The 61357-nt window shown below is 36.0% G+C and overlaps 2 protein-coding genes across 4 annotated transcripts; one reads left to right on the top strand and one right to left on the bottom strand.

Annotated features, from left to right (window-relative positions):
* Positions 1 to 879: 879 nt before the first annotated feature.
* Positions 880 to 11702, bottom strand: LOC114740362 (uncharacterized). Its single transcript, XM_028928508.1, has 4 exons — positions 11620 to 11702; positions 9468 to 10063; positions 1533 to 1708; positions 880 to 1441 (listed from the first exon to the last, which is right to left on the bottom strand). The coding sequence occupies exons 1-4, from the start codon at positions 11639 to 11641 to the stop codon at positions 979 to 981; spliced, it is 1257 nt and encodes a 418-aa protein (XP_028784341.1). The 5' UTR covers positions 11642 to 11702; the 3' UTR covers positions 880 to 978.
* Positions 11703 to 38051: 26349 nt separating this feature from the next.
* Positions 38052 to 60903, top strand: LOC114740356 (DNA-directed RNA polymerase I subunit 2). Of its 3 annotated transcripts, none has more exons than XM_028928500.1 (26): positions 38052 to 38362; positions 38577 to 38659; positions 38746 to 38865; positions 39746 to 39822; positions 40551 to 40614; positions 41419 to 41489; positions 43045 to 43122; positions 43216 to 43261; positions 43437 to 43617; positions 43698 to 43750; positions 43851 to 43924; positions 44058 to 44175; positions 51667 to 51754; positions 52318 to 52433; positions 53464 to 53591; positions 53682 to 53761; positions 54113 to 54351; positions 54436 to 54600; positions 54688 to 54852; positions 54936 to 55010; positions 55234 to 55337; positions 55415 to 55490; positions 57586 to 57714; positions 57798 to 57938; positions 59100 to 59312; positions 59942 to 60903. In XM_028928500.1, exons 1-26 carry the CDS (start codon positions 38197 to 38199, stop codon positions 60611 to 60613), a joined length of 3522 nt encoding a protein of 1173 aa, XP_028784333.1. In that variant the 5' UTR covers positions 38052 to 38196; the 3' UTR covers positions 60614 to 60903. The 3 variants fall into 3 exon arrangements, with proteins under 3 accessions (XP_028784333.1, XP_028784332.1, XP_028784334.1); XM_028928499.1 differs by having other exon boundaries at positions 54113 to 54354; XM_028928501.1 differs by having other exon boundaries at positions 38239 to 38362; positions 38751 to 38865; positions 54113 to 54354.
* Positions 60904 to 61357: the final 454 nt, after the last annotated feature.

The following is a 61357-nucleotide window of genomic DNA, read 5'->3' as shown; positions in this document are numbered from 1 at the left end:
CCGTCTTTATAGCGAAATTATGATATTTGCTAATTCTAATTAAAACGGTTTGCTTTTCCAGGAGATGCATCACCATACGCCTTCGATTTAAATTTTGCGAGGATTTATTATTTTTAACTTGGCTCGTCCAAAGTCAAAACCAAGAACTATACGACCAAATATCAGTTTTCTGAATCTCAGACGCAGGTGTCACTAGTTCTTAAATATTTCCTCCAATTCTACATGGGGGATCTTTTTAATCATTTCACAATAATAAAGAAGTACTCCCTCCAATAAATGGATCCTTGCTCTACCCCAAAGGAATTTTCGCTGCTCATGGATTACCCCACATTAAATAACAATAAAAAAAGAAAACACAACACTCTTTTTACGTCTGAGAGATTATAACAGACTTCAAATTTGAAGTCTATTAATATATTAGAAAACGTCTATAATTGTCATTTTCCCTAGATAAATGAGATGTAAATGGTTTAACGGTGCAGCAATGAACAACAAAGGTTAGCATGAACACTTGAATGCAGGAAACGAGCTACAGGCAGAATATAGATATAGCCTTTAGAGCAAGCAAGGAAACAAATAGTCCTACCTCAAATTATTCAAGATAACTTAGCATGCCTGAGCATTCATTCGAAAGCATCACCCTAACTACCCATTCCCGATATGTTCTCCAGTCAACAAGTCAGCTTTACAGATTGAGCCTCTCTCTCTCCCCTCCCTCTTCACAACACTACAATGTTTGAGCATACACTATTAAGCATAATATTACGAGCCAACTACTGTTCTGTCTATTACTCATGAAGCAGAAACCTCACCAAGCAACCAGGCATACATGCTTCCATTAGGTTCTCCTACTTTCATCATCCACTTTCCCTTTTTTTTTTTTCCTTTCTTTCTTTTCTTGGTTTTTTTGTCTTTTGTCTTTTTTCACATAAAACATATAAGCAAACTTAGGATTTGACTATCATGGATCAGATTCAGTTAGGCAGCAGAAGCCCATTCGAAGTATTGGCATCGAGCACCTCGAGTAGCAGTCCAATTTCCACAGCCAAAGAAATGGCTCCCTTGCTTGGGTCCTGGTTTTCTAACCATTCCCTTAGTGCTTTTCACTCCACAATAACAGTGAGGATGATACTGGAACATTGGAATGTTCATCTGCGTATCCTTTGTTTTCTGGGGGTACTGAGGAGAAAAGTTGAGTTGCTCTGGTGACAGCTTCAAGATATATGATTGATCAGCAGCCTCCCACATTATAGAATTTGTGATGGAAAATTTGAAACCCCGGCGCATGAGGAGTGCCAACAGGCGAGCAGTATTCTTGGCGTCATCCAAACCACAGTGAGCACGGCCCTGCCAGGCCAAACCTGCCATCTCAACAGCCTCCTTTAGGTTGCACCTTGCAGGACCAAATACCTCACGGAAGGGAATCCTCAAGTTGATCCATCTGGTTAAGCGATAAAAATGCCAAAGTGAGTTGAAAATGAAACGTAGAAAAATATGAAAGACGTCAGAGAATTTTATACTGCAGACTATACCGATTAAAATAAGGAGGCTTCCGTATTTTCTTGAAGCGGCATTCAGATTCTAGCATCACCCGACAGTCCCAGTTAGACCATGTAACCACAGCAAAGTTAGTGTTCTTTATTCCTTTCTTCTCAAGCCATTTATCGTGCCTAAGGAGGGCCTCACTCAATGTAACACCTCTGTCCACCTGAACCACATAATAAGAGTATTAACAATCTACACTCCACAGACCAGAATAAACAACCAAAACGTGAGAAAAAGATAGATGAGATTCAACAAGGGTCAACTTATGGTCGTTGCAGATGGGATTTACCCAAAAAACCAGTCTTCCCAAGACAAAATTATTCATATTCAGCTATAGCATCAATCCTCATTGTTTAATCTCGTGTTGGGCAGGTCATTTTAGCTTTCATTAAACCATTAATTCACAGTATAGATTGTTGAGAACAGAGCAAGTTCGTATTTAACAACAGGAAAACTATGAAACACCCAACAGAAATTATTTTTCCCAATCATCTCTTCAAGGTATTCAATCTTTAGCCCAAGAATCCAAGATAAATTACATCAAGTCGTCAGCACAAAATTAAACCATGAGAAAGCCAAAAAACAAAAATCCACCTTCCATTAAATTTCTTCATGGATGAATCAGTCATTCTGTTCCATAAAACAATGCATATGGAAGTTTTGTTAGGAAAGCAATACATAGAGGGCACACAAAAATGAGATATTGTCAGTTCAACAGCCACATGTAAATAATTCTCATGATATATGTACTGTGACCACCGATCTAGTTTAAAAACATTGGCGCACTTATTTCTCATCTATCCAGCTTAAAGTCAATGAGTTATCTTTAGAACAATCTTTTCAGAATTCTAGGTGAGAATTGAGCATGCCTCAGTATTTTGAAATAGTTCCTCCTCCTACAGTCCAACAGGTTCGGTAACAAGAAAACTTCGTGGCAATGAGTGACTTGGGCATTCCCTGATTTGTAAGGTTGGAAAAGAATGCCTACATCTTCTAGGTCATTTATGTTCCTCTACACATGTAATGACAAAGAATCACGTATACAGCTTTACTTAGGAGCTCTGCATTTTGGATATCATTGTTTTGCTTTTTATTTTTTCCAAGTTTTGAGTTAGTCTCCATCCTTAAAATAAAAAGGGCTCTAAGTCTTCTACAATTTTGTTACTATTTCTGTTTTCATTTTATCTTTTTCTCTTTTGATGATATCCTCTAACAAGTATTTTCTACTCTGTCTAATAAAACTACTCATAACGGAGATACATGCAACAAAGGTGCAACGCATTATGCTATCTCTTGAGAATAAGCTCTGATTTATTATTTATTGTACATGATTAGGGCTGACTAGACTCTTGAGTTGGTAGAGATAATATTTGTATTTATTAGCCATTAATTCCCTGTCTTGTACATATGACTATAAATATATAGCATGGTATATCAGCTTACATTGACTACTTTTCCCAAATCTCTCTTTATTCTTTTGATTTATCATGGTATCAAAGCCTGATTGTCTTGCCACCAAGTTTGCCGGCTCAAATGATCAACTAGCAGACGTACTCACTAAAGCTCTTCCAAGGTCCTCAAAGAATCTGCACTTGTGAAAAGCTAGTTTCATATGATCTTTATGCACCGGCTTGAGGGGTTGTTGAAAATAAGTTTTGATTTATTATTTATATGTGTGGTAAATATGGTATTTATTTATTCTTGTAAATATATGTAATTATTAGATAAAATTAGGGGAGTATATCTCGGCTCATATAAGGGATATATCTCCAATATCTGTTTCTGTTTTTATCTTTCAAATCCCACTGATTACGGTGAGGATTCCCTCTGTACCCTATTTATCTACCGATTATCACCGTGGGAATAAGATAGTACTGTTCACTATGTTATTCCACATGGTATCAGAGCTGTGGACGTCCTCTTCCGTTCGGTAGCCTTCTCGGTGTGTTCTTCGTGGTCGACCGGTCGAGACGCTTGCTACCATGGCGGCTTCTCTTGATGGGTCTTCCACCACGGCGTCGTCTACGGTCAGCGAGCCCCATGGGTCTGTCGCTGCCGAAGGATCCTCTGCGTTTGGGTCCCCAATCTCAATTGTCTCTGAACGTCTGACTCTCACAAATTATCGTGATTGGGCTCAGGCGATTTTACTCGCTGTTGAAGGCCGCGGTAAACTAGGATTCCTCAATGGTGGTTCACTGATGCCGGCGGATTCCACCTCCTCTGCGATGGCTCAGTGGAAGGTTGATAATGCCTTGGTTTCATCCTGGTTGATCAATGCCATGTCTCCTCAACTTAAACGGACGTTTATGTATCTTCCCACGGCTAAAGATATTTGGGAAGCAGTTCGTGACTCCTACTCAGATACAAAGGATCATTCTAGGCTGTTCGACCTGCGTCGCCAGACCTGGAGATGCGTACAGGGTCCACGTAGTATCACTGAATACTGGTTTGAGCTTGTGGCACTTTGGCAGGAATTGGACCTGATCACTGTTGAAGAATGGTCTTCCGCTATTGATGCTGCCCGCAACAAGAAAAACGTTGAAAATGAGAGGGTGCTGCTGTTTCTTGCTGGCTTAAATCCTGAATTCGACGATGTTCGGGCTCGAATTTTGGGCAACCATACTCTGCCTTCCACCAGGGAAGCCTATGCGGAGGTTCGCCGTGAAGAATCACGGCGTGAAGTCATGCTGTCCGGTCCCAAAGTACCTGCTCAGGATTCCTCTGCATTTGTCAGTAAACAATCTGACCATAGACCCCCCCAGAATCGAGGGAAACTTACCTGCGATCACTGTAAGAAACCTGGGCATTCCCGTGATCGGTGCTGGGATCTATTTGGGAAACCGGCTAACTGGAAATCTCGGCGGAACCAGCCTCGGGCAAATCAGGCTGCGCACGATCAGAATGCTCCTGCTCTTGAATCAATCCCTAGCATTAGTCCTGATCAGCTAGGACAATTGTTGGAACTGCTTAAAACCTTACCCACTCCGACTAAACAGGTCGCTTCTGCCTCTGTGGCTCAAAAAGGTAATCCTATTTCTCTTCAGACTTCTTCTATGACCTCCAAGTGGATTGTTGATACGGGTGCATCTGATCATATGACATCCGAAGCTAGAATGTTTGTCTCTTATCTTCCCTCGGCAGGAACCCAAACCATTAAAACAGCCACTGGTTCACCCTCTCCTATCGCTGGAATAGGCACAGTTCATCTTACTGATAAACTTCAACTACAATCTGTTTTGCATGTTCCGCACCTTGCCTGTAACTTATTGTCTATTAGCAAGTTGACTAAACAAACCAACTGCTCTGCTCATTTTTTCTCTTCTCATCGTATTTTTCAGGATCTCTCCTCGGGGATGCTGATTGGCACGGCTAAAGAACATGATGGACTCTATTATCTTGATGTCTCCACGGTTACTGCCTTGTGTTCAAGATTAAATGGCTCTACCTCCATTCCTAAAGCAAATAATTTTCTGTTATGGCACCAAAGGATGGGCCATCCTAGTTTTTCCTATATGCAAAAATTTTTTCCTGATTTATCTCTTAATAAAGACAGTATTTTTTATTGTGATACTTGTGAGTTCGCGAAACATCATCGTACCTCTTATACTCCTGCTCCTTATCGCTCATCTCGCCCTTTTTCCATTGTGCACAGTGATGTTTGGGGTCCTTCCCGCATTCCTAATCGCACGCGTTCAAAATTTTTTGTTACTTTTATAGATGACCACACACGCATGTGTTGGGTGTACCTCTTGAAAGATAAATCTGATGTTCCTGCTACTTTCATTGAATTTTTTAACTATGTCAAAAATCAGTTTAACACATCCATCCAAGTTCTTCATACTGATAATGGCACTGAATACTTCAATCACACCCTAGAACCATTCCTCAAAAACAATGGCATTGTTCATAAAAGTAGCTGTCCTCACACTCCACAACAGAATGGTATTGCTGAACGCAAAAACAAACACCTCCTTGAGGTTGCTCGTACTCTTCTCTACACGTGTCATGTTCCTAAGTTCTATTGGGGGGATGCCATTCTTACTGCCACACACTTAATTAATCGCCTCCCAAGTCGTACCCTCTCCTATGTCTCTCCTCTAGACAAACTTCATGAAACCCATGTCGTGTCCCATCTTGACTCTACTCTTCCTCTTCGTGTTTTTGGCTGTACTGTCTTTGCTCATCTCCACCACCCTCCTTCCAAACTAGACCCTCGTGCAGCTAAGTGCATTTTTCTTGGGTATTCCAATTTTCAGAAGGGCTATAAATGTTATGATCCGATCTCTAAACATCTGTTTGTCAGTCGTGATGTCACCTTTGTTGAACATGAACCTTTTTATCCACTTGCTTCAATTCAGGGGGAGAGTTGGAGTGAATTTCAGCCTGGGAATATTCCTGAACCTATACCTCCTGTTCCCTCAAACACACCTCCAAAAGCTATACCTCCTACTGTCCCTCCTAGTGCAGGAAATGAGTTTCTCAAACAGAAGTTTGACAAGGTATATATCCGTAGAGACAAGCAAACACACGAGTCTGTCACACCTGAGGCCGTGCCACTCACAGAACCGGTGATAGGTCCTGATGTTGTTGAGACTGCTCACGAAGAGGTATGTGATCTGGATTTACCCATTGCTTTGAGAAAGAAAAGCCGGTCTTGCACTAAACATCCCATTCAAAAGTATATATCCTATGCTGCTCTCTCTAAAGGTCACTATACCTTAGTTACAAATCTAGATAAAGTTGCTGTTCCTAGAGATATTTATGAAGCACTTGAGACCTCAGAATGGAAAAATGCTGTCTTGGAAGAAGTAAGGGCATTAGAAAAGAATGGTACATGGGAGATCACTACACTACCAGATGGTAAGAAACCAGTAGGTTGCAAATGGGTTTTTACTCCCAAATATAATGCTGATGGGTCCCTCAACAAACACAAGGCAAGGTTGGTTGCAAAGGGGTTCACTCAAACATATGGTGTGGATTACAGTGAGACATTTGCTCCTGTGGCAAAGCTAAATACCATCAGAGTGCTTCTCTCCATTGCAGCAAATCTTGATTGGCCTCTACAGCAACTGGACATAAAAAATGCCTTCCTCAACGGTGAGCTAAAGGAAGAAGTATATATGACCTTACCTCCAGGCTTTGAAAAAGGGAGAACCAATCAGGTATGCAAATTAAAAAAATCAATATATGGGCTAAAGCAGTCACCCAGAGCATGGTTTGATAGGTTTTCTACTGTGCTTAAAACTGAGGGATACAAGCAGAGTTTGTCGGATCACACAATGTTTGTCTCCAATAATGGAAATCTCATCACTATCCTAATTGTGTACGTCGACGATATTGTCCTTACTGGTAACGATGTGAAGGAAATGAGCAGGATAAAGGCAGCCTTGAATAAAGAATTTGAAGTAAAAGATCTTGGAAAGTTGAAGTATTTCCTAGGTATGGAAGTTGCAAGGTCAGAGGAAGGTATCTCTATATGTCAAAGGAAATACATCCTTGATCTACTTAAAGAAACTGGGATGCTTGGGTGTAAACCAAGCAAAGTACCTATCAGTATCAAAAAGGGGTGCAAGAGAAGTGAAAAACCAGCCAAGACCGAAGCAGAAATTGCGAAGAGAAAGAAACAAGAGAAAGATGAAGCCCCTACTGATAAGGGGCGCTATCAGAGGTTAGTTGGGAAACTAATCTATCTCTCACACACCAGACCTGACATTGCTTTTGCTGTAAGTGTAGCAAGTCAGCATATGCACTCACCGAAAAAGAAACACATGGATGCAGCCTACAAGATACTGAGATACCTCAAAGGTACTCCTGGCCGTGGCCTGTTCTTCAAGAAGAATGACAATAGAACAGTTGAGATCTACACTGACGCTGACTGGGCAGGAGACCAGGAAAATAGTAGGTCAACCTCTAGCTACTGTACCTTCGTTTGGGGAAACCTGGTTACATGGCAAAGTCAGAAGCAGAGAGTAGTGGCAAAGAGCAGTGCAGAGTCTGAGCTAAGGGCGTTGGCCCAAGGTATTATGGAAGGGTTGTGGATACGCAGGGTAGCAGAAGAAGCACATTTTGCAATCAACTCACCATTGAAGTTTTATTGTGACAACAAGGCAGCCCTGAGTATGGCCCTAAATCCAGTTCAACACAGCAGAACCAAACATGTTGAAATAGATCGACATTTCATAAGAGAGAAGGTAGAAGGTGGTATTATCAGTCTATCTTATGTTCCTACCAGATTACAAGTCGCAGATATTCTCACAAAAGGTCTAGCTGAAGATGCATTCAAAAGATTTGTCAGCAAGTTGGACATGATGAGTATATATGATCCAACTTGAGGGGGAGTGTGGTAAATATGGTATTTATTTATTCTTGTAAATATATGTAATTATTAGATAAAATCAGGGGAGTATATCTCGGCTCATATAAGGGATATATCTCCAATATCTGTTTCTGTTTTTATCTTTCAAATCCCACTGATTACGGTGAGGATTCCCTCTGTACCCTATTTATCTACCGATTATCACCGTGGGAATAAGATAGTACTGTTCACTCTGTTATTCCACAATATGACTAGGGCTGATTAGACTCGGAGGAGGTACATAAGATTTGTGTTTCTTAGTTTTTGATTACTTGTCTTTTACGTATGACTAAAAATATGACGGCCTGGTAAACCAGTCTACACTGTCTACTTTTCCCAAATCTCTCTCTTCTCTTTATCATTATCCAATCATTCTTTATCCAAGTAAAACAACTTTATTCACTGCATATCAGGCAGCTTTAAAATGCATGCTAAATTTCCCAAAGGACTTCTAGTAAAAACCTGAGCATCTATGTAAGAAAGTTAGAGGTCCTCAGTTCCACAAAAAGATGATCCATTAAAAACAATAGATAAAACCATGCGCAATGGCAAGTCAGGTAGTAAGTTAATGTCCAATCAGGTACTGGACTCTCAACCTCCTAATGCTCCTCTCCAACCCATCACCCAATAAAAAAGGTTAACAGATGCCATGAAGAACAAGAGACCTTGGACATGTAACAAATCTTGAAGTACTATTTCCGCATCCCCCTGACCAAATCCACCCCATAGAAAAGGTTGACTACACGTATATAGAAAGTTGAAATGAAAGATGCCGCATGCGCAAGTGAGGCAACCACAGCAATATCCCAACCAAAAAAAAAAAAAGTATATTAAAATTTGAGATTAGAAAATGCTAGGCATAAAGCATAATATGATCTGCCGTAATATTGCAGAAATTCCATCATCTAAGTTAAAAGAGAAGGGAAAGCATGTCAAGTCACCCACTAAGTGGTGAATTTACAACTGATTTGCCATCATATACGAACTATTGTCAAATACATCTTTTTCTAGACAATTCTTTCCACTTTTACATTACTTCACTCTTCTAGCTAAAAAGTACCAACTGCCAACCAATAACCGGGTAAAACTTCAGTTTTCGATTGACCAAAGACATGACAAAGACATAAAAATAGAATATTAATCCAACTAGACTACAGCATAACAAAAGAAGCCACTCTGACAAAATCCTTAGTGCACAACACATCATATTGTATATCTGTATCCCAGACCACCTACAGCCTAGTTTTGACTTATTTGAGAGAATTTACCAATACTATATAGCACTGCCATGTCAAAAGAGGAATATCTAAAATGCCAATAATCGGTTAATTTCTTCCCCAATATAATGTTTCTCTCGAGATTTTGTCATTGTTTTACAGTATGAGGCAGATGCTCCCAGTTCATCAGATAGGGATGATTCGTGATAGAAATTTGCATTTCTAGTATTGGAAATTATTCTTGGTTAAATAACGGGAGTCAAAATCAAAGAGTCAAAATAAACAACTGAAATAGTGGCATATGATGGGCTGCTAAGATCTTATGTACCATTTTCCTTCTCGTAACACACCTGGATTTGCTGGATGCCAGTCAGATCCTTGCAGAAATCACTCAGAAGCTGATTGCAGGTGGGCCTCACATATGTCTGAAAGCATGCTTCCAGCTGGCCAGTCACACTACTCACTATAACAGATGGAAACTCGATAATTTCTTGAGGGTGGGGATTTTTATCCTTGTCACAGGTAGCCTCAAAGTCTATGACCACAAAATACTGAAATTCTTGATATTGAAATTCAGGGGGGTGGCCTGCAGCGTACAAGTTGATTGGAACATACTGAAACTGGCTCTCAACAGGGAATGGGTAAAAATGGCCATCAAAAGCATTTATGTGGCACTGCTGCACCTTTTGCGAGTTAAAATGATAGTTTGACCAGGCATTGTAATCACGGTGATAATTATGTTTGTTGTGAAATTCATTGGAAGGCTCCAGAAGCTCACTACTAATAGGGCAGTCAGGTTCAGCCACATTCGCAGCCTGATGGGTAAGAGACTCATTTTTAAGCCCCATAAAGCTATCCTTAGAACTTCCATTATATTGTAAATTGCAAGGGAATCCCTTGCTCTGGAGGCATTTTAAAGGTGCCTCGCAGATCTTTTGTATATTTTCTGCAAGCAAGAAAAGCAGATGACAGAATGATTTGGTGAGAACAAGCCATAACAAGTCATTTAACAAAAAATTATGCCTCATGTTCAGAATTTGACTCACAAAAACAGTTCGCACTAAGGAAAACCTGTATTTTTCAAGGCTGCATCAACATATAAAACCAGTTTTTCTTAGTGTTTTCTTGTACTGAAATATGCGGCAACAAATTTGTGATCGCATAATGCATAAATATTGAAATGATTTCAATCTTTAACAATTTCTAAAGTTCCACAATTGCATCCATTAGATAGTAGGTACCAGACTACAACACAATAGAAAAAGGGAATCAAAGATAACCAAGTCAGAATCACACGAGGTAAAGCAGATATTTTATCAAAAATCAAGAAAAGAAAATGGTAATGAAAACCAAAAATCAACTATGACTTCCGGAGGTGGAGGTCTATTCACAAGAAGTTGATTGAAGATAGTTATAATAATCCATAATTGAGATATAGGTACACTAAGTTTAGAAATTGAATGGAGTCAAGTTACAACAAAAAATGATATTTATGAAAGAGATGATGGTATGGCTACAAGAGACAGTAGTACGGAGCATATAGCTCTAAAGAGAATCAGGCAACTGCAATCTGCAAATCTAATGTTCCCAGTTCCCACTTTGGTATATCCCGTATAATCTATGAACAATTCCTATTGCTGTACACAGTCAACCAGTTTCAATAAACATGACGAATTATTTACATGTATATGTAATTGCGTACGTACATGTGTGTGTTTGTTTGTGCACGTATCAGAGTGTCTTTCTAAAGAATATTAAGATAAAAGTAGTCATAAACCTCTTTTATATGCCAGTAAGAACACATCAGTTCGGAGGTCACTGATCGGACTAAAGAACCATATTCTATCATAACCTCTCAAAATGAACTTGCAGGCAGTGGCCAATTTCAAGAACTAAAGTTGATTCCTAACATTCCATCTGTCAGACTTTCCCAACTAAATCAAAACTAACTAGAAGCTGAGGAAATTTATTCTCCCTTCACCTTTAAATTCCCCTAGGAACAACCATCCCCGGTTCTGCATCACATATTCACTCCAAAAATGTTTTCATCTCCTAATTCTTATCATGCTCTTGCTTGTAAAATTTCCGACATCATCCACTCCGATGATCCTACCATGTTAAGTCCGAGAATCACAGCAAGGGTCCAAAAAACCCTCTACTCCTTATTATTCCCCGACTGAAACATCACCGAATACAGAAATTAAAGCCAAACCCGGTAAAAATCACTCATTTAAACCCAACGTTCATAAAACCCTCTTTCACATTGCACCAAAACTAAAAGCAAACCCGTGATCAAATGGAATAGAACCACCGCTCAGCCAACAGACAATCACCAAGAAGTTAAAACAGCAAAAGGGGAAAAAGCGAGTCGAAGACAGAATGAATAAGCCGAAAATTCAGAAGCCCAGCAAATAAATAACGGCAATTAAACTGAAGCGAAAATACAACTGCATTAGATCAATAAGACCGATGAAAACGAGATTAGAAGCATCAAGCACCCACCTTTAGTTTCAAGGGCCATCATGATCTTCAATATAGTTGTGATCCACAAGCGAGTACATCAGATCCCCCTACAAAATTCTCACCTGCACAAAAATAAATCCAAGTTCAACAAAAATTTTCCAGAACAACACTAAACCGTCACAAAATCAAAGCGCAGGGAGGGAAACCTGGTGTGGGTAGAGAGAGGGAGGGAGAGAGAGGCAGTTTAAGAAATTACCTACAGGATATATATACAGGAAGAATACTTGCAGTTGTTTCACAGAATTTTAGAATGGAAGGAAGGCGTGGGGAAAGATTGGGCCCCACGAAATAGAAAAAAAAAAAAATGACAACTATTAAAAAGGGGCACTCCATGATCGAGAAGTACACGTGTTCAAAGCAGAATGGGACGTTATGAGTAACTGAGAGCTAGATTTTAAGATATTTTTGTGCGCACCGTAATTCAGTCCAACGGTCCAAGATATGCTAAAAAGTATGGAAAGAAATTATTGAATTAAAAATAATGAAATTAATCATGCATAATTAATAATTAAAAATTATTATTTTAAATAAACTGACATAACTCCCCCGTGATGGCATGTACGCCTTTTTTTCATAATAAAAAAGTAAACTGACAAAACATATTACTTATTGCATAAGTAAATGTATTAATAACTTAACTTTGAATTAAGTACTTTTTTTAAAAATAGTTAAATAATTTAAGCCATAACGTTAAATGTTTAGAAAGATAAGTATTAATAAATAGTTTATATTTTTTAATTTTACAATTATTTCACATATTAAGATGCATTCGAAAATATTTAACGCTTTGTAAGTTTTAATAAGTAACTTACACGGATCACTTAACATTCTAAATTAATTTGTAATTCATCAATACTTTAAAATATTTTTAATAACATCTAATATGTTAAAGTAATTTTTTTTGCAGTCTTGCTTTGAAGCATTTTTCTTGACAACAATAAACACCCTAAATTTAAGATGCTAGTTGAATGCTACTAAAAAGATGCTTTGGAATGTTGAATGTAGTTTAAGTCTTTTTTAAAATTATAATGGGTTTAAAATAATAAATTATTGTTTATCAGTATGGGATGCATGTGTAAACAGAATTTTAGAAATAAATGTGGTTACTCATAACTTATAAATATTAAGGTGACTTGATATATTGTCTAAATATAGATATATAAATGTTAATTATCAAATATAAAATAATTATATTGCTTTGGAAGAAATATATGTTATTTGTTGTGATGATTGTATTTTGATTAATATATTTTAAATTTTTGTTCTTTATTCCATCTATGAAGCTGCTAATATTTGTACCATTGAATCATAAACTTGTAATTTTTTTTGTTCAATGACAAATTTGTTTTTTATTAAGATGATAAGTAGTCTCACTCTTATGAGGAAGAAAACATTACTATTCTTCTCAAATTTCAAATTTCAAATTTGGAAAAAAAGCAAAGGAGAAAGAAATATAAAATATAAGATGTAAAAAGAAAAAGGAGTTTTATTTTTATTTTTTTTATTTTGTGAATTGATTCTAGCGTTTTAGGCTAGGGAAAAAAAGATATACTCCTTTTTTTTTAATGAAAACTAGATAACATTATTCAAAACAAAAGATTACATCTGAACTCCTTCATCACTTTTTGCCTCTACGCAAAGAGATGGAGGTTAATCAAGGATACAAACGTTACTAACAATAGTGTGAGATAATTTAGCTGGAAAATCAACAATACAGTTTTCTTCCCCGTGAACATGATGAACCTGAACTACCCAATTCCTATGAATAAAAAACCTAGCATCATTACCAATATCAAAAAAAAAAAGTGATCACTTTTGCAACCCCAAGTTAGCATAGTAGTAGCTTCTGTCCAATTACTAACAAGATTAATTTTCCTAAAACTCTATTCCAATGATTAGACCTTGAATGATATCAATCAACTCCACAATAGTCGATGGAACATTTGTAAGTTTATAGCAGAAGCTACTAATCCAACTATTGGAAGCCTCCTTTATGACCCCTCTGCAGCCACTCCGTCCATCTTGGAGAATTGAACCACTTACCTCCAATTTAACAAAGTCATCATCTATAGGAGCTCGTTGTACTTCATGGTGTGGTTGGAGATTATAGAACTTACTGTTTTGGAGCAATTCCTGATCCAGATAAGTTCCCAAAAAACTGTTATGTGTGTCGAGGTTAGTATCCACATCACTGGTACCAAAGAGCTTGTTATCTCTGTTAACCCATATGTCCCAACACATGTAACCAAACAAGACTGGCTAAAGAATTTTCTTCATGAAGTTGGGTTCCGGTTCATGAGCGACATTCCACTTAATCCAATCTATACCTTGTAAAGAGGAAAAAGAGTTCCAAGAGGAGGGCTTGATGACTGCTTTCCATCTTTCCTTGGCCTTAATGCAGTCCCCCGACAAATGCATAGATTTCCCCTTCTGATCACATCCAAACAGACGGTCATCTATTGCTTGTAGTCCTTTACTGTTTCTGAGATTCACAGTGTGTGCTTTTCCATATGCAAAAAGCTACATGAACGATTTGATGTTTTCATGTACCTGCCATCTCCAAATTTATTTCCACACACTATCTCTGTTAAAAAAAAAATTAATAGGCAGATTTGATAGTAAAGTGACTGTCAGTCTATAGTCTCCAATGAATTCGATCCTTTCCTCTGTCTTTAGTGGCGGCTGTCTCATCAATGGTATTAGATCATAATCATCCCAATTTCCACCCGTGACCTATCCCATTCCCCTCTAGGCTCCATGTAGCCCGCGATCTTCTCGTCTAAGATCCCCCTATTTCAAATCAAATCAAATCTCCCCCCTACAGAATAAAAAAATCACATCAAAGGCTGACGTTAATTGCTCGAGTGATCATTATCCAGCTCCCTTGCGCTGACATTGACGTTTTAGGGGGGAAAAATTAGAGGAACCATGTAAGATTACTATTACCTTCTATTCTATTTAAAAATCTTGTTTATATATATATATATATATATATTATAAATGAGGTTTTATAAATAAGATCGGCGGTAATATTTTACTAGTAGGAGTTAACCAAAAAAAAAAAGTTGTGATTTCTTATTTAAAAAAACAAAAATTTACCAAAAAAGGGGGGAAAAAGTAATCATGAGATTTAAGGGAATAACGAAAGTATTTATTACAAAAGGGTAAGCACTAAATAGGTCGACAACATAATAAAATAATAAATTCTTACTACTCGCTTCTTATAGGTCTTTTTTTTTCTGGCTAGATATTGCAAAACATTTTATGATAACAGCTTTTTAAAGAAAATTACTACAAAATCCTAATAAAAAAAATGTAGTATTCATTAAAAAGTCTCATAATAATTGAGTAATTTGTAATGATAAGTTTCAAGTGCTTCTTTTGAATCTCATATTAATCCCATGCGTGCTTTCAATCAACTTCTATTTTGTGGATAATGCTTGTCAATTACTACTTTTCCGCACCTTAAAACTGATGCATTTTTAAGTATTTAACTAGTATGCTTGGATATTATATAAAATTTGAGAAAACATTATTTATGTCTAATAAAAAGTATAATTTTAAATTTTATACCATACTCCGCATAGATTCAGTTGCTAATTTAAAGAAAAAAATTCCTATTAAATTTTCCGACAATAGTATTTAGCTTTTCTAAAAATTATAGGTTAAATTGTAAAACATTATCCTAAATTTTCGGATTTTACATGACTCCCTTAACTTTTAAAAGTCAAACGAATGAATGATGAAGTCCTCAAAATTACAAATTTATGAAAAAAGAAGAGAAAAAACCCAATATTGATTATTATAAAATGATAGCACATTTTTTCAAACTTTTTTTTTTTCCAACAGATAGTCCCTTTTAAAATTTGGAATAGGTGTGTTAATAAAAAATAGAATTAGGTGGTTTTAAGAAAGTTAAATTTATTTAATGAAATACACAGTCACACGCGTGCAGATTTGGAAGGGATGACTATGCATATTTACCAAAAAGTTCTTACCCAAGAATATTAGGAACCCGACAGTTTTTTTTGTGCAAATTTGCTTCTAAGCTTAAAGTCATAGTAACATTGGGAAAAATTCCAAAGAAATGATACTTGAATTTCAATAATCCTATAAGATCACCTGAATTTTACAAGTTCCAGATCAGAAATAATAACTAAATTGAAATTTTGAAATATTGTTAAATTTATAATTTTGCCCATTAATTTTTTTAAAAAAATCCTCAAGTCCTCACCAATCACCCAACCACCTGCGACCCTTGCGGAAGTTTCGGTGAGTAGTGAGCCAACAGTTATTAGAGCTCCAACGATTGCTAACTATTTTTTGATATTTTTTCAATATTTATAATATGATTAACAAATCTTACAATGGTATTCATGATTTCGTTAATGTCATTAATTGGTTGTTTTCTAGATTTTTAATTCTGATTCTTTCCAACATTTATAACATAATTATTAACTCTTATAACGATATTCATAACTTCATTAATGCTATTAATATAGGCTTTTCATTAATGTTATGAATTTAATACATATTTTTACTTAATAAAATAAATGCATATTAACTATATAAGAGTTTAACATGGCTCCAATTCCCTTAATTTCTCCAAGTTTTAAAATCTATCATATAAAGTGTTTAAAAGCAATAAAAAAATTATGAATATCGTTATAAGAGTTGTTAAACATATTATGAATATTTGAAAAATCTCAATTTAAAAACTTAAAAAACACCTGGTTAAGGTTGTTAATTACAATAAAAATGTTGAGAAAATCCATTTTAAAACATGAAAAATACCTGGTTAATGTTGTTAGTGTAGTTCTGAATATCATTATAAGAGTTGTCAATCCTATTACAAATATTGAAAAAAATCTCAATTTAAAAATTTGGAAAACATGAGATTAATAATGTTAATAGAGTCGTTAATATCATTATAAGAATTATTAGTTATGTTATGAATGTTAAAAAAATAGTCACCAATTATCAAAGCTCTAGGACCAGTCATCAGCTCCCAGAGCTCTGGCATAGGTCACTGCAACTCTAGTGCGTTAGTCGGTGAGTATGACTTAAGGCTTTTTTAAAAAAATAATAATAAAGGGCAACGTTCTAAATTTACTAACATTTTAAAATTCCAATTTAGTCCTTACGATTAATTTAAAATTTGTAAAATTCATGTGACTCTTTGGGGTTTTTGAAATTCAAATATCATTTTTTAGAATTTTCCTGCAATGTTGCCCCATACTATTAAAAATGTTAACGATCAATGTTAGTTTTTTAACGTTATCAAGTAATATTACTTTGATTTTAAAAATTTGAGACAAATTTACATCAAAAAATTTTTCAAGTACCCAGTGCTTCTGAGTAAAAAATTGTTAAATGAATTTGCACCTTAACTTTATTTGGAAGTAAATCTTATAAATTTGACCTGAGTCTTTCTAGTATTAATCTTATCTAAAATCATTTGAATCTTATGAAGTACTCCAAGGGGTTTTTTCTTGATATATAACTGAAATAGCATGTGAATTAATTAAAAATGAGCATTTATCTTGGAGTGACTAGTCTAAACTTGAGATTAACAAGGCCTTTTTCTTCTGTTACATAACGTGAAATAACATATGAGTTGTAATATCCTAAATTAATTATAGGATTTATGTACAAAAAAATTTTAAAAAAATAATAGAGTCAACTTTCCACTGTCAGTGGAAGGTTGAACGTTGAACGTTGAAAGTGGAGATGTGGAAAGTGAGCATGGAAAATTGAGGCATTTGGATTAGAAAGGAAGACTTTGGGGGAGGAGGAGTTAATGCAAGCAAAAAATCAGTGATGGGTGGTTGGAAGATGGGAGATAAAAGAGAGAGAGCGGAGCCAAAAGATGAAGGTGCGGGAAAGAAAGAGCGAGCAAGGGAGAAAGAGAGAAAGAGTATGGGAGAGAGCAAGAAGCCGATCAGCAATCATTGTGAGGGAGAAGGAAAACTTTGAAAATAATTTAGATACGTAAAATTATTTCTTTTTATCAAACTTTCTTCATAAATATTCCCTATATATTTTAAGCATGCTAGTAATTGTATCCTTATAGTGATTAGAGAAAATTTTAAGACTTATATATGATATAAGTATTGAGTTTTGATAATAGATAACTATAGGAATTTAGAAGTAAATGAGTATTTAATTTTAATCAGTTTATATTTGCCCATTTATTAGTTTTTAGTATTTAGTTTATTTTGTTTAGTTGAAAAACATGTTATATATGATTTATATCATATTTTTACCGATCAAATTTAAGTCAAATAATTCATTTGGGTTGTTGACATATTATTAATATTTTAATTGGTTTACTTTCATTTATTGGGTGATTGGAGGTTTTAAAATAATTATTTTAGCTAAAAACTTTATTATTTATGAAAATATATATAATAGTTATACCATTAACGTTTTAATTAGACTATTTATTTATAAATATTTCAAGTATTATTAAATTTTTGATGGTTTGATTTTTAGATTTAAACTTGAAATGAGATTTTTAGAATTTAGAACATAATAATTTTATATTTGAAAATTTTGAAAAATTCTTTTTTATTAAGGTAAATAATTTGGAGGTTATAAATAAATAATTTAGCTTGTTAGAAAATTTTAAGTTATTTCTAAAATACTTAATTTTAGGTTATGAGAATTGCGGAAATTTAGAATAAAAATTAAATTAAATTAGAAATTTAACTAATATATATAAGCTTAATTAATTAATTAATTAGCTTATATTAATATGTGGTTATATTATTTGTATAGATTAATTATTGGTTGAGCCAATGATTGACCTTGTGGTAATCCTTTCTATTACTTTGGTGAGAGGTAATCACTTTCACTTGTTATATGTGCTAATATGTTGTTTGTGAGTATTTGTTATTTTAGAATAATGATTTGTTATTTAGAATATGAGCAGATATGTTATATCTTTTGAGCTATAAAAATTGTCTTGTAAGATTTTTGGAATTGTGATTGAGAAGTTTGAAAAAATATCTGACCTATATCTTATGGATATATGTTGAGAAAAGATTGAAATATTTCTCAATATATTGTGAATAATTGGTTGTTATTTGAATTTTAAGCGAAGTCTTATTCTACCACGTGGTAAGGCCACCATTGGTACACATGGGTTAGCTTTCCTTCGTCCCTCATAGTAAGGGATAAGCTTTTGTAGTTTCTTATTCGTCCCCCAGAGTGACAGATAGGTCTATATGTCTGATTGATCCCCTATAGTGAGCAATAGACTTATGTGGCTTGTGTGTTAGCCCCCGTAGTCAGGGTTTGGATGATTGAAATTATATTTCTATGGATATATCCATATTTCTTGAGAATTAATAATTGTCCCACTTGATACCTCACGAGCATGTGTTGGTATATATGATGAATTGGAAAGTTGGTTATTGAAGTGTTTGTCTCATCTCGTGATTTCTACTATCTTTAGGTGATAGTTTAGGTGGTGGCCTATCAGGAAAGGCTTTGGAGGCATAGTGTGCTGTTATCGCTTGTATAGCCTCCTGACCTTTGTTTTATGGGTTGATTTGTTATATATTGCCACATAGGACTCATCTATGCTGATGTTGTAAATTAACACTACTAATTATTACTACATCATATGAGAGGGTCGTGAAAAGGCCAGATACTACCAAAACTCTCCATGTGACACTCTTATAAAGTGTTAACTTTTGACTAATGAACTCTATAGCTTATATTAAAATAATCTATTAATTCGCATGTTTGAAAGTATCAGTTTGGTTTGAGCTAATAGTTGAATGATATTTCTGGACTTTAGAGGTCTAAGACCCAAGTTAATGATCAATGTTGCTTGTAATATAAGTTTATTTCTTTTAAACATGATAGTGATTTTAAAATTTTAAGATTTCTTCTTTTCTATCATGGTTAATCTTTCGAATAAATTGTTGGATTTAATTAAAATAGTTTTGAAAGACAAAATTCAAATTAGGTGGGGAGAGTTATCATATCCTAAATTTTATTTTAGGATTTAGTAAAAAAATAAAAATAGAAATAAAATAATAATATTTTAATTTTTTTTAAAGGTAGCTTTCCACTAAATTCCGTGAAAAGTGAGACATGGAAAATTGAAGCATTTGGATTAGGAAGGAAGACTTTGGGAGAGGAGGAGTTAATACAAGAAGAAAAATTGGTGATGGCTAGTTGGAAAGACGGAGATAAAAGAGAGAGCATAGGTAGAAGATGATGGTGCGTGAGAGAAAGAGGAAAGGAGAGAAAGAGTGCGGGAAAGAGAGCAAAGAGTTTATCGACGGTCATTGTGAGGGAGAGGGCAAGTTTTGGAGATATTTTAGGTACATAAAATTTTTCTTTTCATCAAACTCTCTTTATGAATATTTCATATATATTCTTATAGTGATTAGAGAAAATTTTAAGACTTGTATATAATATGAGTATTGAGTTTTGATAATAGATGACTAGAAGAATTTAAAAGTAAATGAATAGTTGATTTTAATCGGTTTACATTTGCCCATTTATTAGTTTTTAGTATTTAAATTATTTTGCTTAGTTGAAAAACATGTTATATATAATTTATATCATATTTTTACCTATCAAATTTAAGTCAAATAATTTATTTGGGTTGTTTGACATATTATTAATATTTTAATCGGTTTACTTTCATTTATTGGGTAGCGGGAAGTTTTAAAATAATTATTTATCTAAAAAATTTATTATTTATGAAAATATATATGATAGTTATACCATTAAAGTTTTTATTAGATTATTTATTTATAAATATTTGAAGTATTGTTGAATTTTTGATGGTTTGATTTTGAGGTTTAAACTCAAAATGAGATTTTTAGAATTTAGAACATAATAATTTTATATTTGAAAATTTTAGAAAATCCTTTTTATTAAACTAAATAATTCGGAGGTTGTAAATAAATAATTTAGCTTGTTAGAAAATTTTAAGTTATTTCTAAAATACTTAATTTTGGGTTATGAAAGTTGTAGGAATTTAGAATAAAAATTAAATTAAATTAGAAATTTAACTAGTATATATAAGCGCAATTAATTAATTAATTAATTAGCTTATATGAATAAGTGGTTATACTAATTATGTAGATTAATTATTAGTTGAGTAAAGGATTGACCTCGTGGTAATCCTTTCTATTGTTTCAACATGAGGTAACTACTTTCCACTTGTTATATATGCTAACATGTTTTTGTGAATATTTTATTATTTTGGAATAACAATGTGCTATTTAAAAGTCAAGGAGATATGTTATACTTTTGCGCTATGAAAATTGTCTTGTGGGATTTTTGGAATTGTGATCAAGAAGTTTGAAAAAATATATGAATTATATCTTATGGATTATACCAAGAAAGATTGAGACATTTCTCGTTATATTGTGAATGATTGGTTGTTATTTGGATTTTGAGTTAAGTCCTATTCTACCACGTGGTAAGGCCACCATTGGTGCATATTGGTTAGCTTCCTTCGTCCTCCATAGTTAGGGATAAGCTTTTGCGGCTTCTTATTCGTCCTCTAGAGTGAGAGATAGGCCTATATGTCTGATTGATCCCCCATAGTGAGGGATAGACTTATGTGGCTTGTGTGTTAGCTTCTATGGTGAGGGTTTGGATGATTGAAACTATATTTCTATGGACATATCTGTATTTCTCGAGAATTAATAATTGTCCCACTTGACACCTCACGAGCATGTGTTAGTATGTATGATGAGTTAGAAAGTTGGTTACTAAGACGTTTGTCTCACCCCGTGGTTTTTATTATCTTCAGGTGATAGTTTAGGTGGTGGCCCATTAGGATAGGCTCCGGAGGTATAGTGTGCTGTTATAGCTGTAAGAATACAGTCACTAGGAAGTTTAAAATATATAGAAAATATTCATGAAGAAAGTTTGATATAAAGAAGTCATTTTATGTACCTAAATTATCTCCAAAATTTGCCTTCTCCCTCACAATGATTACTGATTGGCTTCTTGCTCTCTCCCGTACTCTTTCTCTCTTTCTCCCTTGCTCTCTCTTTCTTTCCCGCACCCTCATCTTCTGGCTCTGCTTTCTCTCTTTTATCTCCCATCTTTCAACCACCCATCACTAATTTTCTTCTTGCATTAACTCCTCCTCCCTCAAAGTCTTCCTTTCTAATCCAAATACCTCAATTTTCCATGTTCACTTTCCACATCTCCACTTTCAACTTTCAACCTTCAAATTTCAACTTTCCATTGAAATTCGGTAGAAAGTTGACTCTATTATTTTTAAAATTTTTTTTTGCATAAATCCTAAAATTAATTTAGGATGTTACAACTCTCCCCACCTAATTAGAATTTTGTCATCAAAATTCAAACAACCATACACAGAAATTAAAAACAAAAGCAACTTAAGGTGCATACTAAGAAAAGAAGTAAGGGTACTTGTAACACATCTGCTCCTTAGTCTCCAAGTAGCATCACCAGCACTCATGCCCTTCCAAATATCTTCACAAGACAGATAGTCTTACTTCTCAATTGTTTATCTTGAACGTCCAAAATCCGCTCTGGTTCTGTTGGTTATGTCAAATTATCTCACAACACGACCTCTTCAAGCTCAATAACATGAGAAGGATCGGTATGATACTTCTTCAACTGCGACATGTGGAACATGCCGTATAAACTGGAAAGATGTGGCAACGCAATCCAATATGCAAGAGGTCCAATCCACCCAAAAATCTGATAAGGGCATATGAATCAAGGTGTAAGCTTCTTGGCTTTGATGGATCCGCCTACATCTATGATAGGAGAAACCTTCAAAAATACATGATCATCCACTCTAAATTCTAAAGGTCTCCTTCGACAATCTGCATAACTCTTCTGTCGACTTTGGGCTATCAACAACTTCTACTTGATCATCTCAATCTTCCTAGTTGTGATGTCCACTAAATCTGGGCCAATAATTGTTCTTTCACTTAATTCAGTCCAATAAAGCGGAGATTTACATTTCCTCCCATATAAAGCCTCATATAGTGTCATCTAAATACTAGCGTGATAGTTATTGTTATAGGCAAACTCAGCTAATGACAAGTGAGTGTCCCAACTGCCCTTTAGCTCTATAGCGCGCAAGCCCTCAACATGTCCTCGAGAGTCTGAATGGTCCTCTCGGTCTGTCCATTAGTCTGAGGATGATAACTAGTACTAAAATTGAGCTTACTACCCATGGCTTCATGTAATGACTTCTAGAAGTTTGATATAAACCTCAGGTCCCTGTCTGAACGATAGACTCCCGCACTCTATGAAGTCAAACAATCTCATTTATATACAGCCTTGTCAGTCTTTCTAAAGAGTAATTACTCTTGATAGGCAGGAAGTGTGTTGACTTAGTCAGTTTGTCTACAATTACCCATAGCGCATTATAGCCAGCTCAGGTTCTTGGCATACCAATGATAAAGTCTATAGAAATACTGTCCCATTTCTATTGGGGAATATCAAGATTCTTTAATAATCCTGGAGGTCCCTGATGTTCTATCTTGACCTTTTGACATGTTAGACACCTCAATACAAAATTCGCGGCATCTCTCTTCATTTTTGGCCACTAATAGTTCTTTTTCAAGTCTTGATACATCTTGGTTATCCCTAGGTGTATTGTGTAATTATTCCGATGCGCCTCTTCTAGAATAGTCTTTTGATTTCCTCATTATCAGGGACACAAATCCTCTTCTTGTACCTTAGGACTCTTTCTTCACTAATTTCATAATCAGGCACATTATGGGTCTCCACTTCCTCTCGGATGCTTAATAACTAGTCATCCTCCATCTGTGTGGCCTTCAAGTCTCGAAAGAACTCATAATCACCCAAAATTGATTGTAGAGTGGTTGGAGTCTCATGCACTACTTAGAGATCTCTCAATCTCTCTAAACAGTAGTATTCCTCTAAACTTATGTGAAACCCATACACTGATTTCCTACTCAAAGCGTCTGCAATCACGTTGGCTTTACCTAGATGATACTTAAGCTCAAAATTATAGTCCTTGATGAATTCCATCCATCGGTGTTGTCTATGATTCAGTTCCTTCTGATCTACTAAATACTTTAGGCTCTTGTGATCGCTAAAGACTTCAAACTGTGATCCATATAAGTAGTGCCTCCAGATTTTTAATGCAAAAACCACCGCAGCTAATTCCAGGTTATGTATAGGATAATTTTCCTCATGTGGTCTTAATTGTCTAGATGCATAGACAACCATCTTACCTTCCTGCATGAAGACACACCCTAAGCCCTTAAGTGAACCATCAGTATAAAGGGTGTATGGTTTACTAGGATCTGAAATAGTCAACACTGGGACCGTAGTCAACCTAGCCTTATATTCTTGGAAAGCTGCCTCACACTTTTCATCCCAGACAAATGGCTGGTCTTTCTTAGTCAACTTAGTTAGAGGCATGGCGATCTGAGAAAATCCCTTGATGAATCTTCGATAATACCCAGCAAAGCCCACAAAACTTATCACCTCTGTCACAAATTTTGGTGATTCCCATTTCAACATGGCATCAACGTTGCTAGGATCAACAGCTATTCCCTCGGTAGATACTACATGGCCTATGCACTTCACTTCTCTAAGCCAAAACTTGCACTTGCTTAACTTACCATACAATTGATGATCCCTCAATATTCACAATACAATGTAAAGATGCTCTCGATGTTCTTCCTCATTCTTAGATTATATCAGGATATCATCTATAAACACGATAATAAACTTGTCCAAGTACAGCCTAAAGATCCTGTTCATGTAGTCCATAAACATCACTGGAGCATTTGTCAAACCAAAAGACATTACTAAAAACTCGTAGTGCCCATATTGGGTGGGAAATGCCGCCTTCAGGATGTCTTCTACTCTGACTCTTAATTAATGATATCCTAACATTAAATCAATCTTGGAAAACACCGCTGATCCCATGAGCTGATCTACCAAGTCATCAATCCTGGGCAAAGGATATTTGTTCTTGATAGTCACTTTGTACAACTGCCTGTAACCTATACATAATCTCAAGCTCCAATTCTTCTTTCTCACAAACAATACTGGTGAACCCCATGATGAGACACTTGGTCTAATAAACCATTTTTCAAGTAACTCTTCGATTTGCTTTTTCAGCTCGGCTAATTCAGAAGGTGACATTTTGTATGCTACTTTAGAAATTGGAGCTGTCCCTAGTACTAACTCAATGGAGAACTCAACTTCCCTCTCTAGGGGTAGACCAGACACTTCCTCAGGAAATACTTTAGAAAACTCGTTTACCACCTCGATTTGGTCTATACCAACTTCTTTAGCCGTACTAACAGAAAAAAAAACAGCATAGGCCTGACAACCCTTCTAAATACACTTAGTTGCTTAAGTAGCAGACAACCACCAAAGACCATTAATAGTCTCAGCTATCATAGTGCATAAAGGAAAGGTTACTATCTTCCTTTTGTAATCTAAAATAGCGTTATTTGCTTATAACTAATCCATGCCAATAATCACATCAATACCCTTGAGGGATAGACAAATCAAATTAATCATAAACTCATGATTCTCAAATTTAAGCACAAGACTTAAACAAGCCTGTGTGGTTAACACAGTAGCTCCCGTTGGAGTTGACACTTTCAACAAGTAACATAAATCATGCATTGAAAATTTAAACTTTTGAGCCTATTCTGTAGCAATAAAAGAATGAGCGGCACCAGAATCAAACAACACAGGTATATCATGTCATTAAATAGAAACAATACCTCTAATCAGATTAGGAGACGTACCGACCTCCTCTTTAGTCAAAGCAAAAACTCTCCCTGGCACTGTGGATCTGAAACTAGGAGTTTGCTGCTGCGCCTTTGGACAATTATGAGCCAAATGTCCAAACTTATGGCATCTGTAGCATTCCTAGCATTGTCCTGGGTGGTTTCTCCCACATCTCAAGCAAGGACCACTAACACTTGATGTGGATCTCAAAGGCTCAGGGTAGACACTCTGATCTCCTCCCATACAGTTCCTCTAAGCCTGTCTCTTTTGCATAAAGCCTCCACCGGCTGAATTTTTCTGATTCTGGCTCTTGCCTGTGCTTGAGCTACCCATGCTCCCATAACTGTAGCTACTCTTTTTATTGATTCCTCCTATTAGCCTCATAAAATCAGAGAATCTGCCCGGGTTATCCTGACGTCGGCTCTCCTCTAATTCTCGAGTTTTGCAAGCTATCATCCTAAGTTTCGTGCGGCATCCTCGAAACTCTTAAACTCATATAAGGCCATTTGCTGCTTCAACTCTGACCTCGCCCATTCTATTAATTGTCGGGCCATTCACTCTAGGTTATCATTTTACTACAAGTAGGTAACATGCTTAGAGATATCAATATACTTGGCAATAAACTCATCCTCATGTATGTTCTCCTGTCGAATAGCGTAAAAAGTAGTTTCTTTTTCTTGTCTCATGGCTGGGGGAAAGAAGTTATCAAAGAAAATCAGCTTAAATTTGTTCCAAGTAATCCCCGAGTCATCTGTGCCGCTTACACTCCTCTACCATCTCTTAGCTCAATCCCTCAATAAGACCACCGTCGCTTGTACCTTCTGATAAGTATTACAACCACAAGCCTTGAATATTGTCTCCATGTCATCGATCCAAGCCTCAGCTTTATCAGGATCCATACCCCCATTAAAAGTTTTTAGGTGATGTCGTTCATGTCCTTTCATACACTCTTGAGGTTCATCGCCTCCTCTTTTCCTTGTGGCCTTCATGAGCTACTTTCTTCTCCGATTCCTTCAACAGAACCCATGTAGGTGCCAAAATTTCCCACAGACGGCTTAGGAAGCCCACTCTCTTCAAACTCTACCACAACTTTCTTGATTCTTAAATCTTCCTCTAGCTTTCTTACCCTCTCATATACCACCATAACTACCACTTTCATTAGCTGTTGCAGTAAGGTCTCTTGGTTAAACTGCAAAGGATTCAGTGGTTGATTAGGCAGATTTGTGGATTCATCCCCATCATGATCGGTTTGCAGTAAGATTCTGTGAACTGGGTTACACTACATTGCATTTAGTGGCAATATATAATAATCTCACATAACTTTTCCCAAAACTTGATGTCTGTGCTTGATGTTACTTTTTGCTTCTTTTTAGGGGGTTCCATCCTTGGGTGGGGAGGATGGACCAGATGTAATTCTGACAAACCGATCATGGTGGGGATGAATCCACAAACCTGCCTAATCAACCATCGAATCCTCTACAGTTTAACCAAGAGACCTTACTGCAACAGCTAATAGAAGTGGTAGTTATGGTGGTATATGAGAGGGTAAGAAAGCTGGAGGAAGATTTAAGAATCAAGAAAGTTGTGGCAGAGTTTGAAGAGAGTGGGCTTCCTAAGCCGTCTATGGAAAATTTTGGCACCTACAGGGGTTCTGTTGAAGGAACCGAAGAAGAAAGTAGCTCACGAAGGCGACAAGGAAAAAAGGAGGTGATGAACCTCAAGAGTGTATGGAAGGACATGAACGACATCACCTGAAAACTTTTAATGGGGGTATGGATCTTGATAAAGCTGAGGCTTGGATTGATGACATGGAGACAATATTCAAGGCTTGTTGTAATACTTATCAGAAGGTACAAGCGACGGTGGTCTTATTGAGGGATTGAGCTAAGAGATGGTGGAGGAGCGTAAGTGGCACAGATGACTCGGGGATTACTTAGAACAAATTTAAGCAGATGTTCTTTGATCACTACTTTCCTCCAACCAAGAGACAAGAAAAAGAAACTGCTTTTTATACTCTTCGACAGGAGAACATACATAAGGATGAGTTTATTGCCAAGTATATTGACATCTCTAAGCATGTTACCTACCGTAGCAGAATGATAACCCAGAATGGATAGCTTGAAAATTAATAGAACGGGCAAGGCTGGAGCTAAAGCAGCAAATGGCCTTATGTGATTTTAAGAGTTTAGAGGATACCTGCACGAAATTTAGGATGACAACTCATAAAACTCGGGAGGTAGAGGAGAGCCGGCACTGAGATAGCCAGAGCAGTTTCCCTAGTTTTATGAGGCCCGTAGGAGGGATCAATAAGAAGAGTAGCTACAGTTATGGAAGCACGGGTAGTTCAAGCTGACGCAAGGGTCAAAATCAAAAGAATTTAACTCGTGGAGGCTTTATACAGAGGAGACAGGCTTAGGGAAACAGTATGGGAGGAGATCAGAGTGTCTACCCTAAGCCTGCTAGATCCATACCAAGTGTTAGTGGTCCTTGCTTGAGATATGGGAGAAATCACCCAAGACAGTGTTGGGAATGCTACAGATGCCATACGTTTGGACATCTGGCTCATAATTGTCCAGAGGCGCAACAACAAACTCCTAGTTTCAGATCCACAGTGCCAGGGAGAGTTTTTGCTCTGACTAGAGAGGAGGCTGGTACATCTCCTAATCTGATTAGAGGTACTGTTTCTATTTAATGACATGATATACCTGTGTTGTTTGATTCTGGTGCCGCTCATTCTTTTATTGCTACCGAATATGCTCAAAAGTTTAAATTTTCAATGCATGAATTATCTTACTTGTTGAAAGTGTCAACTCCAACGGGAGCTACTGTGTTAACCACACAGGCTTGTTTAAGTCTTGTGCTTAAATTTGAGAATCATGAGTTTCTGATTAATTTGATTTGTCTATCCCTCAAGGGTATTGACGTGATTATTGGCATGGATTAGTTATAAGCAAATAATGCTATTTTAGATTACAAAAGGAAGATAGTAACCTTTCCTTTATGCACTATGATAGCTGAGACTATTAATGGTCTTTGGTGGTTGTCTACTACTCAAGCAACTAAGTGTATTCAGAAGGGTTGTCAAGCATATGCTATTTTTTTTCTGTTAGTACGGATAAAGAAGTTGGTATAGAGAAAATCGAGATGGTAAACGAGTTTTCTGAAGTATTTCCTGAGGAAGTGTCTGGTCTACCCCTAGAGAGGGAAGTTGAGTTCTCTATTGAATTAGTGCCAAGGACAAATTCAATTTCTAAAGCACCATATAGAATGTCACCTTCTGAATTGGTCGAGCCGAAAAAGCAAATCGAAGATTTACTTGAAAAAGGGTTTATTAGACCAAGTGTCTCACCGTGGGGATCACCGGTACTGTTTGTGAGAAAGAAGGATGGGAGCTTGAGATTGTGTATAGATTACAGGCAGTTGAACAAAGTGACTATCAAGAACAAATATCCTTTGCCCAGGATTGATGACTTGGTAGATCAGCTCATAGGATCAGCAGTGTTCTCCAAGATTAATTTAAGGTCGGGATATCATTAATTAAGAGTCAGAGCAAAAGATATCCAAAAGACTGCATTTCCTACCTGATATGGGCACTACGAGTTTCTAGTAATGCCTTTTGATTTGACAAATGCTCTAGCAGTATTTATGGACTATATGAACAGGATCTTTAGGTCGTACTTGAACAAGTTTATTGTGGTGTTTATAAATGATATCCTGATATACTCTAAGAACCGAGAGCATCTTTACATTGTATTACGAATATTGAGAGATCATCAGTTGTATGCTAAGTTAAGTGAGCACGAGTTTTGGCTTAGAGAAGTGAAGTTCTTAGGCCATGTAGTACCTGTTAAGGGAGTAGCTATTGATCCTAGTAAGGTTGATGCTGTGTTGAAATGGGAATCACCAAAATCTGTGACGAAGGTGAGAAGTTTCGTAGGTTTAGCTGGGTATTATCGAAGATTCATCAAGGGATTTTCTCATATCGCCATGCCTCTAAGTTGACCAAGAAAGACAAACCGTTTGTTTAGGACGAAAAGTGTGAGGTAGCTTTCCCAGAAATGAAGGTAAGTTGACTACGGCCCCAGTGTTGACTATTCCAGATCTTAATAAACCGTGCACCCTTTACATTGATGCTTCACTTAAGGGTTTAGGGTGTGTCTTGATGCAGGAAGGTAAGGTAGTTGCCTGTGCATCTGGACAATTAAGGCCGCATGAGGAGAATTATCCTACATATGACCTGGAAATAGCTGCGGTAGTTTTTGCATTAAAAATCTGGAGGCACTCCTTTTATGGATCACAGTTTGAAGTCTTTAGCGATCACAAGAGCCTGAAGTATTTAGTAGATCAGAAGGAACTAAATCATAGACAACACCGATGGATGGAATTCATCAAGGACTATGATTTTGACCTTAAGTATCATCCTGGTAAAGCCAAGGTGGTTGCAGACGCTTTGAGTAGGAAATCGGTGCATGTGTATCACCTAAGTTTAGAGGAACACTATTGTTTAGAGAGATTGAGAGATCTCCAAGTAGTGCATGAGGCTCCAGCTACTCTACAATCAATTTTAGGTAATTATGAGTTCTTTCGAGACTTGAAGGCCACATCAATGGAGGATGACTAGTTATTGAGCATCTGAGAGGAAGTGGAGACCCGTAATGTGCTTGATTATGAAATTAGTGAAGATGGAATCCTGAGATACAAGAAGAGGATTTGTGTCCCTAATAATGAGGAAATCAAAAAGACTATTTTAAAAGAGGCGCATTGGAGTAATTACACAATACACCCAGAGATAACCAAGATGTACTAGGACTTGAAAAAGAACTATTGGTGGCAAAAAATGAAGAGGGATGTCATGGATTTTGTATTGAAGTGTCTGACATGTCAAAAGGTCAAGATAGAATATTAGAAACCTCCAGGATTATTAAAGAATCTTGATATTCCCCAATAGAAATAGGACAGTATTTCTATAGACTTTATCACTGGTATGTCAAGAACCCCATCTGGCTATGATGCGATATGGATAATTATGGACAGATTGATTAAGTCAGCGCACTTCCTGCCTATCAATAGTACTTACTCTTTAAAACAATTGACAAAGCTGTATATAGATGAGATTGCTCAACTTCATGGAGTGTCAGAGTCTATCGTTTTAGATAGGGACCCGAGGTTTATATCAAACTTCTGGAAGTTATTACATGAAGCCATGGGTACTAAGCTCAAGTTTAGTACTATTTATCATCCTCAGACTGATGGACAGACTGAGAAGGCTATTCAGACTCTTGAGGACATGTTGAGGGCTTGCGCTATAGAGCTAAAGAGCAGTTGGGACACTCACTTGTCATTAGCTGGGTTTACCTATAACAATAGCTATCACGCTAGTATTCAGATGGCACCATATGAGGCTTTATAGGGGAGGAAGTGTAGATCTCCACTTTGTTGGACTGAATTAAGTAAAAGAACAATTATTGGCACAGATTTAGTAGACATCACAACTAGAAAGATTGAGTTGATCAAACAGAAGTTGTTGATGGCCTAAAGTTGATAGAAGTGTTATGCGGATCGTCAGAGGAGACTTTTAGAATTTGAAGTGGGTAATAATGTATTTTTAAAAGTTTTGCCTCTCATAGATGTAGCCAGATCTATCAAAGCTAAGGAGCTTACACCTTGATTCATAGGTCCTTATGAGATTTTGGAGCGGATTAGACCTATCGCATACTGGATTGTGTTGCCGCCACATCTTTCTAGTTTACACGACGTGTTTCACGTGTCACAGTTGAAGAAGTATCATCCCGATCCTTCTCATGTTATTGAGCCTGAAGAGGTCGAGTTGCGAGATAATTTGACCTATCCAATAGAACCAAAGAAGATTTTAGGCGGCGTTAAGGATAAACAATTGAGGAATAAGACTATCTGTCTTGTTGAGGTATTTTGGAAGGACATGAGTCCTGGTGATGCTACTTGGGAGACTAAGGAACAGATGCGTTACGAGTATCCTTACTTGTTTTCTTAGTAAGCACCTTGAGTTGCTTTTGTTTTTAATTTCTATATGCGGTTGTTTAAATTTTGAGGATAAAATTCTAATCAGGTGAGGAGAGTTGTAATATCCTAAATTAATTTTAGGATTTATGTAAAAAAAATTTAAAAAATAATAGAGTCAACTTTCCACCGAATTTCGATAAAAAGTTCAAAGTTGAAGGTTGAAGGTTGAAAGTGGAGACGTGGAAAGTGAGCATGGAAAATTGAGGCATTTGGATTAGGAAGGAAGACTTTGGGGAAGGAGTAGTTAATGCGAGAAGAAAATTGGTGATGGGTGGTTGAAAGATAGGAGATAAAAGAGAGAGAGTAGAGCCAGAAGATGAGGGTGCGGGAAAGAAAGAGAGAGCAAGGGAGAAAGAGAGAAAGAGTATGGGAGAGAGCAAGAAGTCGATTAGTAATCATTGTGAGGGAGAAGGAAAACTTTGAAGATAATTTAGATACATAAAATTACTTCTTTTTATCAAACTTTCTTCATAAATATTTTCTCTATATTTTAAGCTTCCTATGACTATATTCTTATAGTGATTAGAGAAAATTTTAAGACTTATATATGATATAAGTATTGAGACTATAAAAAATTAGAAGTAAATGAGTAGTTAATTTTAATCGGTTTAGATTTGTCCATTTATTAGTTTTTAGTATTTAAATTGTTTTGTTTAATTGAAAAACATGTTATATAAGATTTATATCATATTTTTACCGATCAAATTTAAGTCAAATAATTTATTTGACATATTATTAATATTTTAATCGGTTTACTTGCATTTGTTGGATGACTGGAGGTTTTAAAATAATTATTTTAGTTAAAAAGTTTATTATTTATGGAAACATATGTGTGTGTGTGTGAGAGAGAGAGAGAGATAGTTATATCATTAAAGTTTTGATTAGACTATTTATTTATAAATATTTCAAGTATTATTGAATTTTTAATGGTTTGATTTTAAAATTTAAACTTAAAATGAGATTTTTAGAATTTGGAACATAATAATTTTATATTTGAAAATTTTGAAAAATTCTTTTTATTAAGGTAAATAATTCAGAGGTTGTAAATAAATAATTTGGTTTGTTAAAAAATTTTAAGTTATTTCTAAAATACTTAATTTTGGGTTATGAGAGTTGCGGAAATTTAGAATAAAAATTAAATTAAATTAGAAATTTAACTAATATATATGTGTAATTAATTAATTAATTAATTAGCTTATATTAATATATGGTTATATTAATTGTGTAAATTAATTATTAGTTGAGCAAAGGATTGACCTTGTGGTAATCTTTTCTATTGTTTTGGTGAGAGGTAACCACTTTCCATTTGTTATATATGCTAATATGTTGTTTGTGAGGATTTTGCTATTTTAGAATAATGATTTGTTATTTGGAACTCGAGTAAATATGTTATACCTTTTGGGCTATGAAAATTGTCATGTGGGATTTTTGGAATTGTGATTGAGAAATTTGAAAAAATATTTGACCTGTATCTTATGGATATATGTTGACAAAAGATTGAAATATTTCTCAGTATATTATAAATGATTGGTTGTTATTTGAATTTTGAGTTGAGTCTTACTCTACCACATGGTAAGGCCGCCATTAGCGCACATTGATTGGCTTTCCTTTGTCGTCCATAGTAAGGAGATAAGCCTTTATGGCTTCTTATTTGTCCCCCGGAGTGAGGGATAGGCCTATATTTTTGATTGATCTCTTATAGTGAGAGATAGATTTATGTGGCTTGTGTGTTAGCCCCATAGTCAGGGTTATGATGATTGAAATTATATTTTTATGGATATATTTATATTTCTTGAGAATTAATAACTATCTCACTTGACACCTCACGAGCACGTGTTAGTATATATAATAAGTTGTAAAGTTGGTTATTGAGGCGTTTGTCTCACCCTGTGGTTTCTACTATCTTTAGGTGATAGTTTAGGTAGTGGTCCATTAGGAAAGGCTCCAGAGACATAGTGTGCTGTTATAACTTGTATAGTCTCTCGACTTTTGTTCTATGTGCTGATTTGTTATATATTGCCACTTAGGACTCATCTATTCTAATGTTGTAAATTAATACTTTTCATTATTACTATATCATATGAGAGGATTGTGAGAAGGCCAGATACTACTAAAACTCTGCATGTGACACTCTTATAAAGTGTTAACTTTTGACTAATGGACTTCATAGCTTATATTAAAACGATTTATCAATTCGTATGTTTGAAAGTATGAGTTTACTTTGAGCAAATGATTAAATGATACTCCTCCGGTCCTTATTATAAGACCCAATTTGACTTTTTATTTGGTCCTAATTATAAGACCCAATTCATTTTGTCTCTTATATTTATGCATTTTTTTCCAAGATAATCCTTCTAATAATGATAGTTTTAGCCAATATACTTAATTAGCAAGGATATTTTAGAAATGACAACGCTTATTTATTATAAATAACCAACTTAACTTATTTCCTTAATCTCCTCAAATAAGTCAATTGGGTCTTATAATTAGGACCGGAGGAGTATTTCTAGACTTTGGAAATCTAAGGCCCAAGTTAACGAGCAATGTTACTCGTAATATAAGTTTATTTCTTTTAACCATGATAGTGATTTTAAAACTTTAAGATTTCTTCTTTACTATCATGGTTAATCTTTCGAATAAATTGTTATCTAAATGGCTTTGAAGGACAAAATTCAAAATTCAAAATTTTTTTATCATTTTTAATTAATTCACATGTTATCTCACCTCATTTATTAGAAAAAATGCCTTATTAATCTCAAATTTAAACATGCCATTTCACAATCAAGACTTATTATTATCAGATAAATTGTTATCACGAGCTGGAGTTAGAGCAAAAGAATTAACTTGTATTTTTTTGCATTATAATATTAAGAAATCATTGGTAGCCCAATGATCACCTATCTTTTTGGTTGGTCTAAATGATCATGGAGATGTAGGATTAAATCCAACGCCCACCACTATCCTCAAATAACTTCCCATGTCAAGAAAAAGGTTGTTGCCAAAAACAAAACACTACTAGCAACCACCACATCGGTAGTCGATGATGGCTCGTCACCTACAGGGGTTGTCAGCTGTGGCTTCCAACAACAGGTTGAAGTTTTTTTTTAAAAAAATAAAGATTATTTTTGTTATTTCACTTGAATTTTAAAATTCTAATTTGATTTAAATTCTTAGTTTCTTGAATTGGGAATTTATTTTAGTCTTCTTTTTTTTTGTCATTTTCCCTATATAGTATATATTATGCATTACGGATATGGATAATAGATTAGTAAATCTTCTCCCCATAATACTTTCAAGTTGAATAAATTAATAAAACTAAATAAATTATTAAATTCTAGCATATATAGTATTAAATTATACATTGATTTATAAATTTAATAAATTGTTTTGGAGAAATGATAAATATGAAAAAAATGGACTGAGACATTATACACCAAGAAGAACTTCCAAAACAATTCCTACATTTAGAACCGCACAGCGTTTTGTGTGACAAAAATGAAAAGGAGACGATAGTTTTGCCAAAAAGAAAAGAGAATAAGAGGAAGTAATGATCATATAACTAAAATAAGTCTAGTCATAAGAAATGGGAAACTGGCGGGACGATTAGGTTCAAAGGCAAGATAGACTTTTAAGTTTTAAAACAATATTTTTCATATGTACAGTGTCATTCTAAATTTTTGTTAGTGTATCCTCTTGTTGAAGAGTTTAAGGCAATGCCAAACACGGAATATGAGTACTTTTTCTAACAGAAATTTGAACTTTGGTTTGTTATGTTATAGGAGACCAGTTCCTTCCACGAAACCTAACTTTTATTAGTAATATTATTACCTTCATTTAAAATAAGGTTAAGTTGCATTTAATATTTCAAAATATTTTTTTAAAATGTACCCAATCTCTTAAAGTTATTTTTTTTGGATACTTTTGTTACAGTATATCCACCGGGACGGTCTCCCAAAGACTAATCAGTCGGGTACTACAGAGGCACAAGAAGGGGGCGACCCTCCCATGCACGTTTGCTCTATTCCCATCCTTTAGCGGGATCAAACCCAGGAGCGATGGTTAAGAGACACAGATCCTCATCCATCTGTGCCAGCGTGCGTTGGTAATATCTTAAAGTTATTTGTGATGCATTTTCATCTCTAAAATATTCAGAATGGTTTCACTATTAAATTGCCGAGTAAGTTCTATCTTAACCAAAATAATCCTACGTGACATGACACACTGAAGTGTTAATCCCTTTCTTCTTCTTCTGACCGAAAATTAGTAACAAATATTCATTAGTAATCATTTTTAAAAGCGCGTATGTATAACAAATATTCATTATTCTTTGCATACATTTAAATCAAATTAGAAATTAAAAACATAAAATTTCCCATGATAATTATAAAGCCAATATATTGCATAAGAAATAATTATAAAATCAATATATTACATAAGAAATATTAAAAAATTTATATCAGCAAAATCATGAAAATTTTTTAAAAAATTACGTGGAGTCAAGTTAGGCTAGTATGGGCTAGACTCCAGTCTGATTCCCCGCTTGAAATTTGCCCCAACCAATCCAAATGACTCAAATAGGACCAAGCTGACGAGGTTTTCATGCCACGTAGAACCCTAATGTCAGATATAGAACCATTCATTGCTTCTAATTTTCTCTCATTTTCCCATGTTCCTTCTTTATCTTTTCATGTAAACCAAACATATAATATAAAAGTTCTTGTATTTAGTTGAAAAGAATACAATATGCTACCTTAATATTCGTTTGATTTTGATTTTTATTTTGATCATAAATATAAGACCTCAATCTGTTTTATTTATCATATTTATATATTTTTTCTCAAGATAGTATTTATAATAATGGTAGTTCTAGTCAATATATTTAATTAGCAATGATATTTTAGGACTTATAACACCTATTTATTACAAATAACTAATTTAACTAGTTTTTTTTAATCTACTCATACTAGTCAACTGACTTTTATATTAAGGACAAGAAGTAGTATTAAAAAGAAGATATTATCGGCCAATAATATGTAAAAAATTATATATTTCTCCCGCCCTTAATATAGGACCTAATTTTAGGTTAATTTTGGTATTAAATATAATACTTATTTCTTGTATTTATCAATTTTTTTAAATTATCCTGATGGATACTCTCTCAATCATAATCAAATAGAAGAAGGAGAGTCGATATTAAGAAAGATACTTATGGTGTTTTAAAAAAAACATATTATATTTCTTATAATTAACTAATTTATCTAACTTTTTTAATATAATCAAATTAGTTAAATATGTCTTATATTAAGAATCGGAAGTGTAGATAATATTTGGTGAAACTTGTTAGTTTTTGCCCTTTCCCGCGAGTCATGGGAACACAGTCAGCCACCAACCGTTCCTCCGCCACAGACTAGGTCCGTGTAGCCATTCAGAAGAGACTAAATACGATTCACACAAAACAGATTAATTTGTGAAATATCAGAGAAATATCTACGCGCATGTTCCAATTAACCGACAAAACGTCATGAGCAGTTCTTCCAAGCGGTGATTTAATGTGCATGTGCTTAAATTGGATTGAAGAAACATGCTACTCCTCTAATAAATGAGTCATATATTTAAGATAGAATAGACTATATATTCTATCCAATAGAAACTGGATAATTGAATTATAAAAACTAACAAAATTAGTAGAGTTAATAATTAAGAATAAATCTGTGATGATTTTTTTTTTCATTTGTGTTAAAAATTACTCTGCATTATTAATGGGTTGTATGATGATACATATCACCTGAGACTCATGTCCTCTGCCTTGGTTATTAACGAATTGAATACATTAATTTTAAAATGTTACAGCAATTGCAATATTTTAGGTTGCTTGGACAATGCATATTTATATATTAATGAAATAGAAAAAGAGAAAGAGAGAATTCACAAAAAAAAAAAAAACAAGAAGAGAAAAGAGAAAAATTATTTATCTCTCTGTTTTTTTTTGGCTAGGCATATATATCCTTTATTGAATGTAATCCTATCAGAATCACTGTTAAGTACTAAATGTAAAAATTTCTTATAGTAAAAATTTAAATATTGATTTATCATGTTATTAAGAATTAACTCATTTTGTTATATTTAATTTTCATTGGTTCCTCTTCTCCTTTTTTGTTAATCATAGTGATAAAGTTTCACGCTAGAATTTAATAAATAATTCCTTACATCAATTCTCTCTGGAGTATGACAACAAAAATGTCAAAGTGAATGACATGATTTAATGTTTATTATGTTTTTGTCAATATTGTCCATTCTTTTTTTAAATTAATAATGCGACATTATTTTTTTTATTTTTACTTGGGGTTCAGATTTTAAAATTAATAATTAATAAATTTTTCTAAGATCAATTTTTTTTTGGGTACACCTAAGATCAATTAGTTTAGTTAAGTTGTTGGAATTCTACAACTGTTGGCAAAACAAACAAACAAGGCCTCCATGATTGGCGCATTTTTAGCCCAAAATAATATGGGCTCATATTAACGGCTAGTTTTTGGCCCGTTATTATTCTCAGCTGAACAAAAAAGTAAATACGTATGCATAAAAGGCCGAACAAAGACTTAAACCCCCCTTCTCCCCTAACAAGCATCCCTGCTTCCTCTCCCTCTTCCTCTTCACCGTCGTTGCCCCTTTTTCTGTCTCCCATATTCTCAAATTCAATCAGCAGGAAGCGACGGCATATTGTCTCCTTATATTTCCTTCTAGTAGAGTCTTGCCATAGCATTCAAGATGGTGGTTAAACCCGGTGTGGTTCCGGACTATGGGCATCTCCGAGAGCTCTTCAGGCCCCATATAGAGTCTTTCGATTACATGGTGGAAGCTGGATTGGATACTATGTTCCAATATATCAAATCTGTAGAAGTTCGCGACCCCTTTACAAAGAAGAAGCTGAGGAATATCCTTTCTTTAAATTGCTTTTCAATTTCAAGGTCGTTAATTTATTGAACTTACATGTTGCAAAATATGTTTTTTTCCCCCCCTTGTTTGTTGCATTTTCTGTTCCATCTATAGTTTCTGCATTGCTCGTTGTATTATAAATTTGATATTTGTACATATTTTCTCCGTGATGCAATTGGTTATTTTTTCTCTCCTTAACTTGTGTATCTTACTTTGGGTGAGTAATCCGGACGTATACCCTCCTCAAAAGGAGCGGTCGTCGAGCACAATGGCTTATGCTCTGCTTCCATTTGAGGTGAGTTTCACAATTTTGTGTTGGCTCACAATAGTTTTTGTTCTCTTTTTCTTCGTTGATTGTTTTACTTGGTGTCATTTGTTCAGTGTAGGCAGGCAAAAATTTCTTATACAGGAAAATTCAGTGCCGATGTATGTTTCCAATACGATGGTGGGGCTATCATAAGAGAGAAATTTAATTTTGGGTCGCTTCCCATAATGCTACAGGTTGCTTACGACCTTGTGACTTTTAACTGGTTTCAGAGACGTTAACTGTATCTCTACATGTTGTCTTCCGGCTCTTCCCTTTTGTTTTGCGTGACTATGTTACTTTTCCTAAGTGAAAGTATTTGCAGGTTTCTGGAAATATTAATGATGTGGCAATACTTAGTTGATTAGTTTTGATGCTTTCAAATGATTTCTTTCCTTTTTAAATTTTGTTGTATTTTGCTACCCATGCATCCATATCATAACAGCAAGTTTTATTCCACAAGTGTCGATGGTTACATGGTCTGTTAACAGCTAATTTTTCAGATATATTGTTTATTATGAAAACCCTTTCATGGTTTATGGACAACTAACTTTTTCATATATGTATATATATCATTCATCATGGTATCCCATTTGATAAGTTACTTAAAGTGTCTTTCTTGGTCTCCTGCTACATCTTTTCGTAGGGCTAAAAGCATGTACTCAGTTCTCTTCATCAGTGCTTGTAGCGGTTTTCTTTGCACATGTCCAAAGCCCCTTAGTCAAATTTCTTGCACTTTCTCCTTGATAGATGCGATATCAAACTTTCTACATATACAATTATTATGGATGTTGTTATTTCTTGTATGTTTTGTTCCATGTCAAGCTTATCTGTGTTTTGTTTTATTCTGACTAAAACTGCCAAAAAATAAAATTACCCTAATGTTCTTACTATGGCTTGGTTTTTATGATGATGTTTGCATCTAATGGTTGCACTTGTGTCAATTTTTATGACTTCTAGTTCAGGCGATATAAGAACAATGACTGAAATCTGTCTGCTAATTGCCTAACTTTGTAAGTATGATGCGTAGTATTATCTTCTTTCACTTGCAATTGATGAGAGTTGCATGTTGTGCAGTCAAAACTATGCCACTTGAGAGATGCTAATCCCCAAAAACTTGTGTCCTACAGGGAAGAGGCATCAGAAATGGGGGGGTAGGTGGTTCAATGTCTTTATCATATTGCTAAATTATGCATGATGTTGATTTATCTTGATGCTGCAATGCGTTCTACGGAGTGATTTTATCCTTATTCTGAGTTTCTGCTGGTATTTCAAATGTCTTTTAATACTCACAAGCATGCATGTACATTGTGCCGATTGGGTGCCTCAACAAGCATCATATCATCTGCTTGGGGAGCTGTAGGTGAAGTCATGGAACCAAAATATACATTGTGCCCATGTGGTGCCTCAACGTTTGCTTGGGGGGCTGTAGGTGAAGTCGTGGATAAAAAATTATTCACCATAATTGGATTCTTAATTAGCCCCATCATTCATCTTGTTAATTGGTCTTTTCTTTATTGTCTTGATTCCCTGGTGTTGGGGCTTGCTTTTTCTTGATCATGAAAATTCGCTTCTGACACTTTTCCTCTCTTATTCATCTTTTTGATGATGCCTTTTGCTCCTTCACGTGCATACACAAAATCTCATGCTAAATAGAAATATAAACAATATAGATAGAACCCTGCAAATACATATCTCCAAATGGTTTACATATTGATGTAGTTGGTGTCATACCGTAATATTTTTGTGGTTGTGGACACTACTGCAATTGCGAATCCTGATTCTCTTGTTCTGTTGCTGTTTGTATGTGATTTCAATGCCACAATAATTAGTTTGATTGTCTGGGATGACATCAGCTTTATCTTTTACGTTTTCTTTTCAGTTACTTCATTTTGAATGGCATTGAGAGAGTTGCTCGATTATTAATTTTGCCAAAGAGGAATTACGTAAGAAGTTCTATCTTTCAGCTTTCTTCTTTCCTTTTCATTTTTTTTTTTTTGCATTGATTAACAGTAATCAAGCTGGATCAAGTGTGTTTCTTTCCTTTTAAAGTTATTATGTTTTCAGATTATATTCATGGTTTCTCTTTGGTACAAAATGCATGGTCCTAGGGATTTAATATATCTGATGTGCAAAGTGGTTGGAGAGTTTTATTTTGTTTATTACTCCTCCGGTCCTTAATATAAGACCTATTTAACTAATTTTATTAGATTAAGGAAGTTAGGTAAGTTAGTTAATTATAAGAAATATAACATGTTTTTCCTAAAACACCATTACGCCACAATCGTCTTTCTTAATATCCTCTCTTCCTCTTCTACTTGATTATGGTTGAGGGAGTATCCAGAAGGGTAATTTAGAAAAAAATTGATAAATATTAAAAATAGGTCTTATATTTAGGACCAAAATCCACTCAACAATTAGGTCTTATATTAAGGATTGGAGGAGTACTTTTTATTTAGGATTTGCGGATTTCTTATAAGACTTCCCCCCTCCCCCCTCATATGAGGATTTGTTATTCTCCAACTTTTTCTTGTTAGCAAGACTTATATGAAAAAAATTGTAATACTTATGGTGGATCATGTTACTGTATGGTAAATTTTGAAGCATAGTTGATCATATTCATATTGTTGCAGTGGTGCTGCTGGTGTGAATAGTAGCTTTTTTTGTGTAATCACAGATTTATCCATTTTCATTATTTTTTTCCTCTCTGGTTCCTATAAATTTCTTTTGTGGTTTCCTGAACTTTCTAGCCAATGAGTATTGTGCGGAATTCATTCAGTGATCGGCGGGAAGGATATTCTGATAAAGCAGTGTCAATAAGGTTTGTTTTAGTCTGAATCAGTACTATCTCAGATTATTACCTTATCACAAATAGTACCTTGCCGTTATAAATTATGTTTGTAAGATGTTTTTGGGACTTTTTTAAAGGCTGTTGGGAAATTCAAGAGTGAATTTTAATGTCTTTGTAAATATTAGGTGAGAGAGTACAAAGAATGGGAGGGAAATTGCAAGAGACCATTGCAATCTCATTGGCTCTAGTTTTATTCATCAACAAAACCGATATAAATGGGTACAATCAGATAAGAGTGTAGGCCTGTTAATACTTATGTCGAAAGAGGTAAAAAGAAGAGGGGATTGGGACAACCTGGCTGAAGTATGATAGAAAATGCAAACTAGGGAAATTGATGTTTTGTTGCTTGGAGGAGAGAGAAGATAGTTGAGTGAAAAATGAATATAGGGCGAGAAGTGTAACAAATTGTGTACTGACTTGTGGTGAGAGACTAGCCTCTCAAAAGGTAGTGTGAGTGTGGATGCGTGCAACTATTTCTTTGATTTTCCCTTTTATCTTGCTAGTCCTCTGTTTGTTTTTCTTTGACATTAGCAGATTTTCTGGTTCTAGCGATTATAGCATCAGCAGAGGGTTTCATTATTTGATATTAAAGCACAATATGATTTTTGATGAGCTTAAAGATGATCTAGATAAAGCTCAATTATATGTGGAACAATGTACTCATAAATTCAGAATAGATCATGTAGGTAATGCTGTTTCCCTCAAAATTCAGCCATAAAAAATCAAATCTCTTGTTAAGAAGTCTAATGGAGGCAAGTCTTAGATACTATGGCCCATATTCTATCATTTGCACGGACTGAACAGGTGGTTTTTAAACTGCCACTTCCTGAAGATGTGACCATTCACCCAGTCTTTTACATTTCTCTACTAAGGGGAAAAAAACACTTTGAATCAGACATTCCACAGCCACTGCCTTCTTTTCTTGCAGCAGATCTGGAGCTTTATGTTCAACCTGCTGCTATTAAGCAAATCAGAACCCTCACTGATGATCAAAAAGTAGTTTTGGTTCAGTGGCAAGGTTTACCTGATTATGATTGCCAGTCCATGTCCGTTAATACTTATTTCCAAAGAGGAACGAAGAAGAGAGAATAGGGCCAAACTGGTCCAAGACTGATTTCCAAAGAGGAATGAAGAAGAGAGAATAGGGCCAAATCCAAGGCTGATAGATGGAGCAGATGAGAGAAATTAACAATTTCTTTTTTAGAGGAGAGAGAATATATTCTGGTGAATAATGAATACAGGGGTGGGTATGGTGGGTGAGAATGGCAGAAAATTTTATACTGGCTTGTGGGGGAGAGACTTAGCCCCCCAAAAGTTTCCTTGAGTGCACGCGGTGCTGTTTCCTGAAATTTCCCTTTTATGTTCTTAGTCATTAGTGTGCTTTTCTTCTAAGATCCAATCCTGGCAGATTTTCTGGTTCAATTGAATTGGATATGATATTAGGTGAAAAGTTTCATTACATATTTAAATATTTTGATTTAATTATTTATGGTTTCTTTTTGGCTCTTATGTTTAAAACGTCCAGGTGCGTAAGAGCAGATCAATCATCAGTGACAGTTAGACTGTACTACCTTCGTAGTGGAAGTGCTAGACTAGGTTTCTGGTAAGAAGCATGATGTTAACTTAGCAGAAAGAAGAGAAATGCTTGTGGTTGGAGAAGTAATAAGACATGTCTCTACATGATATAACATTGCAGGTTAAAAGGAAGGGAGTTTTTGCTTCCTGTGGGCATTGTTTTAAAGGTAAGTCATGATTAGTTATGTTCTATTTAACTGCATCAAGGGTTGGCACATTTGATTTGATTTTTATCTATAGGTGCATTAAATTTCATACATCTTAATTTCTTGCTAGTTTTCCCCACTTTTCATTCTGGTTGGGTAAAGATTCACTTACAATGTATTTAATTGTTACTATCAGGCCCTTGTTGACACCACTGACCATGAAATTTATGTCAATTTGACTTGCTGCTACAATGAGAAGCATGAGAAAGGAAAGGGTGCTGTTGGAACCCAACTTGTTGGTGAAAGGGCAAAAATAATTTTAGATGAAGTTCGAGATTTGTCTCGGTTTACTCGTCTTCAATGTCTTGAATATATTGGTACATAGTGTAGCATTCTTGAACGTCATACCATAGTATAACTTGCATAATCAGTATTAACTTCTTCCCTCTATGATTAGGAGAATACTTCCAACCTCTTATGGATGGTCTTGACCATGACAGTTATCCAACTGTAAGTTGTGTTTGCTCATTATTCACATTACTGTGATGAGGAAAGCAATCATCAGTCCATATAACTTTATGTCTTCCTAATACTTAAATATCCTTGCTAGGTGGCTGAAACTGTTATCAAAGACCATATATTCGTTCATCTGGACAACAATTTTGACAAATTCAACCTACTTATGTCAGTCACCATCTTCTCTCTTATCCTACATGATTAAATTAAATCTCTAGAATTTTATGTGAATATAATATTCTTCTGTGGAAGTTCTATCTTACATTGATTTGTTATGGATCATTTTTTCCCTCTTCCCCAGCTTCATGTTACAGAAACTTTTCTCGCTTATAGATCAGACATCTGTGCCCGACAGCCCTGACTCTTTGCAGAATCAGGAGGTCCTGCTTCCTGGCCATCTGATTACTATTTATCTTAAGGTAGAAAGTTTTTAGACCTTTCTCTTTATAGCTTAAATTTGTACTTTGTTCTTGGATTTGGTCCCTTAAGTTTGAATTGTGCCAAAGTGGTGTTTTAACATCTAACACTGACACACATGATCAGCTTTGTCTTCCAGGTTAATAGATATGTTTGATGACGTTGATTTGGTTAGCTGTATGTTTGTTGATTTGGAAGACAGAAATTACTATTTAAGACATACACATACAGATTAGATGTTAAACGACTTGTTCAGCACAAATTGAACTGGAGAGATCAAAGCATTGAATCATAATCCATCACCTTCATCATTGTCATCTTGCTTCTTTTAAATCTGATCGCTAGTTGTTGGCATCTCTTATCAGCATATGTTAATCTTACTCTTTGCCTATATTATCAGGACTCTGGTGTGTAGATAGATTATTTTAACCTTTACATGGAAATCATTATAAAACCACCACCCTTGTATAGTTTTTGTTCTCAGAGCGCATTCCTTAATTTTTCAAGATTTATAATGTTCCAATACATGATTTTGAGCAAAATCATTGATTTTGAGTAATTATTTTGAGTAATTCACACTCTCTTGTATTATTTCATATGATAGGCTACAATATATAGAGTCCGGATGGGTGAGAGAATCCGGTTACAATCAATCAAAATTGAATTACAATTAATTAGAGATATAGCAGCACATAATCAGGGATTGATCTTGTAGCTAAAATCATGGGTAGGGATTCTGAGAATATCACGGGATTCTAACACTCCCCCTCAAGCTGGAGAGTAGATGTCAACCATTCCCAGCTTGCTTCGAAGCCCTTCAAACTTGACTCTGGCCAAAGGTTTGGTCATGATGTCAGCAATCTGATCAGATGAGCGCACATAGTTCAAGTTGATGATACCCCCTTCTACTTTCTCTTTGATAAAGTGCCGATCAATGTCGACATGTTTTGTTCGGTCATGGTACACCGGATTTTTTTGTCATTTCAATACTAGCTTGGTTGTCACACCAAAGTTTCACTGGGCCTTCATAGGGAATTCTTAGTTCATTCAGGAGTCTGATCACCCACATTCCTTCACATACCCCCAGTGCTACAGCTCTTAGCTCAGCTTCAGCACTGCTTCTTGAGACCACGGTCTGTTTCTTGCTCCGCCAAGTGACAAGGTTTCCCCAAACATAAGTACAATAACCTGTGACAGATCTCCTGTTATCCACAGCTCTCCCATGATCTGCATCAGTGTAGACCTCTGTGTCTTGTATTTCCCCTTTTAAAGAATATTCCTCTTCCAGGATTGAGTTTGAGGTAGGTCAGGATTCTATACACTGCTTCCATGTGTTCTTCCTGAGGTTGGTGCATAAATTGGCTTACCACGCCGACTGCATAGCTGATGTCAGGTCGTGTATGGGTCAAGTAGATTAGTTTTCCCACAAGTCTTCTGTACCTTTCTGCGTCAACTGGTACTCCTTCTAGTTTAACCTCCAGATTGCATGACTCTTCCATAGGTGTTTCACTCGGTTTACCCCCAAGTATCCCTGTTTCGTGGAGTAAATCAAGTGTGTATTTCCGTTGAGACACACTTATACCCTTTTTAGATCTAGCAACCTCCATTCCAAGAAAGTACCTCATTTGTCCTAGGTCCTTTACTTGGAATTCCCTTGCCAGGGCTCTCTTGAGTTGAGTGATAGAAGCTTCATCATCACCAGTTATGACTATATCATCCACATACACAATTAGGATCGTTACCTTTCCAGCACTGTGTTTGATGAAAAGGGTATGGTCTGCTTGACCTTGGTTGTAACCAAATCTTTTAATTGCTTTGGCAAACCTATCGAACCATGCTCGTGGAGACTGTTTCAGGCCATATAATGACTTCTTCAGTTTGCAAACCGAATTGGGTGGAGCTATTACTCCATCTGGGACTTCCATGTATACTTTCTCCTCTAAGTCTCCATTTAGGAAAGCATTCTTTACATCCAGTTGATGAAGAGACCAGTCAAGGTTGGCGGCTAGGGATAGAAGTACCTGGATGGTATTGAACTTTGCCACTGGTGCAAACGTTTCTTGATAATCAATCCCATAAGTTTGCGTGTACCCTTTTGCAACTAATCTCCCTTTGTACTTGTTGATACTTCCGTCAGGATTGAACTTAGGGGTGAAGATCCATCTGCAACCCACTGCTTTCTTCCCCTCAGGGAGTGTGGTAATATCCCATGTGTTACTATCCTCCAAGGCTTTCAACTCTTCGTATGCTGCATATTTCCAATTAGGATCTTTCATGGCCTGTTGAAATGTCTCTGGAACTTTTACCTGTGAGCTATTCACCACAAAGGTTTGCATTCTAGTAGACAAATTGCCGTAAGAGACAAATCTTTGAATAGGATGCTGAGTACATGACCTTACCCCCTTTCTAAGTGCAATAGGCCATCCTAGCTCCTCAGGATCCAACTCCGGATTGGAATCATGTTGCTGCCTTGGAATGGAAGGAACCCTACTACTCCTGTCTTGTTCTCCTGGTTGAGACCCTGAGTGCTCTGTCACCCTTGCATCAATCTCAGCATTTGTTTCCATTGTGTGAGGGTTGTTTGTGGGGCTGTTGGGCTGTTCTGGTCGAGGTGTAGGTTTTGGGTTTTCTGGTTCAGGTTCAGGTATTTCCTCTTGTGGTATGGAGGGTTCAGGAGGGTTAAGATGTGAGTTGGTTGTGGGTTCAGGTGTAATTAGCCATTCTATTCGATCACTCTCCCCCTGAATGGGTAATTTGGGATAATATGCATCATCCTCATAAAAGACGGTGTCTTTGGAGATTATGAGTTTTCTAGTAGAGGGACAATAACACCTATAACCTTTTTGGGTGGAGGAGTACCCAAGGAAAATGCATTTTTCTGCTCTAGCACCCAGTTTGCCCCCATCATGTTTATGGACAAAGACAACACACCCAAAGACCTTTTGTGGGATGGTATTGATGATAGGTGAGGTTGGGTAGGTCTCAAGAAGTTTTTTGGATAGGGGTACTGAAATTGAGAATTTTGGAGGCCATTCGATTGATAAGATAGGCTGCGGTTAGCACAGCGTCTCCCCAAAACAGGCTGGGAACATTTTTTTCCATCATAATGGCTCGGGTTACTTCTAAGAGATGTCTATTCTTTCGCTCGGCAATTCCATTTTGTTGAGGAGTATAGACACATGAGGTTTGGTGGTGGATTCCCTGTTGTTCAAGAAATTCTCTAAAGGCTCCACTCATATACTCTTTAGCATTGTCACTTCGCAGAACTTTGATGGGAGTTTGAAATTGGGTTCTCACAAAGGTGTGAAAGTTTTTGAAGATTTGTAAGGCTTCGGATTTCTCTTTCATGAGGTACACCCATGTAACCCGGGTATGATCATCAATGAATGTAATAAACCACGCTGTGCCTGTTCGGGTTTTAGTTTTGGCTGGTCCCCAAATGTCTGTATGGATCATCGTAAACGGTGTAGTGGGTTTGTAAATATGTTTGGGATAAGACGCACGAGTTTGTTTGGCAATTTGACAAGTTTCACATTGGAAAGGTGAAGAATTTTTATTGAATAAAGTTGGAAACACATGCTTCATATAATTAAAACTGGGGTGGCCTAATCTTTGATGCCACAACATTACATTTTTATTCTGAGAATTGGAGCTAACCATAGCTTTCCTTGCTTCTTTAGTCTTCATATCCTTTCCTTCAAAGTAGTAGAGTCCATCCCATTCTTTAGCAGTCAAAATCTTCCTCCCCGAGGTCGAATCCTGAAAAACACATTTAACATCATCAAAAATCACCCGACATACTTGTCCTTTAGTCAATTTGCTCACAGATATAAGATTGCAAGTGAGAGCAGGAACAAACAAAACATTATGAATTTCCAGATCATCAGAAAGAGCCACAGTGCCAACACCCTCAACTCTAGTATATAGGCCAGTTGCTACTTTTACTCTAAGATTCTCATGGGAGTATTTGAGAGTTTTGAAGAGGGACTTGTTACCAGTCATGTGGTCTGTCGCACCTGAGTCAACAATCCATGTCTCATCACTAGTTACCATTGCATTAAGGGCAATAATAGAATTACCTGACTGGATCAAGTTTACGTGGGGAACTGATTTTGATTTGTTTTGCTTTTCAAGCATCTTACGAAGTATTTGAAGTTCTTCTCTGGTCAAGTGGTCTCCATCATCACTTCTTTCCTCGGAGGAGGTGTGGTGGCTTTTTCCATCTTGTCGTTGTTTCTGTCTCCCTGGGTTTGGTTTTCCATGCAGTTTCCAGCATTCATCTCTGGTGTGGCCCTTCTTGTTACAGTGATTGCACCACTTGTTCCCTTTTCTTTCAGAGCTCTCTGATGTTTGGGAACTTCTTGTAACTAATGCGGAGCCATCTATTGGAGGAGGTTGGTTACCTTGAGTGAGGTGTCTTCGGCTTTCTTCAAACTTAACCATACTGAAGACTTCAAACAAGGATGGAAGAGGTTTTAGACCCATAATTCTGCCTCTTACTTCTTCAAACACATCATTCAGGCCCAATAGGAAGTCATAAGTTCGACCTTTTTCAACTAGTTGTCTGTAGTAATTGGCATCATCAATATTCTTCCACGGATGTACTTCAAAGAGGTCCAATTGCTGCCATATCTTTATCAGGGTGCTGTAGTATTGTGTTATAGTCAAGTTTCCTTGCTTTAGATCCTTGAGTTGCCTCCTCAGATCTAACAAGGCAGCAATGTTGTCTAATGTAGAGTAAGTGCGTCTAGCAGCATCCCAGATCTCCTTGGCTGTGCTTGCAAGGAGGTATCCCTCACTAATTTCGAGAGTCATTGAGTTGCATAGCCAAGACATCACCTGATTATTTTCAGCGAACCAGGTGTCAAAACTAGGATCATTATGTGCCGGTTGTTTTGCTTCTCCATTGATATACTTCTCCTTACGCTTCCCACGAAGATACATTAATACACTTTGAGACCATTGGAGATAGTTGCTGCCATTCAGTTTGTGAGCCACCACCATAGCTTGAGGTTCAGTGGCTGTTGTCAAGTCTGACACTGAATCAAATGTTCTAGAGGGGGCCATTGGTGAAGGAGAGTTACCTTGAGTATTTGAGGAGGTGCCGGACATAAGACCCATTGGAACGGTACCTTTGGTGACTGGGGTGTTGCGAACAGACCCAAAAAGAGGTGGAAAATCTGATGGGTTCATCTTCTGGGCTGAAAAAGATCCTGCGGCGGCGCTGGCGGCGGCGCGTGGACTTCACGCGCGGAGGCTGTTTGACGCCGGCTTCTGGGGATGCGCCGATCGGTGGTTTCCGGTGAGAACTGGAGGGGTGGTGTCGGTCACATCCTGCTCCTGGCTTCAGATCTGAGGACGCCTCACTCTCTCTCTCTCTCCGTTTTCCGGCGGCGTTTCAGGACGGGATTTTGGGTTCAGGCCGAACCCACTGCTCTGATACCATGAGTAATTATTTTGAGTAATTCACACTCTCTTGTATTATTTCATATGATAGGCTACAATATATAGAGTCCGGATGGGTGAGAGAATCCGGTTACAATCAATCAAAATTGAATTACAATTAATTAGAGATATAGCAGCACATAATCAGGGATTGATCTTGTAGCTAAAATCATGGGTAGGGATTCTGAGAATATCACGGGATTCTAACAGATTTCTTATATGGATGCTTAAAATATAGTTAAATCTAAATATCTGCTGAGGTTTGAGCAATTGGCAATTTTAACATACTATAAGTGGGAGGTTAAAAATGGTCAGATAGTTAAGAGTAATAGTATGTTTCAAAGCTTGTTTGGTATGACATTAGGAGGCTTTAGAAGTTAGGTGAGACTAAAAAAAAAGGTTAGTTGGATGAAAAATTAATGTTTGGCAGTCACTTGTGTTCAAAAGTTACTTTAAAGTTGAAATAACTTTTTCTGACTCTTTGCTTTCCCCCCCTAATGTCTGAACCTCTTGAAACTGATTCTTCAATATATCATCCAAATTAGTGTATGTCAAATTGGCTTTTTTATCCGAACATAAATCACATTACACTCATTAACTTTTATGCCAATTTCTGCCAACGTTAATGCAAACATGCCCTCAGCCACTTGAGGCTGACTCAAGTAGTAAGGGTGAGTTGGGGTGTGGAATTTCAACCCCTCCCAATGTAACTGTTGCAACTCAAAAGGGAATGATAAAAAAAAAATACTTAATGAACTGGGATTAGTATTCAAGAGAACACCTCTGTTATGATAAGAGGAGTTTTACAATGCCAAAATGAGACCTCAGACCAGTCACAAACCTCTGGCTTTTGAGCAGCCAGTGCACTCCCTCACACTCTCAAAGTATCAAATAAGCCATAGTCAAAAGACCTAGATTGCACTGTACAGTTCCCAAAATAGTCTAAAATAACAGCTAACAGCAACTCTAAACTTCCTTCAAAACGGTAATAACTCCAACAAAAGACATCTTACTACCTTCATGTGTTTCTTTAGGCTTCCTTTTTAATGTGTGAGAAGCAAAAGTAAACATATCAGTAACCAATAAAATGAAAGGGAAAAAAAATCTAATTATTAGGATGTCAGGATTCGAGTCCTTTATGGCTGTGAACATGAATCATTATGGGTAACCATCATACTTCATTTTGAGCATTTACTGTTTTACAAGAAATTTATGATTATGATTGCAAACTTAATTTGTATTATAATTTTTGTTGGACATATTAGCTAAACATAATCCCTGCTTATCCTTTTGAGTTTTAAAATCTTAAGCTTGTGGGATGAAATGGCACTTGAAATACATATTACAATAGCTAGAATTGATTTATCTCAATTGCAAAATTCATTTTTTTTGGGTGAAATGTAAAACTCAATTTTATAGTAGTGGACATTAAAATTACAATTGCTATAACTGAGTTGTTTCAATATTAAAACAATTTTACAATATTTGAAAATATAGTCTAAATATCTAGTTGGTCTTGACCAATTGGCACATAGACTCCAAAATGGGGAGCTTAAAAATTGTCAAATGTGGTTAAATAAGAGTTATAGTATGTTGGTGATCAGAATTTCAGGATTGTCACACCTTAGTTGTCGGAGCATGAATCATAAGGTCTTGTTACCAACTTCCCATCCTTCATTTTGAGCAGAAGTTTATGCCTTTAAATTTGTATGATCATTTTTGTTGGACATTAATAGAACAGGATCTAGGATTGTCTCGTGTTCTACAGTCTTGAGCCTGTGGGATTCAATTGTACTTGTGACAATTATTGCAATAGCAAAATATGTGTTATCTCAAATTTTTATATAAATTTTTGTTTTCTTAATTTTAGCACCTCACTCTCGTGGTGCTTTTCTAGACTCTTTTTCCCTTAGGGAGCCAGGATTTTAATGTTTTTCCTGCTTATTAGGCTTGTGGATGTACTGCTGTCTCCTTAAATTCTGATTACACTTTGTTAAGTATTTCTGGGGGTCTTATTTATAATTTCTTAATCAACTTTTGGATACTAGGAAAAAATAGAAGAATGGCTTCAAAAGGGCAAGAAATTTCTTGAGGATGAGCTCCGGGACAAAAATGACAAGTTTGATTTCTGCAGCTGTATGTAGATATTTTTAAAGCACTTTTGATATGTCTTGAGTTCTAGTTATGTTTCTTTGTGCTGAGAAGCTTTCTCCTGTCACTTTTTCCCATTTAAATTTATCGACATCAGAATAACAATTTTAGATGCATAACTGTTCGTTGGTGAATGAAGATCTTGGTCCACAAGGCCCATCATTTGCAGCAAACAATTTTTGTTTGTTCTCAGATTGTTTTCCCCCATTACATTGGATTTGACCATTTGATGTTATCAGGGTTTGATTATCTTATATTTTCCCTTAATTTGATCCTTTTTTTTTTGTGTGGTTAGACTTAGGAAGACTATTGCTAGGCTTTCTTCTATATTTTGATATACCCAGACTGAATTTTTGAACAAGAGAAACACCAGTTTCTGGATGGATTTAAGTTTTTGTTTTCCACTCTTTATCATTCATTTTTTTGCCAACTTATTCATTTTGGTATGAACATTAGGATTTAGATTTGAGAATTAAGTTGATGATGGTTATTGCTTACTAATTTTATGTTTATATCTATGCGCGTGTGTGTCTCCTTGGTGAGTGCAGTAGCTCATGTTAAGAAGGTTATGGAAAAAAATTCAGCAAGATCAGTAAGTACAGCTGTTGAAACTATGTTGAGAAGTGGAAGACTGGCCACTCAAACGGGCCTAGATCTGCAGCAGGTATAACTTGCTACTGATCAATTAACTTTTGTCCTGGCAGTTATAATGCTCCATCCTTCAATTAGTGTTTTTCTAATTTTAATAAATAATAATAGGTTTATCTTATGCATAAGAATAGTGCGTAAGTATTTTTAATAAAGAAAGGAATATTGTTATCGAGAACAAGACTACAAGCTTGGAAGATAGGACAGCCCCTTGAAGAGAAGAAACCAAAAGATGGTTATTATATATGACCAAAAAACTCCAAATAAACTTGAATTTAAAAGCTAAGGGAAGCAGGGATAAGGACCCTTCCAGTAAATAACTTGTAGTTTGCTGATGCTTTGTTAATAATTTATGCAGTCTTCTCCAACTAGATGCTCCAAGCCAAAAAAAAAAACTCCCCAGAACTTTGCCATTTTTAATATGCCCCTATCATTTTACTTTATACCAGCCAGTAAAAGAGAGAGCACCAAATTCTCCTGCCCATCACTGACCAAAGAAGCCAAATAATTCATTTCAAAGAAATGTCTGAGATAATATACGAAAGAAATATAAAAAGACCATATCTGAGATAATATACTAAAAATTAGGAAAAAAATCATAAATTATGAATATGCGATGAATTAAAAAATTACATGCTAGAATTCACTATGATACCAAACTCTTGATGGGATATGCAAGTGTATCTGTCATTAAATCATTACTTCCCAAGGACCTTCGGTGTTTGTGTGGGGAATATCTTTAAATAAAGAGTGAAACAAGGAGAAGGTTGGGTGGAGTTATTGGTCTTGGAGAATGAGTTTTTCTGTAATGAATATGGTTACTTATCAAATCTATTACTTCTGCTCCTGCTAGTCATTTTATAACGAATTGATTATTATTTGATGCTGTACTAAGTTGAATGTGGTGTAGTTTTTATTCACAATTAATTATGACAAGAATAATCAAATAATTTAGGACATTGTATGCATCTCTTCTTTTAGTTTCCTGTATATACTTGCTTGATGCCCTTATACATCTTTTATTGATTATATTTTTGCTTACTCAGAAAACAGGTTATTCAGTTCAGGCTGAAAGGTTAAACTTCTTACGTTTTCTTTCACATTTTCGTGCTGTTCATCGGGGGGCCTCCTTTGCTGGTCTTCGGACGACGACTGTACGAAAATTGCTGCCTGAGTTAGTATAAGCTCTTATATCTATCTTGAAAACTGTATGGTCTTCCTGTGATATTTGTGTTTCTTATGCGTGGTTGTATCTTTTCATTAGCTCTTGGGGTTTTCTTTGTCCTGTGCACACGCCTGATGGGGAGCCCTGTGGACTACTGAATCACATGACTAGCACCTGTTGTAAGTTACTGCCTCCTTTGCCTTCTTTCAAAAGGAACTTATCCATTGTTGAGTTCAAATATATTGCGTGATCGGTGGCATTTCAAAGTGGCCTTAAGAGCAGTTGAACAAGCCAGATCACGTTGTTGGGGTGATTGATTTTCCTGTCTCTTTGTTTCTATCATCTTTGTCTTTTCATTTTTGTTAAAGAGGATTCTTAATCCTCCAAAATCATGTCTTCTGAAATGAATTATTCTGTATTTTATTTTATTTTAACCAGGAAACAAGAAAGGATTCCTTGTTCGTTAATTGTTCGTTGTCTAATTTATGTGACAAATGCATTTCTTCAGTTTTTTCCTTTCTCTATTTCAGGTGTGACATCATTTTTTGATTCTCAAGGGCAGATTAAAGATTATTTTAAAATAAAAATGTCAATCATCAAAATTTTAGTTGAGGTTGGAATGAAGCCATCACTGCCAAAGCTAGTCCTTGCTGGTCCACCTGAAGTTCTTAATGTTTTTCTAGATGGCTGTATTGTTGGTTCTGTACCCTCTGGTCAAGTTGAAAAAGTTGTGGATTATTTACGAAGATTGAAAGTATCATCTGCAGTGGTGGTCTGCTTTTCTGCTCCTTCAGTTCCTTTCCCTTCATTTATTTTATATCTTTTGCTTGATATTAACTTTAGCATTTTGTAGATTCCTAATGATCTGGAGGTGGGATATGTTCCTTTGAGCATGGGTGGAGCATATCCTGGCCTGTACCTCTTTTCATCTCCTTCAAGATTTGTCCGGCCAGTCAGAAATTTATCTGTTCCTTCTGATGGTAGTGAAAATATTGAACTTATTGGGCCATTTGAACAGGTCAGTGCATGATACATTCTGTTCTCCCGACCCATGGATTGGTTGGATTTCTGCTAAATTCTGAATGAACTTAATCTTCTTTTGTAGATTTTTATGGAGATAAGATGTCCCGATGGTGGGGATGGTGGAAGCAAAAGTGCATTTCCTGCAACTCATGAGGAAATCCATCCAACAGGAATGCTCAGTGTAGTTGCTAGCCTTACTCCATGGTCAGATCATAATCAGAGTCCCCGAAATATGTACCAGTGCCAGGTACATTTTGTCTTGGTGTGCTTAAATCTGCTTGTTCCTCAGATCTCTCAGATCTTCTCATTCTATGCTTGTTTATGTTTTAGATGGCAAAGCAAACAATGGGATTCTCTTGCCAAGCAATTCGAAATCGTGCAGATCAAAAGTTGTACCATCTTCAGGTTTGTTCATGTCATTGTGGTATAGATTGCAAATGCGATTTTCCCCCCAATTAAATGTTGAATTGGCCCTGGTATGTTGGAAGACTGAATGCAGAAATAACTGTAGAAGTTGTTGGTCTTGTTAATCCCTTGCTCTACATCTGAACCAAAAGGTCGTACATGCATGTGTATGTTTTCTCCCACCTTAGTCTGGTAAAAACGTTTATTTTGCTGGCATTTTCAGACTCCCCAGAGTCCTATTGTTCGGACGGGTGCGTATGCAAAATATAGCATTGATGAATATCCTTCAGGCACAAATGCAATTGTTGCAGTTCTGGCATACACAGGGTAGCTACTGCAGTGTCTCTGTAGCAAATGTAGCTTTAATCTACTGTTCTATTTATGAACTTGTTGAAAAAATGCAGATATGATATGGAGGATGCCATGATTCTGAACAAGTCATCGGTGGAGCGTGGAATGTTTCATGGACAAATATATCAGGTTTGATCTTGCTTTACTACCTGACAGAACTGATCGTGCTTCCTTGCTATAGCATTTACTTTCCTTAAGAAGCATGATCATGTTAATATCGGTGCAATGCTTGACCTACTTTGACCATACAGTATCTTGTTATGGAATGTGACTTCCCATCATCCTAACAGGGTCAATAGATCTTAACAGGTTAAAATATATACTCTTCTGGTCCTAAATATAATGTAGTGTAAAATTACACTACAAAATGGGTTTTATATTTAGGACTAGAGGGAGTATAACCTTAATAATAAATTAATATGATGTTCTTCCCATCCACTTGAAAATTGAGATGGGATTATGTACCTCTGCTGTGGTACCACGATGAGATAAGCTACAACTATCAATCATAAAAAAGCTCAAGAGAAGATTTAGAGTGCTGAGCAAAATTCTCAGATGAAGAAGGGTGGACCAGATGCCACACCAGGGAAAAATAACCAATGAACATTCGAACCAATTGAAAAATACCTGGGAAAACAGCAGCCACACCATGGGCCTAATGACAGAGAATACCAGACACTGAGGCATCAGTGCGTGATATAGAAGATAGCCAACAAGAAAAGGAGTGCCAAACTAGAGCAGAAACAGCAACCAAAGGCTGCATCAGGGACCAAACAATTACCAGAAGAGAAAACCAACCAGAAACAAATACTAGGACAAAGGGGAAGAGCTGCAGCTACACCAAGAGCCAGCACCAACTCAACACAGTGCAATACCGTACAGGACAACAAAGGAATGGTGAACCCAAATCTGGAAAACAGAAATCCGTGGCCTGAAAACACTAGGATCAAGCCAGATTCAACAAATTGGTGTTGGAGAAGGTGATTGCCAGCAAAAAGATAATTTCCCCCTCTTCCAATTGCTGGCGTGTGGACGGACAACAAATTTGGAGGAGGCACATGAGACACACCCACTGTCAGACAACGACAAGATTCTGGGGAAATACTGATTTGAACGTGGGGACTCCTTTGGGCAGGTCTTAGGAAATGTCCAGGATCAAAAGCCTTAATTCATGCACACTGTGACAGTGATAGAGGTGAAAGTGAATAATGGTAGTGACAGTAAGCCAGAGTGATACTAGAGACTACTCTCTGATACGATATAGAGAGTGAGAGTGAGAAGATATGAATCTCTTGTATCTATTCATGATCAGGGAAGGGGTATATAACGGTAGAGATGAGTCTTAGTAGTAATGACGGGATAATATCCTAGCATAATAATATCTGATCCTATACTAATGGTACGGACTATGCTATTTTCCTTAATGAGAGAATATTCTAATAATACCATTACTAGAGAGAAAGAGGGAGGGTAGAAAGAGGGAGGAGTTAGAAGAGAGAAACACGGAGAGAACTGAAAAGTGCAAAACTGAATTACTCACAGCATAATTTCTGATTTCCCATACAATTTCCTTTGTATAGATTCCTAAACCCTAACAACCTGTAACAGCTAAACTGCTGACAACTATCGCATCTTTTATTAGTTACAAGGTATACGTCAACTTCTTTTACTGAAAGATTAGATACCTATTTTTTATCCAGTAACTTAGTTTGTATAAAACTTTCGCAAATCTGAGGATCACCATGGATCCTATATCCTTATGGGGAATTGGAGTAGATAAATGTGGTTACCGTTACAGGGAACGGGGATGAGGAGGACCTGCCTTATTGCCTTCCCTGCTTTGCACTCCTGCAAGTTAGTGCCTGCCTTTTCAAGTATCGTCTTACTAGGATTTGGCTGGTTGATATCAATTCTTCTGCATCTCATCTTTGGCATCTTGGTCATAGATTTTTTCTTGATGTTCAGTGATGTTCAATTAAGACATTCAGGGTTCACTTTAATAGGCCACTTTGAACATTTATTGTTAGGGACAAGGCACTTTGAACCTTCCTTATTATCTGCCCAAAGCCTGCGACTTCTTTTTTTGTGTTTATCTAGTTTTAATTCTTTCTAATCTTGAAGTTTTCATAGCCTTCTCAGAATTTATTTCTGATGTTTGCTTGTGAAATAATGGATATCTGTTTCCCAGTTGACACACCTGACCTGACATTATTGTGCTTATCAGACTGAGACAATTGACTTGACTGAACAACGTGGTCGGTCAGGCCAGACCTCAAAAATTTTTAGAAGAAGCAACGTTGATAAAGCAAGTTCACACTTCCTTGATTCAGATGGACTACCATATGTTGGTCAGGTTTGCCTTCAGATCTCTCCCTCCCTACTATGTCGTGTAATTTCCAATTTTGTCTAATCAAAATTTCAATGGCCATCTTGCAGATGATAAAACCAGACGATCCCTACTATAGCGTTTATAATGAGGTTACAAGTTCAACATTCACCTACAAAAGAAAGGGTTCTGAACCTGTTTATGTTGATTATGTTTCTGTTGATGTCAAAAACAAGAAGAATCTTCAGAAGGTGAGTTGATTCCTTTGGATATATTTCAATTTTCACCAGAAATTAGGTTGATATATTTGAGTGTCTCAAAGTTTAGGAAATTAAAATGGAGGAGGATTGTGTGGGTTTGGCGGTGGGATGAGTAGCATGAAGGTTTCTGACCTTCCAAGGTTTGGGTTTGCAAGAAAGAATAATAATATTTTGGTTTTACTTTTTACTGTTTAGTGGTTCTTGTTGGTGAAAGAACTATATTGTTCAAAACCTGCTTAGGAAGTTGTACTAAAAATATTCAATCACTGCTCATAGATGTCTTTCCAGAAAAGTAGATCATTATTTTGTTATGATTTTAATCGAGCATCAGAAAACTGGTTGATGGTTCTTTGGTTGCATCTTACATGTCTAGCAAACCCTTGGATGACTATTATCTTTGAAGTCATTATGTGTAGTTCTTCTGGCTTGCGATCATTATTTTTGAAGTGTACTTTTAGTCTTACATTGCACCAGCAGCAACTACCATTTAGAATAGATTTTTAGGAGATTTTGGTGCAACACAAATTTGTTCTCAGAAATTGACGAGTTTTGTTGAAAAGGTCTCAGTCTATTATTTTTAAAGTGGCGTAATCTTACGAAAGTGTTGTTAGTTTGAACAGAATGCTATTACAAAAAAAACATCCATCTGATGTCCTCCTATTTAAGATAGGATAGAATTGTTTTCACGAACTGTCTTGTTGCTTGGTGATAAGACGTGGCGATGGGAGAAAAGTCTGACATGTTTTGATCTATATGATTATGCCTATTTATATACATTGGGAGCCTTCTAGCAGTAATTACTGAATAATTCTATCATTATGCCTTCTAGTAATAATTGCTGAATGATTCTATCCTAATGACTAATTCCTATAGCCGGGCTAGTACTAATGACAAATTATTTACGTCAAACACATTTTCTGACACAAGCTTGTTGGAGCATAGATGCTAATCATGCTCAACTTGTTAAAAATATAATTAACTTCACGTCCCTGCAATGCTTTAGTTAAAATGTTCCCTAGTTGATCTCCAATCTTGACATATCCCATGGGGTTGGCACTATGAAGAGCTGCTTGGTTAACTCTGGATAGCCTTTTTCTAAGAAGATTTGATTTTATCGACGAATTTTAATTTGTGTAATAATTGTCTGAGCAGGTTAACATACGCTTTCGACATCCTAGGAACCCGATCATTGGTGATAAATTTAGCAGTAGGCACGGGCAGAAGGGTGTCTGCTCCCAGTTGTGGCCAGATATTGATATGCCATTTTCTGGAACTACTGGGATGCGTCCAGATCTGATCATCAATCCTCATGCATTTCCTTCCAGGATGACAATTGCAATGCTTTTGGAATCTGTTGCTGCTAAGGTATTGCAGCTAAATAAAAATATATGGAGAATTTGCTGTTTCGGGGAAGTTGCTGAAGATGAATATATGTTGTTGATTGACACTTCTCTCAATTTTTTTTTTTCCTTTTTTAATAAGGAACAATCTCTCTCATTGGTATTTCTAAATATGACAAACAAATTCTTTTTGTTTGAAATTTTAAACTTTTCATTTTTACTTCCATTAAATATATGCCACTTATTATTTTTCTACATTAAATTTCCACTCAATATCTCTCATGTACTCTTTATAAGTAAAGGTATAATTTGCTACTTTTAACTAAATTTAAATAACATTTTGAATCGGGGTAATTCTTGTAGTTGTTTCTTATAAAAATGAACAGAGAAAGTAATTTTTTTTTTTGGCCTCCCTTTCAAGGCCCTACCCTTATTTGGGTGTTATCAATGTGAGGGATGAGTAGCTTTTGTCTTGTGTGGTTGTGCACATTAATTGGGATTTAAAGTATAAGAAAACTCCTCTCTAACATCATTTTGGAATAATGATTTAGATTTTGATATTGAATCTGCCTTTTACATTGTATGCAATCTGCATAATATTGTCATTTATATTGTAAAGAGTGTGAAGAGATCTAAAACAATTTCTTCTTACAGGGGGGCAGCTTACATGGAAATTTTGTAGATGCAACCCCATTCCGTAGCTCAACGAAGAAAGATGGTGGGGAGTCATTAAAATCAGACTCACTCGTTGATGAACTTGGTGTCCTGCTAAAAGAAAAGGGATTCAATTATCATGGTGTAGAAGTTCTCTACAGTGGAGTTTATGGAACAGAACTTACGTGTGAGATTTTTATTGGGCCTGTTTATTATCAACGTCTCCGTCATATGGTTTCAGATAAGTATCAGGTCCGCTCTACTGGAACAATTGACCAGGTGACCCGGCAGCCGATTAAAGGACGAAAACGTGGAGGAGGAATCCGATTCGGAGAAATGGAACGTGACTCCCTACTTGCACATGGAGCTGCATATCTACTGCATGATCGACTGCATACATGTTCTGATTATCACATTGCTGATGTATGTTCACTATGTGGAAGCATGCTCACAACGACGTTCCTTCAGCCACAGAAGCGGCCGATCCGGGAGATTGGCGGGCTGCCCCCAGGTAGAGCTCTAAAGAAGGTATACTGTCATGCTTGCCAAACAAGTAAAGGCATGGAGACTGTTGCCATGCCATATGTGTTCAGATATTTAGCAGCAGAGTTGGCAGCTATGAACATCAAAATGACTCTCCAGTTAACTGATAAAGCTGAGGCTGGGGCTTGATATGGTTCAGTCTGACAACTTCTTGACAATTTTTGTTGTTGTATCATATCATATCATTATTTATGAGGTGGCATCTTTTTTATATATAAAGTGGTGAGTTCAAAAATTTTGAAGCCATTGGGGCTACATCACTGCGAACATTTCTTGTATGACTGCTTTAGTGGATACAAGAGTGGGATGAGGTTAGCGAGTAGAGTGATGCTTGATGAATTCTGGAGGCCCTTGAGGTCATTTTGTTATTTTCCTATGATAATCCTTATAATTTTAATTTAATCTATGTTATTTTATCATATGATTATAGTCATGGAAAAATAATGTGTAAATACTTCTTAGTGCTTCTTAGTTCGACGGAAATGTTGACAGAGTGTTTGACCTGATATCTTACATCTCAATGATTTGTTCTTCACCTTCATATTAATTTCTATTCTTATTCGTGTTGGTTAATTTTGTTTGTTAACACTTATAATCGCTTTGGAAAAAAAATATAAAAAAAACTTGAATTTGCATTAACGTTTGAAAGAAATAAATTATTTTGTTTTGATAGTTTAAATCAATTTTTAATTAGTTTTCACAGTCTTGGGGGGAAAATTTATACTCTCCAAGTGGTTTAAGAATGAAGCCTATACACACGTATACACACCATATACACACGCATACACGCCATTTCTGATAATTTGGTACTAAATATAATGTTCTGATTTACTTCTTCGGTCGTTAATATAAAATCTATTTAACTAATTTAAT

Source organism: Neltuma alba, unplaced genomic scaffold (assembly GCF_004799145.2).
Source record: "Neltuma alba isolate B1F8T4 unplaced genomic scaffold, ASM479914v2 tig00003123_pilon, whole genome shotgun sequence".
Taxonomy (NCBI): Eukaryota; Viridiplantae; Streptophyta; class Magnoliopsida; order Fabales; family Fabaceae; genus Neltuma; species Neltuma alba.
The sequence above is the reverse complement of the archived record's forward strand: the minus strand, read 5'-3'. Positions and strand labels throughout refer to the sequence as shown.

Bases quoted from the DNA above. Each gene is read 5' to 3' on its own strand.
- LOC114740362 (XM_028928508.1), bottom strand. From the start codon at position 11,641: ATGATGGCCCTTGAAACTAAAG. The intron at 1,709-9,467 runs GTGTGTTACGAG...TATGTGGTTCAG, and splicing joins CTGGCATCCAGCAAATCCAG to GTGGACAGAGGTGTTACATT. The intron at 1,442-1,532 runs GTATAGTCTGCA...TCGCTTAACCAG, and splicing joins AAGCCTCCTTATTTTAATCG to ATGGATCAACTTGAGGATTC.
- LOC114740356 (XM_028928499.1), top strand. From the start codon at position 38,197: ATGGTGGTTAAACCCGGTGTGGTTCCGGACTATGGGCATCTCCGAGAG. The intron at 55,338-55,414 runs GTAGCTACTGCA...GAAAAAATGCAG, and splicing joins GCAGTTCTGGCATACACAGG to ATATGATATGGAGGATGCCA. The intron at 59,313-59,941 runs GTATTGCAGCTA...TTCTTCTTACAG, and splicing joins TGGAATCTGTTGCTGCTAAG to GGGGGCAGCTTACATGGAAA.